General features: G+C 35.9%; 3 protein-coding genes across 4 annotated transcripts; 2 read left to right on the plus strand and 1 right to left on the minus strand.

Annotated features, from left to right (window-relative positions):
• Positions 1-10,887: 10,887 nt before the first annotated feature.
• Positions 10,888-16,494, plus strand: LOC139877327 (protein NUCLEAR FUSION DEFECTIVE 6, mitochondrial-like). The gene is made up of 3 exons (XM_071864740.1): positions 10,888-11,111; positions 13,917-14,041; positions 15,732-16,494. The coding sequence occupies exons 1-3, from the start codon at positions 10,963-10,965 to the stop codon at positions 15,737-15,739; spliced, it is 282 nt and encodes a 93-aa protein (XP_071720841.1). The 5' UTR covers positions 10,888-10,962; the 3' UTR covers positions 15,740-16,494.
• Positions 16,495-18,013: 1,519 nt separating this feature from the next.
• On the minus strand, positions 18,014-19,322 carry LOC139874260 (uncharacterized protein At4g28440-like). Its single transcript, XM_071861716.1, has 2 exons — positions 18,974-19,322; positions 18,014-18,443 (listed from the first exon to the last, which is right to left on the minus strand). Exons 1-2 carry the CDS (start codon positions 19,245-19,247, stop codon positions 18,253-18,255), a joined length of 465 nt encoding a protein of 154 aa, XP_071717817.1. The 5' UTR covers positions 19,248-19,322; the 3' UTR covers positions 18,014-18,252.
• Positions 19,323-24,461: 5,139 nt separating this feature from the next.
• LOC139874259 (protein DEHYDRATION-INDUCED 19 homolog 4-like) lies at positions 24,462-37,230 on the plus strand. 2 transcript variants are annotated; one of them, XM_071861714.1, is made up of 5 exons: positions 24,462-24,653; positions 25,038-25,177; positions 35,426-35,503; positions 36,052-36,371; positions 36,934-37,230. In XM_071861714.1, the coding sequence occupies exons 1-5, from the start codon at positions 24,557-24,559 to the stop codon at positions 37,031-37,033; spliced, it is 735 nt and encodes a 244-aa protein (XP_071717815.1). In that variant the 5' UTR covers positions 24,462-24,556; the 3' UTR covers positions 37,034-37,230. The 2 variants fall into 2 exon arrangements, with proteins under 2 accessions (XP_071717815.1, XP_071717816.1); XM_071861715.1 differs by having other exon boundaries at positions 35,426-35,494; positions 36,058-36,371.
• Positions 37,231-72,089: the final 34,859 nt, after the last annotated feature.

The raw sequence follows: 72,089 nt of genomic DNA on the forward strand, positions 1-72,089 counted from the left end.
CTGCATCAAATTCACGAGGATCAATCATATCAATTACCCTTTCAGCACCCCAAAGATAATCTCGAAAACTAACTCGTGTGCGTTCTTCATCGGTATAAATTCCCAAACAAGTAGCCAACTGAAATAATGACATAGAGCGGTTAACCCCACCCAATCGAAAAGTCATAAACGTTGGATCATCAAAGTTTTCAGGGTGAAGGTTCATCACATATGTAGCGTAAAATTCAATAACCAACTCCCGGTAAACTACTTCATGAATACCAAAGAAAGCAACCCAATCATTATACACAGAACTACGCCATTCCAACTGTAAATACTCCATAACCGTAGCATGTAAACCACATTGGTGCAAAACATTCCAATCAACCACCCGATGCGGTTCAAATTCTTTCCAAATCAATTCTTGAACATCCGCCTTTCTTTGCTTAATAACCTCCGATCGACCATTAAACCTTAAATTCACATGTAATTCTGTTTGAGGAATTGGAGGTTGCGGTTGAACCTCCTGAGCTGCACCGGCTGCAGTACCGGAACTTGAAGCACCCCTAGCACTACCACGTCCTCCTGTCTGAAAAACAAACGCAATGACAACAAACAGAGATATCCCAAAGGACATGTTAGCGTTAGCGATAACCTGCATTCTTTCAAAAATATACCTAAGACACACAATGACAATGGTCACTTAAAAACATGCCAAAAGCATAGATCATATAAAATTCAAACAACTATCATGCATTTAGAACAAATTTCTCAACTTTCATAAGTACAAAACCATGTAAGCAATTTCAAAACTTGGACGTCAAATCAAGTCAACATACATCAATGCAATAACTTCATCCTCTCAACAAGATATGTAACTATAACCAAATAAATCAACAATCAAAACATATAGTCATAGCATACATATCATCAACACATGATAAACACAATCCCAAAAGTCAAATTGAGTCAAACCCAGTCAACCAAGTCAAAATCCCCAATTACACATGAACCCTAGAATTCAAAATCAAAATCTAGACAATTCAAGCATGAATTCATGGTATTTATACTCAACTAACAATCATACAACATTCAAAACATATCAATTTAACTCACAAATCCAAAACCCCCAATTAATCATACCTAAGAACCCTAGAAATCAAAGAATGAAATTATAGAACAATAGGCATGAAAATCGAAGCAATAACATGTTAAGCATACATAATCTCCAATAAAAATCGAACAATAACACATAAACACACCCCCACACTTGTTTTTCACAAAAACCCTAGTTAAGATTGAAATTAAGCATGAGAAAAAGATGAAAACAAGCAATAAGATGTTAGATCATACCCTAGCCATGTTGTTATTGCGGATTAGATGAAGATTCGTGAGTAAATCGAAGGTTTAATTGATGGGTTATGGCCAATTGAGAGCAGAAAAATCGAGAGAGATAAAGAGAATTAAGTGGTGGTGATGAAAAAGGCTTAAAATAGCCCGACCTGCTATACGGGTCGCGTTTCGCGACTGTGTGTCGCGTTTCGCGACAATTCGTATTCCAACGCGAGAAATCAGCTTCAAACGCGACAACAATCTGATCAATCTGTCGCGTTTTGAGGGGGTATGTCGCGTTTCGTGACAAATATTTTTTTTTCTTCCAGGTTTTATATTGTTTTTGGATTTTTCATGGTTTACCAATTAAAGCAAAAATACACACAAAGTGCCTAACAAATACAAACTTTACAAAATTGATTTTTTAACGAGTCATTTTCTTGACTCAATGCCACGTTCATGTGTCTTTCGGGTAGAGGGTGAGGTCCTCCCTCTCGGTGTTATCGAATGCCTCGTGATACAATTTTAACCTATGATCATTCACCTTAAAGCTTCTACCCTCGTTATCTAACAATTCTACGTGCCCGGCCGGAAAAGCTTTCTTTACCACGAATGGACCGAACCATCGTGACCTAAGCTTTCCGGCGGAGAATTTGAACTTAGATTGAAATAACAAAATTTATCGCCCGGTTCAAATTATTTTCTCATCTTCAAACGCGCATCATGCCATAACTTCGTCTTCTCCTTATAAATGCGCGAATTCTCATAAGCATGGTTTCGCAATTCCTCAAGTTCATGAATTTGCAAAAACCGATGTTCTCCCGCTTCCTTAAGGTCGGTATTACACTGTTTAAGTGCCCAATACGCCTTATGCTCTACTTCAACCGGCAAATGACACGCTTTTCCATAAATGAGACGGAATGGTGTAGTACCAATGGGCGTTTTATACGCAGTTCAAAATGCCCATAGCGCGTCATTCAACTTCCGGTTCCAAATCTTAGGATTGTTTTTCACCGTTCTTTCAAGAATGCGTTTTAGTGCGCGGTTAGTATTCTCAACTTGGCCACTCGTTTGAGGGTGGTGATCCGTGGAGAAACGGTGGGTTACTCCATACTTCTTGAGCACCTTCTCGAGTAGTTGATTTGCAAAGTGTGTACCGCGATCACTAATCAAGGCCTTTGGAAGCCCGAAACGCGAAAAGAGATTTTTAAGGAAGTCAACAACGACTCTTACGTCATTAGTAGGCAAAGCTTTGGCCTCCGCCCACTTTGACACGTAGTCAACCGCCACAAGGATGTATTTGCATTTGTTGGATGCGGGAAAAGGTCCCATGAAGTCTATCCCCCAAATGTCAAATATCTCACAAACTTGAATACTTGTTTGGGGCATCTCATCTCTTTTGGAGATGTTTCCAGCCCTTTGGCAAGCGTCACAAGTTTTGATAAAGGCAATAGCATCTTTGAAAATGGTAGGCCAATAGAATCCCGAATCGAAGATTTTCTTAGCCGTATAATTAGCTCCAAGATGCCCACCTGTGGGTCCTTGGTGACAATGCTCTAGAATTTGTTGAGCTTCCTTCCCATAAACACAACGACGAATCACTTGATCCGCCCCAATTCGAAAAAGATGCGGGGCATCCCAAAAGTAAAACTTAATATCCGCAAAGAATTTCTTCTTTTGTTGGTAAGTTAAACCTTTGGAAAGAATGCCCGCGGCTAGATAATTAGCAATATCGGCGAACCAAGGAGTTTCGGATTCAATTTCGATACCCATAAGGGACTCATCGGGGAATGTATCATGAATGTCCGATTCATTGAGTTCCTCTAGGTTTGGATTTTCAAGACGAAATAAATGATCCGCGGCTATATTTTCGGCACCCTTTTTATCCTTGATCTCAATGTCAAATTCTTGGAGAAGAAGAATCCAACGAATGAGTCTAGGCTTAGCATCTTGTTTAGAGAACAAGTACTTAAGGGCCGAATGATCGGTGTAAACGACCGTTTTAGACAACACCAAATATGACCTAAATTTATCAAACGCAAAGACGACCACAAGGAGCTCCTTTTCCGTGGTGGTATAATTTAATTGAGCCCCCGTAAGTGTCTTACTCGCGTAATAAATATGTTTAAAGTGATTAACGTGGCGTTGACCTAAAACCGCGCCTAGCGCGAAATCACTAGCATCACACATAAGCTCGAAAGGTTGAGACCAATCGGGGGATACCATGATCGGAGTGTGTGTGAGCTGTTCTTTTAAGAAGTTGAAAGCGTTCTCACATTCGATATTAAAGTCGAAAGGAACGTCCTTCTCAAGGAGTTTGGTCAATGGTCGGGCAATCTTAGAAAAGTCCTTAATGAACCGTCTATAGAATCCCGCATGACCGAGAAAACTACGAATGGCTTTAACGTTTGTAGGTTTGGGAAGGCCTGAAATAACATCAATTTTGGCCTTATCAACCTCAATACCTGCACGAGAGATTTTGTGCCCTAAGACAATGCCTTCCTTCACCATGAAGTGGCATTTTTCCCAGTTAAGAACAAGGTTTGATTCCTCGCACCTTTTGAGCACTTTTTCAAGATTAGCAAGACACGAATCGAAAGAGTCTCCAAAGACAGAAAAATCGTCCATGAAAACTTCCATGAAGTCCTTGATCATATCATGAAAGATGGCGACCATACACCTTTGGAAGGTGCTCGGGGCATTGCATAGCCCGAATGGCATTCGCCGATAAGCAAAGGTACCGAAAGGACAAGTAAATGTGGTTTTATCTTGGCCCTTCGGATCAATGGGGATTTAGAAGTAGCCTGAAAATTCATCTAGGAAGCAATAGAACTCCCTTCCCGCTAAACGCTCAAGCATTTGATCAATAAATGGAAGCGGGAAGTGGTCCTTCCTAGTGGCATCGTTCAAATGACGATAATCTATACAAACTCTCCATCCCGTGACGGTACGAGTAGGGACAAGTTCGTCCTTCTCGTTGAGAACAACAGTCGTGCCTCCCTTTTTGGGCACAACTTGAACAGGGCTTACCCACGGGCTGTCCGAGATGGGATAAATTAACCCGGCATCGAGCAATTTAACCACCTCTTTTTTAATGACCTCTTTCATATTCGGGTTTAGACGACGTTGCCTTTGTACCACGGGTTTAAAATCATCTTCCATTAGGATCCGATGAGTACAAAAGGCCGGATTGATGCCCGGTATGTCTGAGGTTTTCCAAGCTATTGCCCTTTTGTGAGATTTAAGAACGGAAACCAACCGACCCTTTTGGTCGCCGGTAAGTGTTGAAGAAATAATAACCGGCAATTGGGACGTACCTTGAAGATAAGCATATTCCATGTGAGGTGGAAGCTCCTTAAGCTCCAAGGTGGGCGGTTCTTCGAGAGATGTTTTGATACGGAATTCGTTTTTCAACCGGATAGTTTCAAATGATTCCGATTCTTTAAGCTCATCCTCTTTAAGTAATTCCTCCAACTCAACTTCTGGGTCGAAGTCACCGTTGACTTCACCCATCATGATTACATCCGACGTGTCTACACTTAACAATTCCTGCAAATCATGCTCAACACAATCGTCAATAACATCAATAGCAAAACATTCATCATCGGTTGAAATAGGGTGTCTCATGGCTTTATTAATGTGACAAATCACCCTCTCATTCCCAACACCTAAGCTAAGTTGTTCTTTTTGAACGTGGATGATAGCATCCGCGGTGTTAAGGAATGGTCGACCTAGAATAATGGGCACCTTAGTGTCCTCTCTCATCTCTAAGATCACGAAATCAACTTGGAATACAAGTGATTCAACCTTTACCAATATGTCCTCGGCTATTCCAATGGGGGTATCAAAAGAGTGGTTCGCTAAGCGAATCCCCATTCTTGTAGGTTTCAAGTCTCCTAAGCCAAGTTTAAGATATAACGAATATGGCATAAGGCTAACACTAGCACCTAAGTCGACAAGTGCATCATACACTTCCGAATTACCCATAGCGTAAGGAATAAGAAAACTACCCGGGTCGCCCAATTTTGGAGGCATCTTGCTCTTTTTCAAGATGGCCGAACATTCCTTATGGAGGAATGCGGCGGATACCTCATGGTACTTACCTTTCTTGGAGATAAGATCTTTGAGAAGCTTCCCATAGTTAGGCATCCCCTGGAGTACTTCCGCGAGTGGCATGTTCACGCTAATCTGTTTAATCATGTTTACAAATTTCTGATATTGACTAGCGAGCTTATCCTTTTTCAACACTTTCGGGTAAGGAATTGGTGCTTTGTATTCCTTCAACGGTGGTGATTTAGTTATGATCTCCGGCGGATCATCTTCCTTTTTCTCTTCGTCAGGCGACTTTTCTAACTCGGGCTCTTCCTCCTTTTGCTCCTCATTAATACGTACCTGCAAAACATTAGAAGAAACAATAGGAGAAGATTTCGGAGTCTCCTTGTTAATAAACAAACCACTTCGAGTGGTTATAGCATTCACGTGCTCATTCCTAGCCGGCATCTTGTTGTTGGGATTAGATTGCGTATTAGCTGGGAGAGCACCCGGTGGTCTCTCCGATAAAGATTGAGCAATACGCCCCACATCCCATTCCAAGTTCTGAATCGAAGCCTGCTGATTTCTAACTTGCTGTTTTGTAGATTCCCCATCTTGCCTCAAAGCAGTGATACTTTCGTCCGTTTTCATAATAAAACCCCGTAGCAATTCCTCCAAAAGAGGCATCTTATTCTCTGGCTGCTGAACTGGTGGCACAGGCTGCTGGAAATTCCTAGGTGGCGCTTGCTGATTTCTGCTATTAAACCCAGGCGGCCTGTACGGATATACCTTCTGATTGCCCTGATAAACCTGATTACCACTCTGATAATTGTTACCGCCCATGTTATTCGCCTGATTGAAAAACTGTCTCCCACCCGGAAATTCACTAAGGGAAAAATCACCCTTCTTAACGTAACCCAGATAATTAGCCTGTTCCTCCATTGACGATTGATCACAATCTTTGGTAAGATGCGGTCCTTGGCATAATTCACAACCCACTTTCATAGCGTGCATCTCTTTAGTCATTGACTCCATCTGTCTCTTAAAAGTTGCAAGTTGAGCCTTAACTGCAGCAAGCTCGTCACTAGTTTCGGTACTAGCAACATAAGAAGAGCGAGAAAGATCTAATTCTTGATGCCAATCATACGAATGCGTGGCAGTATCTGAGATGATTTCATAAGCGTCATCCGGAGTCTTTTTCATCAAAGAACCACCTGCAGCAATATCAAGTTCTTTCCTTGTCAGCACATTAACACCTTTGTAGAAAATTTGGACCTTATTGAAGTTGTTCAACCCGTGTTGAGGACAATTACGTAACATTTTTCCGAACCGTGTCCAAGCATCATAAAGTGTTTCATGTGGCTTCTGAACAAAGTGATTAATTTCGCTCTGCAGTTGAGCAGCCTTTGCAGCTGGAAAGAAACGTTGCAAAAATTTATCTTCCATTGTAGCCCAACTATCAATTTCACCTTCAGGAAATGAGTCTAACCAATCTTTGGCGTCATCTTTCAAAGACCAAGGAAAAACCCTCAAATAGATAACTGTCTCCGCGATATTTGCAATCTTGAACAAGTTGCAAATGCTTTTAAAGGAACGAAGATGCTCGAATGCATCCTCCTTCGGTGTACCTATGAATTGACATTGGTGAGTTATCATATTAAGAATCTGTCCCTTGACTTCAAAATCTGTAGTGACTGGTGGTTGCCTGATAGCGTGTTCGTTACCAGCCCTTGTGGCTTTCATCAATGCTTCCATAGTCTGTCCTGCTGCTCCTTCAGCCATGTTAACTTCTTCCTTAATATACTCAAAATCCGGAATATAAAAAGGTAACTCAGCGAAATCCTCGGCGATTTCCTGTTCTTCTTTAGCTTTGCTGCGTGTGTAGTAAACTCTGGACGGTTCCAGAGTTATTTGTACCTAACCTGCGATCACACCACAACAAAACCGCGCGTAAATCCAAACAAAAATAATAAAACAGAAAAATAACTTTTGCAAGAATTGCTTCTCACAAAAGGATCGAATAATCAAAAGCTTAACCAAATTCCCAATAATTACACTGCTCCCCGGCAGCGGCGCCAAAAAGTTGATGTGTAATTTCGTACTCTAAATTATTAGCTAAATACCTATTGATTATCACACAATACAGGCAACTATAACCAGTTCGTGTAGTAATTAAACAAGTATTTGACCAATTCGTTCCACAGAGAGCAGGTAATTGAAAACTTGAACTATTAATTATTCTAAGATTTAAAAAAGGGGAGTTTTGTTGTAAAACTGATTAAACGTGAAAGTAAATTAAACTTAACTCAATAAGAAGCAAACGTATCCACTTAGATTCAATTCCCTAGGCTAGGATTGCTCGTTTAAACCCGTTAATTAAACAATTACAATGATGTGACACTGTATTTATCTGTCGATTCCTACAGTTTAAGACTAGCAACCTAAGTATAACTATCTTTAACCTAGAGTTACTAACCAATTCACAATGATATTACTCAAGATTATAATCTAACTTAGGTTGGTTTGGTGTCCCTTACAACCTCACAATTATTGCAACTAATTTCAAGCTCAACCACTATACGATTAATTTTATTATCGGTGTCCCTCATAAAATCTCACGTATTCCTAAATTATTCACGTTCAATAATCTAGTAAAAGCTATTAATCAATTTAACTGTCGTTAGTTAATCAATAACTTCCGTGATCTAACAATCAATAAGCTTTAATAACGGTGGATCTTAGCTAGACATAAAATTATGTAATTTTAATTAATTGTTGTTAACCAAAAGATCGCAATCCATCACCTAGGTTCATGCATCTAAGCGAATACTAAATAATTAGCTACTCATGGTAAAGCAAAGAACAAATAAATAAGAAGAACAATTAAACATAATCATTGAATTGAATGAAGAACAAATTAATAAAAGTAATAAAAGTTAATATAAAGATTAAACTAACCAAGAATGATATTGTAGCTTAAACCCTTGTAAAATAATGAAGAAAGACAAAGAAATTCGTAACTAAAGTTGTTGTAGGCTAAAGTTCGGAATAAAAACTGCATGCCCTAAATTGGGGTAAAATTCGTCTATTTATAGAAGCTGAAAAAACAGCTGGAACCGACCCAAGTCGCGATCCGCGACAACCCATCGCGATCCGCGACAACCTCATCGCGATACGCGATGACCAGGATGCGACAAAGCCCTTTGAAACGCGACAGAATGGTCAGAATGCCCTTTTTTCCATGTCGTGTTCTGATGCACTTCATCACGTATCATGATGACCAAAACGCGATAAACCTCATCCTGAAGCGATGGAAACTGATTTTTTCACCCGAAGCACGTTTATCTTCAACTCTAACTTCGTTTTGGCTATATCTTCAATAAAATCAACAATGATGAGCCAACGAACCATATCTTGACACTTTCTTCATTTTAAACTCAAATAACTCGATATTTTAATCAAAATCTTCAAAATACTAGCAAATGGAACAAGATAACGCCCAAAATATATGTATGAAAATGGCGTTATCAATAACAATCAAATAAGGTTAATCTGATCGATTGTTTTACGCCCTTGGAATCCAGATTTCAAATCGGGGTTCGCACAATTATTGGAGTTAAAACATTCAACTCACTCTTTTTCCCAAATCAAGCACTCAAACCCGAAATCTATTCATAAAAGACGATTTTGTTTTGATCAGAGGACATCGAGTATTTCTTTAAGCGATCACATCGTCTCTTTCTTTAGGCAATCACGTCGTTGATGATTGTGTAGTTGATGTCGAAAGGGGTGGTCGTGGAGCGGAAATGAAGAAACAACACGAGGATGCGTTTGGATTGATAATGGAAAGGAAGTGGAGGGTTCTTATAGAGTGGAGGTTGGTTCGGTCGACAATGATTTTTTGATTAATGCATCTTCTTCTAAACGTGGAGGTCCGATTCGGTTTGCTCGTGTGGAAGGCAGAGCTTATTAACCCAATAGGTGAAAAGAAGTAAACTATTTCCGGGCTCTGATTTGGAACGCAACACAATCTTTATGAATTGGGGCTGAGGATGTGGTTATGGTTCCTCGAAAAAAGTAGGTGGTTTGTTTGTTACATTTCTTGTGATTTGGCCTCGGGTCGGTTCGATCTATCTTCTTAGAGTTTTCGAATCATTCTTGTGGTTTATGCGTTGGCTCGTCATGTTTGATCATCAAAGTTTAGAATAGTTGGTTGTCAAAGAATTCGGAAAGAAGTCACTTGCACATAGTAGCGACTAGAAATGTCATCAGTGCAACCAATGCAATGACCGAGTGAAGAAAATGGTTTCAACAAATGTAGCGAACAAGTATTTAGCAACAAATGCATAGACAGAGGCGAAACTAGAAATTTAGGTGATTGGTGTCACAAAATAATACTAAAACATATCGTATTAAAATATATCATCCATATGATCTTAGTCTAAACCGGACCCTGCTCTATCCCATCATTAATTAATATTAGAACGTCGTTGGCCACATAAACATGTCAACAATTGTCGGGGTCAAAGCCACGAAATATTCCTAAGAAGGATGAACTGAAACTCGCTTTGGCGATTCGACAACTTGACAATCTGGATAGAATCATACTCCGTCAAAAGCAAATCAAATGAAGGTCCCAAGTCCACTGTTGGAAAGAAGAAGCAAGAAGCGAACAAAATTTAAGTACCTCTTTAACCTTGGATTTTAGTCAAATCTTTGTATAAAGTGTTGAGGGCGCAGATGTGAAGTTTCAGTATTTTAAGGAAGCAAATTATGATTGTGGGTAGTGTTAGCGTCTCATCAAACCCTTTATATGAAAATATCTATTGGTAACAGATACTTCATTCGTCCCTAACTTATTATCTATTATTACGTTTTCAGATGTATTAAATTAGTTGTCCACCAATAAATAAATAGATAAAATAGTGATGTCAAGTTATTTATCCAGATAAAATCGACACGCTCGAGATGGACGTTCATTGATGTTTTCTTTTAAATATATAAGTATATATAACACATATTTTAAAGTCAGGAAACTTTTGTTGACTACTTTGTACCTATAATCGATATTACCTTTAATATAATACAAAAAAGTAACACTAAACTACGTCAATTTTGATCGATTTAATCGACCTTTGATCGATTTTAGCCGACATTTCGAATGTTGACCGGCGTTGACCCGACCTTTCCTGTCTTTGACCTGACTTTTGACCGTTCAGTCGTTGACTGACTTATTAGACGTTGAGACGGGTTCGAGACGAGCTAGTCACCAAAACGTCGCAGCGATCGTCGCAACGGACGTCGTTTGCAACTATGAGTAATAATGATGATGAGTAATAATGATGTTTCTTAAACTTTGTTCTTTTTGTGTGAGAACAATAAATTTGTCTCGAAGGGACATTATAAGTATATTTAATTTATTTTTTGTAATTTTCTTGAAATAATTTGAGTAAATAAATAAAATTAAACTAAATATATAAAGAAGAAGACATGCTTTCCTGAATTTTTCTCAAATTAGAGTTATTAGACTCTTTTACCCAAACCCCCATCAATACATCTCAGCTTTTTTTTCCTGATTCTTAATTTTCAATTTAATTTGATAATAATCGTCGGAAACACATGGCGGCAGCCATTGCAACCAGGTCCTTCCTCCGTTCCGCCACCATCTCCGCCCGACCATCCGCCGCTAGAATTGCCACCGGTGCTAAACACGCACGTTCTCCCTTCCGCTTACCTACTCAAAAGCCCCTTTCTCATCGCATTTTCAGGTTATTATTACTATAATTATTATTATTATTATTATATTATTCTTTTACGCCTTTTACATCGATTTTAATTTGAAGTCACTTTAATTTACTCCATAGATTTTGTTCGTTATGCTTAACATTTTATTACAGTGTAATGCTTTTGATGTTTATTAATTATTATATATATTGTAGAGATGAAATCATGAATTTTTCTAAGTTACAGTTAAGACCATGAATAACAAGCCCGACATAGCACCATGTGCTCCTAGCACACGACCAGCACGCCCCTAGCAAGGCGTGTTGGTGGGTTAATTTGATGGGCGTGCTCGTTTGTTGCACGGGGAGGTGTTGGAGCGTGTAGGGCGACGTGTGTGTATGGTTGGTTCCAGCAATGCAACGGATATAAATATATATGTATAACGGTCGATTTTTGAACATAAATAAAATAGATACCCACCCCTACCCCCCAACACGCCCCCTCAACACGCTACCCATTATTTACCAGTCTACTAGCACGCATGCCAAGCACCCCACCTCTACCTGTCAACACGCCACTTTTGCCCATTATTGTTAAAAATGGTGTAAGCATTTATAATTACTAATTTAACATTTTTGCGAGGCAGTAAATGTCGCTAGTCAGGCTTTGCAGGGACTAATTGGTCAAGTTTGTGACTAATCGGTGAGTAGTTGGCCGTTGACCAACTAAACTTTGACTTTAACTTTATTTAACCGACTTTTTGAGTTAATAAATTGAACTTTGACGGACTAAATTGGACTTTTGACCGAATCAATCGGACTAGTCAGATACTAGTGGGGTCTAGTCGGGGACTTATAAAACCATACATTTTCAATCAGTTGTTTTTTTCTTCTGAAGGGTAAGTTGTCGGCATCAACCACTGGTTGGTCTTGTTAAATGCTCTAAATGTATCTGTTTTGGTTGGTCTTTTAATGGCCATATGTTGGTTTCGTTAATGTTTAAACTTATTCATTTTCATCATATAATTAGATTTTATAAATATATATAAAAGTAGTGAGCTTCAAACTCGAAAAAGATAAAAGTTATAAACTTTAAGTAGTGATATTATTACAGTTCGATTAGGAAGGAAACTTAACTTCATGAGCATAATTATAATATCTTTATTCACGTTCAATTAGTTATTCGATTATAATGAGCCATTCTTTTTTATCACCGAAATCTACTTTTTCCATTTCTTGTCATAACAAATAATTGCAAAGTATCATGTTGCATCTAGGCATTTGACAATGAATTGTTGATTCATATTACTCTAAGTTATGGCTTACAAAGTTTTGAAGGCTTATTTTCATTTGGCAATTTCGGGGCCATTATGTAGCTTTGTAGCTTAGTTGTTTTGGAGGTGAGGACTTTGTAAAAATGATCATGAATCCCAATATGAACGGACATTACTCCTTAGTAGGGTACTAAGTTAGTCTTGAGTCTATAATTTGAATTTTCATCCACATATTATCCTCGAGAGGTGGGTGCATTGGCCAGTATCATCGATTATTAACGTTTATTGAATTTTGATGGAAATATGTGTTGATTTTCCTGGATAAAGTTTTGTTTAATAGGTGTAAGTAGCTAAACAATTACCATTCTATTTGGTTTATCATACCAGTTATTAAGTTGCACCCCATTGATATGGGTTTATTCCTACAATATTTACGTTGAATACTTGATCCTTAAATTAGTTGTTTTCCTGGCTATGCTAAACACACCATAAAACTCACGTTTTTTTTTTTTTTTTTTTTTTTTTTGGTATAAGTTGTTTATAAGTAATAACATAAATTAAAAAGTCAATGTATGATGCGCGAGCACAAGTATGCTTATCTTGGAACTGGAATATATGAATTAAAACATCAAGGTCATGTTTTCACGTGAGAGTAGTACAACCGCGCATCGAGATTAAAAAGCTCACTGAATGTGCAACATTAGGGTGTACATGTGTGATGAATGAAGACTTTTAATGTGTTTTGAAAGTTTGGGAGAATTTGGAAGATAATTGGATTTCATGGCCTTAATATTTATAACTTTAATTTCATGGTTATTTTTTTATGGTAAGTTTGTTTCGAGTAAAGTTATTTCCTAGAATTGGGAGTATCATGTTATTATTGTTGCGTTTGATAAAACATAATGATTAATCGCTAAATGGTTCAAATCTAAATGATAAGGTTCTGATTTAACTTGATTTAACTTGATTTAACTTTGTTCTGAACGATAATAAACAGTTTGATAATCATTCTGAATGAACTTTATGAATGATGTACAAATCAATGTATTAACCTTTTAAGTGAATAAAGAAAAGAATATAACTGTTTTATAAGTGTTTTGATATGGATATAATTTAAGGATGGTATTAAAAGAATGAATATGGTGAATAGTTGAGAGTATCTAAACTATGAATGGTTCTGTACATATTGCTGAACGGTTCAACAACATTTGTCATTCAGATGTGACAAACAAACAAACTGAATACTTGTTTAGTATTTAGTGTTGCTTAAGAGGCAGTAAAACGCACCCTATTGTTTGCTTGTATGTTTAGGAGATTTCGACTATAAAAATAGTTATAATGAAGTTTGATTTTTAGAAAACAAGCTTTATTTTTTTCTTTTCATAATTTTGGCTGATAGCAAGCTATATTAGCAGTTCCAGTACTTGGTTTTATCAATTGTTGTTGTCTTTTTCAGTACAACTAGCATGTCAGTTTTCCATAATTCTTTTCACTGCAAGTCATTTACCCCAGTTTATACACCAACTTATATTCCTCTAATTTTAATTTTTTCTTGATATGAAAATTTATGAAATAGGTCACCTGTTGAGATGAGTTCGGTTGTTGTGGGATCATTGTGTCCACTACATTCAGCCACCGCTTCTGCATTGTTGACTTCTATGCTTTCGACTGCTCCTTATAGCTGTGGTTGGACCATTGATGGTATATTTTCTGAACCTTAATATTGTCATATTTATTTATATAGTATAGGCTATTTGGATCATTTTCGAAGTTAGTCTATGCTGTACAATCATTTTTTAGAGATGGAAAATTGTTACAAGAGTCCACTTTCAACCCATTTACTTAGAATTGGGTCAATTCAGGTTATGTTAACAGTTCAAACGAGTAAAAAGGAGTTAGCTCAAAAGAAGAGGTCTAATAGGTCGCAATGATCAAAAGTCCTGTAGAGTGTCTTTGTGTCGATTGAACCTTCTATATCATCATTCTATTAAAATTTGTTATTTTATTGAAATAATATAGTACGTGTATTATATTTGACACACTAAATACTAGTAACAGTTTAAATAGGAAACAAACTAACAAAGCGTCTCTGGTCAACTTAACCAATCCACATGTTTTGACCTGTTATATAACCTGCTTGACTAGCCCTTTTTGCCACATCCACTAGCTACATCGAAATTATTGGAGTGAACTACAATTTGCTGCTGTTGCAAGTTTTGAACTTGTTTCAACCGTGTGTATAATCTTCTATATAGTATCTTTTACTTTTAAATCATTAACCCTAGATTTGGGCTTAAATGTTGGGTCATATTTACATTTTGATATTTTATGTAGATAATTTGCACAACTTTACAACTCAATTAGACGTCATTGTATTGCCACGTTGTTGTATGTGCTTTGGCATTATTATAACTATGTCTGGATAATTAAAAATAATCAGCTTTACTCCAAAAGTTATCTTAATGGATGATTGCAAACGCGTCATCATTTCAAAGCTGCTTCAGGAGTTGTTTTGGAGTTAATAGACTTTAGCCCCTTCGTTAAATCTTGTACGGAATTTAAAAGTGATTAGCTTTTCTACACCTGATAGGAAGGGGCAATCCTGGATAAGGCCTAAACAAATGTTTTACATTAGCGGCGCATAAACATTGTTCGTCAACCAAGTTTGTTTAGTGGTCGTAACGTAATTAGTTAGGTGTTGTTTGTTTTTAATATGTTTTTGTCTGCGAACCATGTCTCTATAGGGAAGATGTTGCATAAAGGTCTTTATACTGAATAAATAACTCATTCGATCTGTACCACCACTTAGAAACATATACCTAAGTCTGCGAGTTTGTGGACGGAATAAGACATTATTTTATCTTCTGTCTTTAGAATAACAAACAGCCAGTAATAAAAATGTCTACGGGCGTGCAGACATAAGACATTATAAGTTTCGCAAGCTGAAAAACAAACACCACCTTAGTGGGGAAAAAGCGGGTCGGGATTCAATTTGAACAAAAACAATTAGTGTGTACTATTCTTTGTAGTATTAAGACGCTCGTTTTTCTGAATCTCTGTCTTCCTGTTTCTCTCTAGTGATTAAGGGACATGTAGCATATTGCGGACGGCGTGGTTTCAATCCCTCCGTGTTCCCTTAACCACAACTTACCCGATTTTCCTCCCCCATGTTGGCCATGGGACCAGTTGTGTAAAACAATTATTAAAACTTTAGTACATTCCCGGTGTTTTAAAATTCTGGATCCACCACTGGGTTTTAAGTTCAGATATTCGGAAGGACATAACTTTTGACTTACTGAACATTACTTTTGTATTTGATGCCCAATTCACTATTGCTTAAATCATACATGTTCTTGGAACTCATTAAATATATTATTCATTCTTTTTGCAGATTCTTAGCTCTGGATTGTTCTTTGAGATCTATGTGACTAACTTCCCTCTGTATTTTTCTTTTTTGATTCTGGCTGTGATATTCAAAGTTGATTCAATAGTAGAAGATTTTGCTTTGCGCCGAGTAATGTATGATCATGCCTTTGTGTTATTAAGGTCCTTACTTTTATCGGTTTTTATAGAACTCGAGTTCTTTTTTGGATTTTTTAAAGTAATAAACGAAACTTGCCATTCATATGATACGCCATTTTAGTGTTGCTGTCTCTCAAGCTGCCAGTCACAGATCCTTTCTTAAGCCCTTGTGAAGTATGTGTACGAAAACCCCTTCTTTTTACGACGTCAAGACTCAAGAGGCAGAGGCATTGCTTGTCTTGGTTTGTTTTAGTTTGGGCATTATGATTTACATCATATGAACATTTACATAGTTAATTAACATGTAATAATCTCGTTTGGTATTGATAAACAGATTTAATCAGACAGTTTTCCACTTATTATCAGCTTTTAAGTATTGTTGTCAGGGGCAGCATCGGAAGGTTGAGCGTGTTAGAGAATGGGTCAAATGGTTTCGACATATTATATTCGTAGTTAACAATTTGAATATACTGTGGTTGATCTACAACTTGTGTCGTATGACCTATATGACACAGCTTCATGTTAGCTACATAGTTTCACTCATTGTCCATGTCAAAATCGGTCAAGAATTAAGTAAAGAGGTCAGAATTGTCACTGATATCTTTTCATTTGAGTTTCAGCATATATTAGAAGTGACAGGGTGTGTTAAGGTTACATGGTAGTGTACTGCATCTGTTCTAATTTAATAATCGTGAGTTGTCTTTTTTTCATAACTTTGAGTGTAAATAATTTTTTTGTGTTATATAATATTTAATAAAAGTTATACTACATGAAAACACATATAAAACTTTATTTATTTATATAAATTTCATCATTTATTATATAACACAAAAAAAATTATTTAAAGTTAATGTTGAGAAAAAAAATCAACTCATGACTATTAAATTGAGACGGAGTGATTAATTCTTTTTAAGATGTCACAATTTAATTTTTCACTTTTAAAAATAAGTAGAAATAAAAATTGTAAACTTATTTTATGCATTCAATGTATCCATACAAGACAAAAGGATATGCAAAAAATAAGAGGTGAAATTGAAATGTCAACGAGTAGTGATTCCAGAATTATAAATTGACGGAGTCCTGAATTTTTTCCATTATTAATTATATTTATATGCTATTTAGTGGTAGTTTACCTAAAAAAAATTCGAAAAATATATAGGGTCCGAGTAGTTAAATTTAGTAGTATCATATATAATTTAAAAGAAAAATTATAAATTTAAAAAATATATGAGATTATGCAGTTAAATTTAGTGGTGTCATATAGTACAATTTAAAGAATATTTTTTACCAAAAATTTTCAAACTAGTGGTGTCTTAAGACTCCACAGGTTATAGGTAGAGTCCTCACTAATGTCAACAAAAGGTCCTGTGTATTACTAATATTGAAGCTATAAAAATGTGGTAGTGACCTGCATGTCGAAAGGTCAGGAGTTCGACTCTCGTGAAATGTATTATTGCACACAAGGTTGCCCCTTGACCTTGAATTCCACCTCTCTTTGGTGTAGTAGCTAAAGTTGGAGTTATTTGTGTAAAATGCCTAAAAGGACGATTAAATAATATGTAATAAAATAATTAAATGGACTTTCGGGTAATTTTAGATTCCATAGGCTCTACTTTTTTCAAAGAACTACTTATGAGGAACTTATTTTTAAAGAGATGCTATACTTTTTGTGATCTACCATTCTACCAATACTTTTTTCAAAGAACTACTTGTGAGGAACTTATTTTTAAAGAGATGCTATACTTTTTGTGATCTACCAAAACATAGCTTATGGATTGTAGCTTAATAAAATCACAAGCTCAATCTCCTATAACCTTCATATAACCTTCATAAGCTCTTAAATTTGGTATGCCAAACACAGCCTAAATGTAGCCAGATACCAACTAAATCCGACTTCCACCGATTCTAACACATTGACCAGTTTTAACTTTTCTTGACCTAAATTTTATCCCAATTTAGACCGCTGTCAGGTCGTATTAGTACTGAAACCCAACTACTCCCGAGCTAGTCGGCCGACTTGGCAGCGTACCTGTGCCTATATAAGAATAAACCTGTCACACAAACTAAAAAAAGACTAGTCTAAACGATAAACACATCGATAATAAAGAAATCAGGATCGCGAAAAGACATTCAGACCAGAACTCAACAGTATAAACAAATGCTTTAGGACCTACTATTAACACACCAATTGTATTGCATCCAAATAGACAAAGATGAAATCAAGAGAATCCAAAACATGATCGTTTTACATAGAAGCAACTTCAAAAAACACAAAAGACTAGTTCTATTCATGTTATAGAATATCAACAAGAACAACTAAGTTGACTCCTTACCCCATCACCACAACCACGTAGCCGTATACCAAAACCCCAATAAGAACATTATCCAATTCATTCTTCGACAACATTAACCAATTCATATTCAACTAGAGACAGGTTGTTATCCTCTTTGACAGTGAAAGTTGCAGGTTCAGTCACCTCAATTAATCCCCATTTATCAACAGCTAGTCTCATTGACCCTTTAAACATATCAATCTTTGCATTACGGATAATCACTGTGGTATCAGGTTTCATCAAGTCAACTGCAAAATAATCATAATCATCACAATTGGCATCAACAGTTCACCGCAAAATAATACAGAGTACTATACAACAAGTAGCTCAAAACAAGATATCAAAAATATAGCAACTTCGACCGAAATAAGATCGTCAACTAAACTGTAAAGGTTTAAAACAGGACGCATACAAACATATTGCAATATAAATGTTGTCAATCAAAACCATTTTTAAACCATTACAAATCAACCGTCATTACGAAAACCATCCAACTTAACCAGCATATTACGCGATTCTTATTAAAAGAGTACTCAGTATAATCAATTTTATGCTAAGTAATAGTCTTTTTAAACCAATCAATTCAAACATCAGATATCACATATACTGAATATATGAATATATCACAGCACTGCACAAACACAAATTACAAATATACCTCCATATTTCATATGTAAACAACCTACATACTACATAGCATACAATAACATACAATAATATGTGTGTGTGTGTGTATATATATAACAAATTTATAGATTAAAATGTAAATTGAACAGACCTTGAGCGTTACGAGCAGTGAAAAGAATGGTGCCAGTTTCGTCACCAATAAGACACTCAGCAATACGAGTTTGAGCAGAGCCAGTTCGGCTGTTAAACGACGACGTATTACGACCTTTTTTATCTAAGACGGTTGTGGATGACAGCACTTTAACGGCGAGATTGTTGCCGTTAGTTCCAGGTTTCAGTTCACTCACTTTCAAAAACACCGGCTTCCGTTTCACAATTCCGGAAACTGGTTGTTGATTCTTCATCTCCGCCGCTGTTTCTGCCATCGCCGCCGTAAAATGAATACAGATTTTAGTTTTTCAGTGAGTGGCAAAACCCTAACCCTAAATAGATATGGAGTACAAATGAGGAGGATTGTTTTTTTTTTCGAGGGGTTTTGGGGATTTTAGGTTTGGGAGAGTTTACACTTTGGTACCTTCAGGATTGTAACTGACCTATTTTGGTCACTTAACAAATGTAATTTTTCTAATCAAAAGGTAAATTCAGAAAATTTTATGTTAGTTTTTTTTTTAACGGCGGTTAGATGTTACTGACGGAAGTCCGAACGCATTGTCGGAACTCATCGACCCGATCATTTCATGGAACAAACTATTCGCCCCTCAAAGCAAACCCCTACGGCAAATCCATACGAACATCGCGTGTGGTAAAACCTCTTCCGGTGAGGCTTGAACACAATACATTCGAGACCTTCGGGGCTATTAAATGGGAAGATTACCTCTATAGAAATATTTTGATGCGCATGGAGGACAATCCCCCGAGCTTCCTTATTAGAAGTCGGGTCACCAACACCTTAAAGCTAATTTTTAATGTTAGTGTGACCTAATGAAAGTTATGACACGAGGGTCGTAGTGACGAACTTGCATCGGATCCAATTGATTCCTGTTATATTATTAGTTTGATTTTTTTTAACAAAGTATACTTGATATCCCTCAAATTACACATGTTTTTCTTCGAGATATTTGCTTGCATTTGCCTCGATTTGTCATATTTTGTAAATGAAAGTGAAGAGTCTGTGATATGATGTTGGTTCAAGGCTAAAAGCCTTACTTGATGTAAAATTGTCCAAGTCTTGAGTCAAAATGGTGAATAAAAGTCAAGAACCAGCTCGAAGACAAATGGTGCGGCGCACCCGAGGGCCAAAGCGGCGCACCAAATAGCTAAAAGGGGGAAATTTGAGATCAGAACCCGAAGAAGCCTTTCCACGACAAAAGGTGCGGCGCACCTCTCCTGAGCCAAATGGTCTGGCGCACCATATAACAGGTGCAACGCACCTACGCTGAATTGAATCCAGATTTTTGCACCTATAAAAGAAAAGAAATAGGGTTTTGGAAAGGAGAGCTGCAGTTTTTACATCTCGAATTTTACCCAAAACTCATCATCTTCATCATCCATCAAAGATTCAAGAAATAATTGGAGTGCTAGCTCATTTATCTACTTAAATTGCTCAAGATCTTCATCTTCCACTTCATTTTTAGTTGTTTTCACTTATATTTTGGTACAATTTGCTTCATTTCTAGTTTGATTTGTGTTATTCTAGCCATGTTAGGCTAGATATATCATGTTTGTGAAACTCTTATGTATGGATTTGCCCTAAATTAATGATAAATTGATGTTTGAATGATCTAATGAGACTGTATTGTTAAGTTTGATTGATAATCCACTACCATATGAGTTTTAGCTTACTTTGATCATGTAAATTGTTAACCATTATTAAGTGATTTGATTTGGGAGTCAATATATACTTCGACACTAATAAGTGATCTAGACAACTAAGTTAGGGATTTAAAGTGTTTGTGTCTTTAAATTGGTTGGTGTTCAAAGGGCTTTTAATTATGAGAGTGTTAGTTATTCAAGTGATTGTCATGATTAAAGGGTTTTATGTGAATTCAATCAAAGGTCAAGGTTTTAACGAATTTTCAACATAACTTGTTCATTTAAGGAAGTTTACGTGAGTTCATAACCTTAATTGATCAAGGTTTAGTGGTGACACTAAGCTTATAATAATCCAACATCATAGTGCAATAAAGGGTAAATGACGATCTAATACTTAGAGTGGATCAAACAAGTGGACACGCTTTAGTTATTTATTATTTTTCATTTGGGTACTTTGCTAATTGCAAATTTAGTTTAAAATAATCATTACAAAACTCCCCATTTCTTAGGATAATTATTAGTTTTCATAATTTAATTCAACCAGCTTCCCGTGGAACGAACTTGTGGAATACTTGCTTGTTGCTATGATGATCGGGTTATAGTTTCCCGTGATTTGTGTGTCTATTTGTTAAGTGTTTTACTAGTGTGTATCCGACAACACATCAATACTTCAAGTGTGTAGGACACCGTATTAACGATAAAAACTCATATAGTTTTAAGATGTATGTTTTTTATAGGTAAAAAACAACTAAAAGACCATTCAAATATAATTTATTTTGAGAAAAAAATCGGGAAGTTTTGATCCTAAATTCACCAATGGGAAAACCTCGAAAGAATTCGGACATCACTCGAAGCCTTGATCGTCACCTTCTTTTTTTTAGATTATTCAAAACATTTTGTCTGTTAAGCCATTCACTATTTTGCGTGAATGGCCACCGTTAACGACCGCCAACCAACAAGTACCATACATCCTTTCATAATCACGACCTATTAAGCTTTAGTTCATCATGTTACTTTATCTTTTTCTATACACAGCCTAACTTTCAGCATCTTCAAAAGTTAGAAGAAGAAGAACAAATCTTATAATAATAAGAGTTAGCACACAACAACATACCTTGCTCAAGTATAAACAAATATAAGATCGACATGCTTGAATGATTCATTTTGTCTCAAATTTTATAAGGTTGATTTCAACTTGTATCTTTAAGGGTTTAAGGTATAAATTTACTCGGGCTATTTCTATAAGAAGGTGTTGAAATTACTACGAATGACAATCATAATCACTAAGATTCGACCTTCAAATAATAACATAAGTTGGAAGAAAATGAACAAATCTTATAATAATAATAATAAGAGTTAAATTCAATCCAAAAAACAGGTTAAGGTTGCCTAACTACATGGCCCACGACAACGTACCATGCTATAAAACAAATATAAGCTTTATAGGCCTCGATGAGTCATTTAATTTCAATTTTTATAATGTTCCGCAAAGTTAAAAGTATGATGTTAACACTGAATGTAATTTTTTAACATTATGCTAATAAATATGCTCCTTCTTAATAAATTGTGAGTTAAAATGATTAATTTCAATACCTACTTTAAATTTATTATCTCGATAACTCTTATGCTGAACTGCATTACCATGTTGGACAGTTCTGATGAATACAACCAATATAATATGTAAAGAAAAATGTTTATAATTGGTTTTATCTTTTTTCTTAAGCCTATAAGTTGTATACCTATAGTAAACTGCTCTGTTGCTGATTTCCACACTTTTATGTACTCTAAATCTTCACTCTTGAAAACTGTCTCTTCCAAACCGCGCAAACGAAGTGGGATTTCTAACGACTATCGAAAAATCTTATACATGGTAAACCAATCCTTCATAGTCATATATAGCCTCTCACTCACATTCTTATGCTCTTAACAACCACTGTAACTGAAAGCAAATAAGTTGAGCCAAATTGACTGAATCTCTCATCTATAACAATAGCTAACCGCCCTTGCACTCATTGTATGTCAAAACGAATCGTGGTGAACTCCTTGTCAAACCTCATATGTTTTATTCTTCAATTTATCTGCATTTTAAGACATCGAGTTAAACTTCTACATATAATATTACAATATTTTAGTTCATAAACCTCTCCATATTAATTAATCTATACAGAATACATAATACATAAATTAATATATAAAAAGAAAAAACAACACCACATAATATAAAACCATGTTAAAATAAATCAAATAAACAACATAAATCAACACATAATTTATGGGTAAAGATGTAATCATATCCAAAAACATAAACATAAGGTAAGTAAAACTCAAACAACAAATTGTACGTATCTATAACAATTATTATTATTATTACATTTGAGTGAAAGCCTTTTATTTTATACATATACATATAGAATACAAATAGAGTATAAAAGAGCAGAGAAACAACTAACCCCCATCGGATTCGAGTGAATCGAAGCTACCGGACATGCTTGTACTCCGTCCGGCGTCAATTTCTTCACGATAACAATGTCCTTAGTTTTTTACGGGCCGGTAGGAACGTCGTTTGCAGCGATGGATCCACCAATGATACCAGATTTAAGTTTAGGTATATGAGCATCGCCGCCTCGCAAAAAGAAGAGTCAACGTCGATGGCGGAAGACTTGAGGTGGTAAGGTCGTAGAAGAAATTAGGTAGAAAGAGGAAGGGTAGTTTAGTCAATATGTCTCGGGTTACTATTCATAGACTTTGTCAATTATATGTGACACTAATGTTTTTTTTTTTTTGGACAGCTTGGTTAGTTGGTTAACACCCACCCCCTCCCAGGGAGAAACCCAGGATCGAACCTCACTCCCATCGTCCTGATTACGCGCACGCAGAGCAGTAGTACCTGGGAGCTTTAAACCGCTAACGTTTGCCCGAGGGTACCGTAGCGGTCTTGGAAACAATCAAGGGAAAACTCCCCCCAGGATTCGAACCCGCGCCACTGATGTGGACAACGCACTCTGCACCAAGGGGTGGCCATCCAGGCTATGCCCGAATGGTTATATATGTCTCGGGTTACTATTCATAGACTTTGTCAATTATATGTGACACTAATTTTTTTTTTTTTTTTTTTTTTTTTTTTTTTTGTGACACTAATGTTTTAGTTAGAGTATTTGTATGTTTAGTTCTTAGTTTTAGTGTTGACGTGACACTAGTGTATATGGTTATAAAGTTTATTTTTGACAGAATCGAAGAAAACCGAAAGTAAAATAAAAATAATTGGTGTTTTATAGGAAATTTATTTTTAATCTTTATCTTTATTAACCACACAAGCTTTTCCGAGTGACCACCAAGTTACCCAATGAAACATACCACTCGAGTTCAATTCCTGGCTATGCCAAATTGTTCAGAAAAGGAATGTGACTAGAGGGTGCGCATAATGCACACTTCACCCGGTATCATGTCATGCGCTCGAGGACTTAATTAACCGAGATGTTACCTTTTATGAAGGAGCCAACGTACTCGTTCATAATAGAGTTTTCTCATTTACCAAAAAAGAAAATTATCAGCTTTCATTTCTATTCGCTAACTTTATTTTCTTTCATTATTACCCTGGGAACCATGATAAGACACGAATCACATGGACTTAAAACTAATCTTAATCTTAAACAACAAATTCCTACCAAAAATAACCACATAACGACCTTCTTTCTTCTCCCTTTTCTCCAAACAATAATGTTTGTTAACCTCTTCTAAATCCAACAATATCATATCATTATCACATAACCCAAAAAGTTAATATAATAATTCTATTCAATTACTTATTTTATCTTTTACCAAAACAATATCACTTTCAAACACACATGATAGAATCATTTAGCTGTTTTCAATTATAAAAATTTATTGCATTTTCAACGTTTCATTTCTCTCTTACCTTTTAATGGATTCCGATTTTTGGACCGCCCGTCTCGCCGCCTCAAAACGGCAGTTTACGATGCAACACCACCACCATCACCATCAGACCACCTCTGATCTGGGTTCGGTTTGTTTTCATTTATTATTATTCTTTACATATTAAATTAAATAAATAAATAAATCGTCTATGTGATTAAAGAAATGATTTTTTATACTTTTTTTATGAAAGATTGGGACTTTTTAAATATATGACGTGTTTTATGATTTGGGTTGTTTTCCTTTTCTTGAAATGTTATTGTTTTGATGTGCTTTTTGTTTTTTAAAATTGTAAAATAAAATGCTAATAAGAATATGCTAGTAGTTAAAGATGTGATTTTTAATTTCTTTTGATCAAAGATCAGGGCTTTTTTAATATATGATTTGTTTTAGGATCTGGGTTGTTTTTAGATTTTTAAGTAGTTATTGTTTTGATATGCTTTTTGAATTTTTTTTTTGTTACTTTTCAGATCGGGTAAATGTTGAGGACGTCGAGGTGGAAGAAGAAATCCGACCCCATTTTCCATGCCCGTATTGTTATGAGGATTTTGATATCGGGTCTTTATGTTCTCATCTTGAAGATGAACACTCGTGTGAATCTAGAGCCACTGTAATTATCTTCTCCCTCTAGGTTAACTAAGCTCTCGTACTTATTTTAATTAGTTTTTATATGACTATATGTGTTTGGTTGGTCAAAATTGATGTAAAAAGGGTTTTGACTTTCATGCATATAATTAATTGATGATTTGAAGCATGTTGGGTGAAAGTCTTGATTTGATGGCTAGTTTTGGTTAGGCTCAAATTTCCATTTCTTGGCACAATAAGAAATACTACATGATGAATAAGTTACTGTTTTCGGTACGTTTGGTGTTGATCTTTCTAAGATTGATTTATGTTCATAGGAATTTTGGGAATTATTATTATTATTATTATTTTTTTTTTCTTTTTTCTTTTTTTTTTTTTTTTTTGGTGAAAAATGAACAATATATTAATAAAGCGATCAACAAAATGATGATCGAAGAGAATGAGCTTGACAAAACATATAAATGACAAAACACATCAGTGAAGATTGAAGATAACCCACTGCTTGCCTAATCGATGTCTTAGCAACCTTGAGCAAAATCTTCGAATTGACGTCTCAAACATAAGCTTTATGACCATAACTTAACTTGGAAGTAGCAGCTCATAGGAATACTTTTGACTTGATATGACGATGCCGAAGAACTTGTCTAACCGGAATGCGACTTTGAATTGATAGACAATGAAAAAGTTATTGCCGTTTGCACTCACTAGTACGTGTTCATACATTGAGTGTTTCCTAGTTTCATTCAATGATTGGTTGAGTCACTTCCTTAACTTGTATCACATGAATTGCTGTAAATTGGAGATGATGAAAGTTTGTCTTTGCACCAACTTTATTGGCTCGTGACTTAAAACCCACGACCCCGTGTAATCCACGAGGCCACCCTCATGCTTTCTTTTTGAATGCTTCTAGCCCCTCACCTTCGATGCCTTTCATTAGCTCTCCAAACTTTCGAAAATCAGTTTTATTTTGCTCTTTTTTAGAAACATTTTTAGAAACATTGAACTTGGCATTATTTTTTAGAAATTTTACATTATCCCGGTCAACTGTTACCTCTTCTCCATCTATATTTTCATCGATATCATACAACACCGATGCATTAATGATTTCCTCGTTCAAAGCCATCTTCTTTGCTTTAGTTTTATTTAATTTAACGGGGCTTTTCGGGGGTGATGAAGAAGAACCGTTAACATGTTGCTCTTTATCTTTTTGGATATTTTTGCGAGTGAGGGCGCAAGACGCTCTACAATCCCTTTCCCCACAATCGTTTAGTATAATGATTTCAATTAAGGTTGAATCAGTGGGTAGGAGGTTATCATGGGCATTAGTGTTAAATGAGTTGACTGGAATATTGGTGGAAGTTGATGATGTACATTTATGCAATGCTATGGGGTTAGGATTAAAAGGTAATGGGGATTTAGGTGCTGTATTTGGAATATTCAACTTCCCAGTACACTTTAAAACTTCCGAATAGGATAACTCAGAATTAAGTACATCCTTGTCCCCACACATTGAATTACTTGATGGTTCATTGATTATTTTATCTTTGAAAATGTTTAGTTGACCGATGGTTGTTCCACAAACATCACTATAGTAAGTACCTTTTTCTTTTGTTGAACCCAAAGAAGCAACCTTGTTAACCAAATCTCCATCAACCAATGTTTAACTTTCGACTTGGGTAGTTGGGACATCAAGCTGGTCACTATTCGAATTTGAATTTTTCCCCCATCTAGCAACTCACCCTCTTCCAGCTGCTGCACTGATGAGGGATCAGGTTTATCCATATTTTCTAAAGATTTAAAACATGACCTTTTGTACTTGTTGTGATTGAATCATTGTGGGATTTTAACAACTCTTCATCAACAAGGTTATTATCGATAGTGGGAATTCCAATGTATTCTTCCACCTACACTTGACAAGAATTAAAATTTGACAATTTGGTATCGACATACCTGGCAATACGTTTAGGTTCTATGACCTCCACAAACACGAATAGGGATTCGGTTTGATGAAACTCATGCTCTCTGGAAGCTATAAAGATAACGTCCCCGATGGTTTTAGCCACAATCATAATGTTATCCCTACATGCTCGATCGAATGGGATGCCTTTTAACTCTAGCCAAACAAACCTTGAAAATTTACCCTTTCTCTCTTCCATGGGTTGAACCTTTAGAAATTCTTCATCATCCAGGGTTGTACCAGAGTTGATATCCAGGAAGCTGTCTAAATCCTTATAATGGACAATGACGCCATATGTACCCTACAAAGAAATCGAAGTTACCAGGACCTCTCGTTTTCTCATCCATAACATTAGCTTCTCTTTTTTGATGGGTATCTTATCAATGATCATAACTGATAAGGTTTGGTTGGGAAAGATATCGTTGTAATCGTGTAGCCGAACTTCTTGTTTTTTGATTGGAATATCATGTTCGAATGTTTGTTGTTTTGCACTTCTAACTTCGAGCTCTGTTTTGGCAAAATCGACAACAATTTTTCTACCTTGTAAAATGGTGTCGTTCATCCTAAATATTGCTGCAGCAGCTTGCTCACGGTTCTCAAATTTTACAAAAGCAAAATTTCGAGTTTGTATCCATGAAATATCTTGGATGGTGCCGTACTGGTTAAACGATTTGTTTATGATTGAATGGGAAATGGAATTAGGTAATTGGCCGATATAGATGGTTTTGATGTTGAATTTGGGGGTGAAAGGTTGTTGATGAATTGGAATTGGGTTAGGGTAGCTTGGCCGATTTGTTTATAATGTTGGGGTAAACAAAGTTGGGCATATCAAAAGATAGTTATATTTTCTTGTAGTTGCATTCAGTGTTTTTAGTGCAATTGAATATTGATGAAGGATTGGATTAGCCTTATATGACACTTTACTTTGCAAAAGTAGAGGAGGGAATTTTTTTTTTGTCGATTATTTAGCTAAAGTTGCTAATTATAATATTTTTGAATCTTCCATGGTTGATCTAGAAACAGATTCTTCCACCTCTTCATCAAATTACGTTCTTCTAGAGTATAAAATATATAAATATCGTCATATGTGGCCTTTTGACATAACTAATGATGCGTATACCCGCATGCTTCATATGCATACATCACACGTGACCACGCGCCACCAGGAGGGCACACGCATGATGATGTTAGGTGTTACTAACATGTGCGCTACTGAAGACTGGCATTACCGACACTATGCTTATTGATGTATGTAGGCTTCTTTAATTGGCCAGTTGTTTCTTGGTGGTTAACTTAGGGTTTGGCCAACCCTAATTTAAATGGGCCAGTTTAGGGTTTACATAGAATAGGGTTATGCTTAATCATTGTCTATAAATACTCCCTCATATGTACTTGTAATGCATCACCTCCAAAATTAATAATATACTCTCTAGTTCCAAAGTGGATGTAGGTTTCACATCGAAACTGAACCACTATAATTCTCGTGTTGTTCTTTTATTCTTGTGTTTATATTCGGCTATCGTGTGTTAGGGTTATACTCTGATCAGGCAGGTCTAGCCTTAACAACTGGTATCAGAGCTCAGGTTCTAACCCTAGCCGACATCTCAGATCAGACTGCTGCTACTGTACGTTACAGATCAGATCAGATCTGCTGTTTTTTTCAGAACAGCTGTTACAGATCTGCTGTTACAGATTGCTGCTGTTTTTTTCCCAGAACATATCTGCTACTATTAAGGTGCAGCCGTCACCTAGGTCTGCTGCAGATTGCAAGTTCTCAACCCTAGCCACCACTAAACAACTGTTGTTGCTGCTGTTACGATTAAAATAACAGCCACTCAGCTGATCAAAGCTGCTACCGATTGCAGGTTCATCATAGCTGCTGCTATTCCTCAGATCTAAGATAGTTCAATGGCAGAAGAAGGAAGGATTAAAATTGATAAGTTTGATGGGCAAGATTTTGGGTGGTGGAAGATGCAGGTTAAAGATTTGCTATGTCAGAAGGATCTGATCGATGCCTTGAATGAGAATAAACCAGAAAGATTGAAAGACGACGAATGGAAGACGCTTGACAGGAAAACCCTAGCTGTTGTCAGGCTTACGTTGACAAAAAGTGTTGCCTTTAATATTGTGAATGAAACCACGACACATGGTTTGATGAAGACCTTATCAAATATGTATGAGAAGCCGTCTGCTTCTAACAAGGTGTTTTTGATCAGACAGACAGTTGGTAAACACCAGGTTGAAAGAAGGTGCTTCGGTAACAAACCATATCAATAACTTCAACAATATTATCTCTCGGTTATTGTCTGTTATCAAGTTTGATGACGAAGTTAAAGCTCTTTTGTTATTATCCTCGTTACCTGAAAGCTGGTCAGGATCAGTCACAGCTATCAGTGGATCCACAGAGTCCTCAAAGCTCAAGTTTGAGGGCATTCGTGATTTTATTCTTGGTGAGGACATAAGGAGGAAGAGCTCAGGAGAACCATTAGGAACCTTGCTGAGCACAGAAGAGAGGGGTAGGAGAAAAGGCAGAAGTAACACCATCAGGGGCAGGTCAAAGTCAAGAAGAAGGAGTGTGTCGAGAACAAGGAATGATATTAAATGTTGGAATTGTCAGGAGACTGGGCACTTCCGAAACCAGTGCACTAAGCCAGTAACATCATCAAAGCCAAGGGAAGTTAATGTTGCAGCTGCAACAGATGATTATGATAACGTCCTTGTTTGCTGCATTGAGAATACAACTGATGCTTGGGTTATGGATTCAGGAGCATCGTTTCATGCTACTCCAAGTTCACACTTGATGAAGAATCTACGGACAGGTAATCTTGGTAAAGTTCGTTTGGCTAATGATCATTGTCTTGATATTACAGGGATTGGAGATTTAGAGCTGAAGACCTCTTTGGGCACTAATTGGACCTTGGAAAATGTTCGAGTTATTCCTGGCCTAAAGAAGAAACTAATCTCTGTTGGAAAGCTTGATGATCAAGGATACAGTGTGCTATTTGGTGAAGGTCAGTAGAAAGTAATAAAGGGGAACTTAGTAATAGGCAAGGGTAAGAAGAGAGGCACTCTTTATATGGCAGAAGTTCCAACTAATGAAGTAAATGCAGTTTTCAATGATCGAAGCTTAACCAGTCAGTGGCACCAACGTTTAGGTCACATGAGTGACAAAGGAATGAAAATGCTAGTGTCTAATGGTAAAATTCCTGGTCTAAAGAGAGTTGTATCAGACTTTTGCTAGTCATGTGTTCTAGGAAAGAAGAAGAAGGTCACCTTTGCGAAAGCAGGCAGAACTTTAAAGGCTCAGAAGTTGGAGCTAGTACACACGGATGTGTTCGGGCCTACTCCTGTTTCTTCATTGGGAGGAGCACGCTATTATGTTACTTTCATCGATGATTCAACACGCAAGGTATGGGTTTACTTTCTTAATAATAAATCTGATGTATTTGAAGCTTTTAAGAAACGGAAATCTGCTGTTGAATTATCTTCTGATTTGAAGGTAAAATGCTTGAAGTCGGATAATGGAGGAGAATACATCAGCACCGAATTCGTTAACTATTGTGCTGATCATGGCATTCGGATGATCAAGACGGTTTCAGGTACTCCACAACAAAACGGAGTTGTAGAAAGAATGAATCGTACTTTAAATGAGAGAGCACGTAGCATGAGACTTAATTGTGGGCTACCAAAGACTCTATGGGCTGATGCAGTAAGCACTGCCGCTTATTTGATCAACCGTTCTCCATCAGCTCCGCTTGATTTCAAAATACCCTAAGAAGAATGGAGAGGTAAAGCAATCAGTTATGAGCATCTAAAAATCTTTGGGTGCAGTGCATATGATATTAATAAAGATGGTGACAAACTTGATCCAAAAGCAAAGAAGTACGTGTTCATTGGTTATGGAGGAAGTGACATGGGTTACAGGTTATGGGATAACAAGGGAAAACATGTTATCAGAAGTAAACATGCCACCTTCAATGAAGCTGAATTGTACAAGGATTTCAACTCAACACCAAAAGAAAAAGAATCAGTTGAATTTGAGGTTGACACAGAGACAACAGGAGAGGATGAAAGGGAAACTCCAGAGTATGAAACTGAAGTTCCAGTGGGAGTTCCTAACAGTGAAAGCTCGGATTCTGATCACGAGCAGACTTCTGATAGTGGGAGCTCAGATTATGATAATGAGCAGCCCCCACAGCCCCCACCACAACCTGACCAATCCAATTGGGTCAGGAGATCTACACGAGTCACAAGACAGCCATAGAGGTTTAGTCCAACAGTTAACTATCTTCTTTTGACAGAAAATGGGGAACCAGAAAGTTATTCTGAGGCAATGAAGGTGAAAGATTCGTTCCAGTGGGAGCAGGCTATGAAAAGCGAGATGGAATCTTTATTGAAAAATCAAACTTGGAAGTTGACCAAGTTACCACCAGGAAAAAGGGTCTTACAGAATAAATGGGTTTTCAGAGTCAAAGATGAAGCGGATAGTTCTAAACGATACAAAGCAAGATTAGTTGTCAAAGGATTTCAACAAAAGAAAGGAGTCGACTATGCTGAAATCTTTTCTCCAGTAGTGAAGATGACGACTATCAGATTAGTTCTAAGAATGGTGGCAACCGAGAAGTTACACTTAGAACAGTTGGATGTTAAAACAGCCTTTCTGCATGGCGACATTGAAGAAGACATTTATATGTCTCAACCAGAGGGGTTTTGTGTCAAAGGAAAGGAGAATCTTGTGTGTAATCTAAAGAGAAGCTTCTATGGTTTGAAACAAGCTCCCAGACAGTGGTACTTGAAATTTGATAATTTCATGGAGAAGACGGGATTCGTGAGAAGTTCTACAGATCATTGCTGTTATTTGAAGAAGTTCAAGAGCTCCTATATTATATTGCTTCTTTATGTCGATGATATGTTAATTACAGGTTCTGATATGGTTGAAATACGCAATTTGAAGAAGCAATTATCTAGAGAATTTGAAATGAAGGATCTCGGGCCAGCTAAGCAGATTCTCGGTATGAGTATATGCAGGAATAAAGATGGGTCAGTTTCTTTATCTCAAGAAAAGTATATTCGCAAGGTTCTTGAAAAGTTCAGAATGAATGGTGAGTCTACAAAGCCAAGAAACACACCATTGGTAATTTCATGGAGAAGACGGGATTCGTGAGAAGTTCTACAGATCATTGCTGTTATTTGAAGAAGTTCAAGAGCTCCTATATTATATTGCTTCTTTATGTCGATGATATGTTAATTGCAGGTTCTGATATGGTTGAAATACGCAATTTGAAGAAGCAATTATCTAGAGAATTTGAAATGAAGGATCTCGGGCCAGCTAAGCAGATTCTCGGTATGAGTATATGCAGGAATAAAGATGGGTCAGTTTCTTTATCTCAAGAAAAGTATATTCGCAAGGTTCTTGAAAAGTTCAGAATGAATGGTGAGTCTACAAAGCCAAGAAACACACCATTGGGAAGTCATCTAAAGCTTTCTAAACATCAGTCTCCTAATACTGAAGTAGAAAAAGCAGAAATAGCTAAGGTTCCTTATGCATCCGCCGTGGGTAGTCTAATGTACGCTATGGTGTGTACAAGACCTGATATATTACATGCAGTTGGGATGGTTAGTCGCTTTATGTCAGCTCCGGGGAAAGAACATTGGGAAGCAGTGAAGTGGATACTGCGGTATTTAAAGGGTACTTCCAAAGTGGGTAGTCTAATGTACGCTATGGTGTGTACAAGACCTGATATATTACATGCAGTTGGGATGGTTAGTCGCTTTATGTCAGCTCCGGGGAAAAAACATTGGGAAGCAGTGAAGTGGATACTGCGGTATTTAAAGGGTACTTCCAAAGTTGGGTTATGTTTCAAGGGCAGGGGTACTACTCTCAGGGGTTATTCTGATGCAGATCTGGGTAGATGCAATAATACCTTCAAGAGCACCACTGAGTATGTATTCACTATAGGAGGAACGACAGTGAGTTGGATGTCTAGGCTTCAAAAGAGCGCGACTCTATCTACTACTGAAGCAGAATACATGGCTTTGACTGAAGCCAGTAAAGAACTAGTATGGTTGAAGACATTCATGAAAGAACTGGGTAGCAAACAGATAGAATTTGTCTTATATTGTAATAATGAGAGCGCAATCAAGTTAGCAAAGAATCCAGTCTATCATGCTAAGACGAAGCACATTGGCATGAAGTATCACTTTATCAGAGAACGGATAAGCAATGGAACATTTAATCTGGAGAGCATTCCAGGTTCAAAGAATCCAGCAGATATGTTCACCAAACCAGTAACGCTTTATAAGTTGAAGCTGTGCATAGCTTCAACTGGCCTTCAGGAACATTGAAGAGAAGGCAGGAACTAGAGAGATAAGAGATGAGCTGAGTCTTGCATTGCAGAAGTACAAGATTGCAGATCGATTGTATTCGAAGCCTCCAAGTGGGAGATTGTTAATGTATGTAGGCTTCTTTAATTGGCCAGTTGTTTCTTAGGGGTTAAGTTAGGGTTTGGCCAACCCTAATTTAAATGGGCCAGTTTAGGGTTTACATAGAATAGGGTTATGCTTAATCCGTGTCTATAAATACTCCCTCATATGTACTTGTAATGTATCACCTCCAAAATTAATAATATACTCTCTAGTTCCAAAGTGGATGTAGGTTTCACATCGAAACTGAACCACTATAATTCTCGCGTTGTTCTTTTATTCTTGTGTTTATATTCGGCTATCGTGTGTTAGGGTTATACTCTGATCAGGCAGGTCTAGCCTTAACAATGCTTACAAGGCCAGAAAAGATGAACCAAGGACTATAACCTACAATTTACAGGACGAGAACAAACCAACAAAAGACACCACATGTGGTTGGCACGGGCTGTGGCAGACAACGCGGTGACCACTTACACTTTTTCATCTTTACAGACCAGATAGTACGACTTGGAAAGAACATGTTCCCTTTGTCTTTTTATGTGGCACTAAGGGACAAAGATTCTTTGACTATAAATAGGGCATCAAACCTTCATTCAAACACACAATCTCACGTGTTCTACACAAATACATCTACATTCGTGCATCCCAAAATACTCTTAATACATCACGAAATCATCATATCATCAACTACTGATTAACCCGCACTACTGATATCTTAATAGCATCTTGAACTCTACTTAACGGTCACACGTAACGTTCTATGAAAATAAACACTAACACCTCCCTTTGAGCCATCAATGCCGGATAGCCCGATGATGGTGGGTCGACGTTTAACCACCTCTGCTGAGATCATCATCTCACATCGGGGTTATTCATCGTGTACCGGAGAGTTAAACTCGAAAGAACCTTATATCCCTCTCTTTGTTGACAAGTATTCTTTGTTGACAAGTATAGACTGAACCCTTTTGATCAAATCTATGCTTGATCAATAACTAATCTTTGATAGAGGTCATGTAAAGTGCCCTTCATATGGTTTGGGAATTGGGAAGTTAGGCAATGTTTAAGCTGATTTTGAATGCTTTAACAAAAGATTGCAAAGCATATTCAACATCATAGTGAGCACTACAAATAGAATGATATTATTGTTACTTTTGTCTAAAATTTGCATATCATATTGAAATTTGGGCATTTTGTTTACATTATCTTAGTAAGTATATATTTCTATCTTGATTTTGTTTACAATTTGTTCTTCTCTAAAACAATAAGACTTGGACCTAGAATGAGACTTTAATTTTTCAGGCTTATGAATAAAACTCCTTTTGTATACAACTCCCAATTCGTTTTGATACATATGAACTGCCTGCCCAAGATAGACTTAGGTACTTTGGGACGACGTTAATGGCATATTACATGCGTACAAAAGTAAGATCAAAACAGAGTTGCTAATGAGGGCTATATTAGGCATTTATCAATTAGTTAATTTGAAAGTGCACGCAGGTCTTGTAAGCTTTTCAAATTTCAGGTCTTTATAAGCTTCTAAAAGGTCCTTTATTCATTTTCTTGCTCTTAGAGTAATCGCTTGTCTTATGTGATACTTGGATGGAAAAATCGTTTATTTATTAAAACCATAGTTTGAATTATCCCTTGTTAAAAAAGAATCTTGAAGTAAGCAACATTTGAAAATATTTATTGCTGAAGCGTTTGACGTTGGCTAGTTTGTCAAATGTATAAAACACCTTTTATTAAGACAAAAGGCGGCTAAAACACCACTGATAGTTTCTAAGGGTGGCAGTAGGAAATAATGTAAAATAGCAAATTTATTGCATATGTTCTGGAGAATAATTTTATATTTGCATCCTACATGAATCTCACTACATCAATTTTTCTTTGCAGGTCTGTCCAGTTTGCTCAGTTAAAGTGACAAGCGATATGTTAAGCCATATCACTCTACAGCATGGACACGTATTCAAAATATCCTTTTAATACTTAAATTCATTTTTATATAACAGTTAGCTTCATGACTTGTACCTCGTGCTTTAAAAGCTTACCTTTTTAATCACATGTGGTTGATATAACTCTTGAAGTACTCGGTCAATCTCGGTCAAACTGGGTCAAAACTCGGGATTACTCGGTCAAAACTCGGTCAAACTCTGGATTACTTGGTCAAACTCAGCCAAAACTCATGATTGTCGGAAAACCGGTCAAAATGGCTTAAAACTCGGTCAAAATCGCTCAAAGTCAAACTGGGTCAACATCCGAGTACTTCCTCAAAATTCGCGACCGAGTACTCCGAGTAGCGATGTTTTCAAACATGGTCACACTAATAAATTTTCTATTGATGATAATCATGTTTTTGTATATTAGCATTACACTATTGGTCAACTTGTAATCCATTAACCTAACAAACAAGGCTAGATTCGAGTTTGTTCAATTTTCAAGCTAATCAAATCCCGAACGACTCTAATATTAAGGATATATCTTCTATTATCCTATCAATTTTTCCTTAACATAAAAAATACATGCAGCGACGTCGTAGATTACGAAGAGTAGCGGTTCCAAACAGTCGGGCACTTTCTCTTTTGGGCCGGGACCTTCGAGAGGCTCATTTGCAGGTGCTTCTTGGCGGCAGTAGTTATCGGTCAACATCGAATATCGCCACGTCATCATCATCATCATCATCATCATCATCAACAAGTGCCGCGGCTTCTGACCCGTTCCTTTCTTCTTTGGTTCTTAACTTTCCTGGTTCTGAAGCTGAAGAAATATCGAAATCAATAGTGTCGAGTGTCACGGATAATTCTGTTAAGAGTCCATCTCCGCAACATATATGGAAATCAAGGTAATATTTCGCCCAAGTATGTTTATGTTTCATTCTTAATAGCTTGTGAGTTCGAGTCTCGTTGTGGACAAAAAGGGTGTGTGTTTGCCGTTTTGTGTTCTAAAAAAAGATAAAATAAAAAAATGGGTAACTTATTGCAAGAGGTGTGCAAGTGTGCTCTGGTTGACTTGTAAATACTAATATTTTTAAATGGTTATGATGTTGTATATGATCCACTAAAGCTATGTTTTTGTAATCAATTGTCTTATTTTATATAGGATAGTGATATAAAATCGGCAAATCCAGTGCACTTGTGCATAAAATATTTGTAATGTACAAGTTTTTAATGAACATATGAGGTGGATTAACAATTTGAGTCGTTGATATATCAACGCCCAATGTGTTAAAATAAGTTAATTATTTTGAGCTTTTGACTTATTATAAAGAAAACATTAATTATACTCACCTTCGTCTATTCATACATTAGATATGACCGTTAAAAAATTTACATGATTCACAAGTAAAAAATGGGTTGAAAATGCCACTTGTATTTTATTACTCTAACCACATGTTTCTTTTGCAGTTTTGATTCTTTATTGAGTTCTGAAGAACTAGAAAGAAGAATGAGACAAGCGACTGGACGAGCTATTTTTCTGCAAAATCTGCTGATGTCGACGTTTTGAACTGACTAAAACTGACATTGAGAGCGAGAAACGAGCAAGGTAATATGCAAAGTATAATGTTACATTGTTTGAGTAAGCATTTTAGAAATTTGTTCTCGAGTCTTGTTCTCCCAAAACCGTGTTGTTGTATGAGCAATGTTCGATTTATGTTAATGAAATCAGTAATATATATATTTCTGACTCCTTATATGTTGTGTTACAGCATATGTATCGAAATATCAGTTTTTTAAAATCATTAAATGGTTTTTTTACCGACGGTTATAAAATATGGTTGGGTTAACGAAATGGCTATTGTGGTTCTTTCTTTAGCATGTAACCAAATACTCTTAGATGCCTCCCAACGGTTCGATCTTCACCACCGCCCAGCCCACCGCCCTTGTGGGCGCCGATGGCACGGCACCGCCCAGGCCTTTGTTCAGGACACCTCCCACCTCATCGCCCTCTCTTTCGTTCGTTTGAATCATATATATGGACGGAGGTATTTGGTCAAAATGACCGTTTGGAAAATAAATAAAAAAATATTAAAAATAAAATTATGACGGCTAGCAGCAACGATTTTTTTTTTTTTTTTTTTTTTTTTTTTTTTTTTTTTCATTTATACACACTATATAATCCACACTCCATTTGCTAATCACGAGACTTGCCTCCTGAAGAATATGAAATGATGATGAATTATCGAGCGAGACTTTAAAAAAAATATGCTAATGAATTGGCACGTCCGGACGACGACGACGAGTAGTTTATTTGTAGTATTTTATCTTTTTCTATTTTGCATAACGTTATTTTTTTTTTTTAACTATTGTAACTTTTTTTTTTTTAATGAAATTTTAGTTTTATATTAATGACTTTTATGTTTAACTTTAATTATTTAATTGTTTAGAAAAAAATAAAAAGTAATTAAAAAATATGGAAGAAAGGTGTAACTGTTGGGATTGTTTAGTCCTGGGTTTAGTTCTGAAAAGAAAGTACTGATGTGGCGCAGATGTGGCGTCTAGTCCTTGAGGACTAAGGCGAAACCATTGAGAACACTCTTATAAGATAATAAAATTAATCACTTATTTCTCATTGAGCTCAAAAAAGTTCTTCCATTTAACCATGTTTCCTAGTTTAAAAGTATGACAAAATAACACGGTTGGTCTCTAAAGTTTGTTCAAAACTGCACGTATGGACCTAAGGTTTTTCTCAACGTGGATGATCATGAAATTTGCACATGTTGCATGGTTGGTACGTGACACTAATGAAAATTAGTCAAATTTCGTTAATTGCTCCATATGCTACTCACATGATGGGTATTCCTTTCAGATTCTCTTCTTCTCACCATCTTCATCATTATCCTTACTAAATTATTAACCTTGGAGTATTAATCAACACAAACTTATTCTTTGCCATTTCAAACCCGTAAATGTAGATCACGCTCACCTAAATTCCAATTACAAATTCACAAGATGCATTACAATATTCAAATGCAAATATTTTTAATTAGATCTTATTTCTAAGATGTACTCCGTATATAAGTTACCGATGACTTTCCATGATATCCAAATAAGAAGCTTCGAATAGATATTGAATCAGGCAAAGAATCTTGAACTTGATTGGTTGCAATGGATATCGAATCCAAATTACTTCGACGATAAAGGATAATCAAGGATAATCTTCCTCCTCGAGTTGTAGCTCTAGAACTTTATTGTATCCCCTTTTTCGTTTTGTTTGTTTCGTTTTCGATCATATATTTCTCGGAAGGTTTTGGTCATACTCATCTTAAGTATCGCCACAATGTAATTTAATAATTAATAAAAGTTGCTTTTCTTTAAAAAAAAATAAGATGTATATAAGGTATTTTTATTTTAAGGGTAAGCTCCTTTGTTTTTTGATAAATTCTATCATTCTTTTTAATGAAAGTTTCCTTGGTCTTTTTTATAAGAGTTTCTGAACTTTTCGCAAAAAATAACGTACTTTATATATATATATATATATATATATATATATATATATATATATATATATATATATATATATATATATATATATATATATATATATATATATATATATATAATAATGATAATAATATAATAATAATCTCTCTCTTTATTTGTATCTGCATTCTGCATCTTTACTATATATTAAAATAAAAGTTTAATAGAGCAATTATTAAATTTAGGATTAATTTTCAACCATTAGATTAGATAAATTACAATTAATCCACTTATAATCTAGTCATTCATTTAAAGCTTTTAAACTTATAGTGCTATAGTAAAAAAATTTACAATTGATTTATCAAAAATACCCTTAAATACTTAATAGATTTCTTACTGTTTACACACCAAATATAAATCACAATTATTAAAAACGTTATAGTAAATCACTTCAACAATCTCAGAACACTGATTCATAATTAAGTCCCAAAAACCGCAGGTTATAAATTAGCAGTAGTAGTAGTAATAATAATAATAATAATAATAATAATAATAATAATAATAATAATAATAATAATAATAATAATAATAATAATAATAATAATAATAATAATAATAATAATAATAATAATAAAACAAACTAATAATAGTCCTAGACTAATTTTATTAGTATGACATATACTCCCAATTGATTAGGTCCTAATCTTGATTAGTATAACGTAGTTTTCAAGCAACTACAATTTTACATTATAAACAAATGAAAATGAAAAAGGATTGATTCTAATTCTATAATTGACTCCAATATTTATATTTTAGGAGAGGATACACCCCTACACCCAAGGTTGTAAAAGACGCGAGTCGGGGACGCATCGGCCATGCCTAAAAAACGACGCATCAGACGCAACGGAGACACAACGGACGTTGACTTTTTAAAATAGTTTTATTAAATATATATACTTATATATAATATTATATAGATCGAATCTTAAAATATAAACTACGTTTACAATAAACATGAACAATTAGCAATTATTAACAACGTTATAAAAAAATACAAAAATTGACCGACTTTGACTAACTTTCACCGACTTTGACCATTTTTTCCGAATTTGACCGACTATTAACCTTTTACCGACTTTTTAGCAACGACGCATCGACCGTGCCTAAGAAATGACGTGTCGGTCAAGTCGGCCGACTTTTGCAACACTCCCTACACCAACTCAATTCAAATTTAGCCCATGTTTGACATATTAAACAATTTTTACACGTATGATTTTTATTTGCTTGCCAAAAGAAAACGTATAACACATAAATTGTAAAATTGAAGTTATCTTATCAGACCAATCTGAACCATGAAATACTTCCTTTTAAGGATCAAGTGGCACATTAGTACGATATCAACACTTTTTTACCAGGACTAATTCAGGACTAATCACTCACATATTTTCTCTTTTTTTATTATATTTATTTATTTAACTTCTATAAAATAAATAATAACATTACATAATATTTAAACTAAAATTACTGTAGCGACCCGACAAAATCGTCATTGACGGCGCCATTTACTTAGGTCCCGTTACGTGGTCATAAGTCTTTAAAACAACGTTTGACCAAAAGTATGTCGCATTCATTTCAAAAGTAAAGATGTTTCAAGGTTTACAAGGTAGTTTGACAACTAGTTACATAACAAAGTTTAAAGTACAATTTAAACATATGCGACACAAATGAAAGTAGCCAAAAGACGCTCCACGTATGCATGTTTACTCGACATCCAAGCAAGTATCAAAAGTAATGAGCGGAAGCATGTATCACACAAATGTTCAAGGACCTGAGAAAAACATAGAAATCTGTCAACGAAAACGTTGGTGAAATCATAGGTTTGAGTAAGTAAGTACAAGTGAACCGCAAGATTTGCAACAATGATATAATAGTAATACATTCCAAAAGTTTGTTTCACGAGCACCCAATTATCAATGCTTAACATTCCTTCCATAGAACCCCATCACAATAGTGTTAGAACATACACTGTTTCTCGAAAATATATTTCATTCGTAAACGGTAGCGAACCGTTTGAATGAGGGTTTGTCAAACCCATATGGCCATATAACATAAGTTCTCGCTTACACCCGGCAAGTGTAACTAATGATAATCGAATTGAGGATTTTTGTTCAAACTCGTATGTAGAATGTTTGTTTTCTTGTACTTGTGTTCACTTAGTAAAAAGAAACGTTTATGTTTTCTCATCCCAAATGTAAGTGCAAAAGAGTAAAAGTGGGACTATGATCTCACCTTGAGCGCAAGGGCAAATAAGTACTTCGACAAGTAACGTGTGCAAAGAACAATGCTAGTCTTGACCTAAACAAATAGGTTGTATCAATAACGATAGTCACGATTGGTCAAAGATGTTCAATTAGTCCTATGGCTCAATACGACTCAAATAGTATAGCATGTGAATCACGTTGTCAAGTTTCATACAAGAATCAAGTATAAAAGCATGTTAAAATGATTGCATAAACGTTTGGTTAAGTTTGACTAAAAGTCAAACTTGGTCAAAGTCAAAGTCAACGGGGTCAGGTCGGGTACCCGACAATTTTTCTAAGTTTTATAATCATATATGAGCATGTTGGTCAAGTTTCATGTCAATCGGAGGTGCGTAGCATAGCAAACATTTTTCGTGAGACGACCAAGCAAAACAGAATCTGATAGTGTATCTGGACGGCGTCCAAAATGGCTGGACGGCGTCCAGAATTAAGTTTTGGACGGTGTCCAAGGTTTGGGACGGTGTCCAGAATTAAGTTTTGGACGGTGTCCAAGGTTTGGGACGGTGTCCAGAATTAAGTTTTTGGCCGGTGTCCAAGGTTTGGGACGGTGTCCCAATTGGTACTCAGACCCTGTTTGCAGAAAACACAAGTGCACGAACCAAACTTCAATCAATCCTAGTTTATGATCAGCAAACAATCAAGACATGTATCTTATATCATCGGAAAGCTCTTTTGACAAGGAACACAACTAGATACATTTCCTAAATCAAGTTCATCATTTAAGACAACAAAAACCTCGTCGAATGATCGTTAAACGTTCAAAATCAATGTTTCAAGTTCATCAAATGCATTTTAAGTTTCGGGAAACCAATTCACACATATGATATGCCGTTTTGAAGGTAATCAAACACACATTGCAACCAAACACTTATCAACAATATTTCATAGCATTTGATGCATCGAAAGTTCATATTAAGCCTATCAAACCCTAACCAAAATCTCAAAACCAATAATCATGTTAATGTAAGGGTTTCATGTCAATCAACACACCAAAACGAAGCTAATGAAGTAACTAACACTTTGAACATACAAACATTAACATCTAAACACATTTCATCATCCAAAATCAAAGATTTAACAAACACTTTTTTAAGTTCATGCTAGTTATGTCAAATCACAAGATCGAGCATACAAATTACATATACGACATCACAATGAGCCATAGACACTAATTAACACACTTCTAAGTCAAGAACACTAAGATTATGAAATTTAGAGTTTTTAGAAAGTTACCCAATCGAGATGAAATTAGTGTCAAAACGTAGAGAATGAAGAGAGGATTCCAAATATGTAATTTGTTTTGATGTTAGCCTCCAAAATCGGATTTAGATGATGAATTAAGGATTGAATGTTGAGAGGATTTGGAAGTAGTAAAAGATGAGGATGAAAATGAATGGATGAAAGGGGTTTGACCCTTTGACCTAGTCAAGGGTTGATCCCTTGTCAAGTTTAGTCCCCCAACTTTCGTTCGGGTGCGTGAATTACCTAAACGAGATAATTTAAAACGCGTATTAACGGGAGATGTTATAAGCATATGACGGAGTTTAAAATAGTATAACGGAAAAGTAAACGGAAAAAGGCGGGATGTTACATTACCTACTCCTTAAAAGAAATTTCGTCCCGAAATTTAAGTAGGCGTAGTAGTCGTTGTTTCTTCCTCGAAATCTTGCGTTTCCGGAATCGGGAATAAGTGAGGGTATTTCTTTTTCATTTGATCTTGCCTTTCTCATGTAAACTCGGGTCCCTTTTGGCGTTCCAACAGACTTTAACAATCGGAATTCGGCTTTGTTTCAATGTCTTGACGGAGGTGTCCACAATTTCAACCGTTTCCTCCACAAAATGAAGTTTGTCATCAATAGTAAGTTCCTCGAGAGGAATGACGATATCGGGTTCGGCAAGGCACTTTTTCAAGTTAGATACATGGAAAGTAGGATGAACGGAGTTCAATTGAGGCGGAAGATCTAAACGATAAGCAATGGTTCCAATACGCTCCAAGATTTCGAAAGGACCAATATACCGCGGATTTAATTTCCCACGTTTTCTAAAACGAATTACACCTTTTCAAGGTGCGACTTTTAACATTACTCGGTCGCCGACTTGAAATTCGAGGTCGTTGCGTCGTTTGTCGGTATAGCTCTTTTGACGACTCCGGGCCGTCTGAAGCCTATCTCGGATTTGTACGATCTTCTCGGTGGTTTCGTGAATGAGTTCGGGTCCGGTGATTTGCACATCGCCTACCTCAGCCCAAAAAAGAGGTGAACGACATTTTCGGCCATATAGCGCTTCAAAAGGTGCGGCTTTAATACTCGCGTGATAACTATTGTTGTAAGAGAACTCGGCGAGAGGTAAGTGCTTGTCCCAAGCTTTTCCAAAATCAACCACGCAAGCTCGTAACATGTCCTCCAAGGTTTGAATGGTGCGTTCGCTTTGCCCATCGGTTTGGGGATGATATGCAGTGCTCATGTCTAAACGCGTTCCCAACGCTTCTTGCAAGGTACGCCAAAACCTAGAAATAAAACGGCCATCTCGGTCGGAGATGATCGATAAAGGTACACCGTGTCGGGCTACGATTTCCTTGATGTAAAGTTGTGCAAGTTTCTCCATTTTGTCGGTCTCCTTCATGGCGAGAAAGTGTGCGGATTTGGTGAGACGGTCAACAATAACCCAAATGGTATCATAACCGCCCGTCGTTTTTGGTAGTTTGGTGACAAAATCCATCGTTATCCTTTCCCACTTCCATTGCGGGATCTCGGGTTGTTGAAGTAGTCCGGACGGTCTTTGGTGTTCGGCTTTGACTTTGGAACAGGTCAAACACTTAGAAACATAAGTAGCTATGTCCCTTTTGATGTTCGGCCACCAATATTGTTGTTTAAGGTCGTGGTACATCTTATTGGCACCGGGGTGAATCGAGTATCGTGACTTATGGGCTTCATCTAAAATAAGGCTTCGTAGGTCCCCATATCTAGGCACCCAAATCCTTCCGGCGAAATATCGAAGTCCGGTCTCCCTAACTTCGAATCGAGAGACGAGAATGTTCAAGAGCTCGTGTAAAATGTTTTCATCCTTGAGAGCCTCATCTTGGGCTACCCGAATTTGGCTATTAAGGTTGGTGTGAATGGTGATGTTTAAAGCTCGGACACGAAGAGGCACCGCTCTTTCCTTTCGACTTAAGGCATCGGCTGCTACATTTGCCTTTACCGGATGGTAACGAAGCTCACAATCATAATCGTTCAAAGTTTCAATCCACCGTCGTTGTCGCATGTTTAGTTGCTTTTGATCGAAGATGTGTTGGAGGCTTTTGTGATTGGTAAAGATAGTACTCTTGGTTCCATAAAGATAGTGCCTCTACATTTTAAGTGCAAAGACAACGGCTCCGAGTTTGAGATCATGTGTCGTGGAGTTTCGTTCATGAATTTTGAGTTGTCGAGAAGCATAAGAAATGACTTTCGTTCGTTGCATCAACACACACCCAAAACCATGTTTCGAGGCATCGCAATACACAAAAAAATCGTCATTGCCTTCGGGAAGTGACAAGATAGGAGCGGTGGTTAGCTTTGTTTTCAAGATTTGAAATGCGGATTCTTGTTCGGTCACCCAAATGAATTTCTTTCCCTTGTGAGTTAATGCGGTTAGAGGACGAGCAACCAAAGAGAAATCCTTGATGAATCTACGGTAGTATCCAGCGAGACCCAAGAATTGACGAATGTGAGTAGGTGTTGTAGGAGTCTCCCATTTACTAATGGCTTCGATTTTCGATGGATCGACTTTAATACCTTGGTCACTTACAACATGACCAAGAAATTGAACTTCCTTCAATCAAAATTCACACTTAGAGAATTTGGCATAGAGTCGTTCTTGTCTTAAAAGTTCGAGCACAAGTCGGAGATGTTGTTCATGCTCTTCTTCGCTCTTAGAATAGACCAAGATGTCATCGATGAACACAATAACGAATTTATCGAGATACGATTTGCACACGCGGTTCATAAGATCCATGAACACCGCCGGTGCGTTAGTGAGACCAAATAACATGACAAGGAATTCATAACTACCATAACGAGTTCAGAAAGCGGTTTTAGAGACATCTTCTCCCTTAACCCTTAATTGATGATAACCCGAGCGGAGATCGATTTTCGAATATACACAAGACCCTTGTAATTGATCAAAGAGGTCATCGATGCGAGGAAGAGGATATCGGTTCTTAACCGTCAATTTGTTTAGTTCACGATAATCAATGCACATTCGTAGGGATCCGTCTTTCTTCTTAACGAACAAAATCGGAGCACCCCATGGTGAATGGCTAGGTTGGATAAAACCACGATCAAGTATTTCTTGGATTTGACTTTGCAATTCTTGCATTTCGGATGGAGCGAGTCTATATGGTGCACGTGCTACGGGTGCGGCTCCCGGAATAAGATCAATTTGGAATTCAACTGGTCGATGAGGTGGAAGACCCGGCAATTCGTCGGGAAATACATCGGAATAGTCACTAACAATTGGCACATCATCGATGTGCTTCTCATCGGACTCGACTTTCTTAACGTGAGCAAGGATCGCAAAACATCCCTTACGGAGTAGTTTTCTAACTTTAAGGCACGAAACGAGGTTGAGTCCGGTGCAACTCTTATCGCCATAAACAATCAAAAGTTCACCATTCTCGATAGGAATTCGGATTGCGTTAAGATCACAAAGGATGTGAGATTTCGTTTTGGATAACCAATTCATACCGATTATTACATCAAAGCTTCCTAGTTCCATGGGTATCAAGTCAATTTCAAACTCATTACCCAAAATGTTTAATGTGCATCCCCGGTAATATGTGTCGGCACTCAATAGTTTCCCGTTGGCCACTTCAATGGTATAAGTGGTATCTAGTGGGAGTGGTGGAGTGCTAAAAGAATGAATCAAAGTCTTGGATACAAAGCATTTATCGGTACCCGAATCGAATAAACAAGTAACATAAGTTTTTTTGAGAAGAAACGTACCCGTGACTAATTCATTGTCATCTCGGGCTTCCTCGGTGTTGATGTTGAAAGCTCGGCCGCGCGTATTGGGGTTATCTTTCCTCTTCGGGCATGCATTTCTATTGTAGTGACCCGAACTTTTCCGAACCTTTCTATGATTATATGTTTAATGAAAACTATATTTACATGATTAAATGTTTCCAACATGTTAAGGAATCAAACTTTTTAAGATTTGGTTAATTGAAACGAAAATTTTGTAAACGTCTGATTACCCAGTTTGACCAATGATTCACGAACGCTATAAGTTGTATATGACGTGATGATACAAAAATGAATAAATATATATGTTTAACATGATATAATGATCATCAAGTATCTCATTAAAAATAGTAACAATAAGTTATATACTTAAAAAGGAGACTATTGACGTATGAAACTCGAAACGATACATATAACGATTATCGTTATAACCACGTCTTACTAAATATATATGAAGCATATTAATACATTGTTATATTATATATAACATGATAATATGATAATTAAATATATCATTAAGTGTATTAACAATGAACTACATAAGTAAAAACAAGACTACTAACTTAAGGATTTCGAAACGGGACATATATGTAACGATTATCGTTGTAACGACATTTAAATGTATATATCATATTAAGATATATTAATATATCATAATATCATGATAATATAATAATTTAAAATCTCATTTGATATTATAAACTTTGGGTTAACAACATTTAACAAGATCGTTAACCTAAAGGTCTCAAAACAACACTTACATGTAACGACTAACGATGACTTAACGACTCAGTTAAAATGTATATACATGTAGTGTTTTAATATGTATTCATACACTTTTTAAAGACTTCAAGACACTTATCAAAATACTTCTACTTAACAAAAATGCTTACAATTACATCCTCGTTCAGTTTCATCAACAATTCTACTCGTATGCTCCCGTATTCGTACTCGTACAATACACAGCTTTTAGATGTATGTACTATTGGTATATACACTCCAATGATCAGCTCTTAGCAGCCCATGTGAGTCACCTAACACATGTGGGAACCATCATTTGGCAACTAGCATGAAATATCTCATAAAATTACAAAAATATGAGTAATCATTCATGACTTATTTACATGAAAACAAAATTACATATCCTTTATATCTAATCCATACACCAACGACCAAAAACACCTACAAACACTTTCATTCTTCAATTTTCTTCATCTAATTGATCTCTCTCAAGTTCTATCTTCAAGTTCTAAGTGTTCTTCATAAATTCTACAAGTTCTAGTTTCATAAAATCAAGAATACTTTCAAGTTTGCTAGCTCACTTCCAATCTTGTAAGGTGATCATCCAACCTCGAGAAATCTTTGTTTCTTACAGTAGGTTATCATTATAATACAAGTTAATAATCATATTCAAACTTTGGTTCAATTTCTATAACTATAACAATCTTATTTCAAGTGATGATCTTACTTGAACTTGTTTTCGTGTCATGATTCTGCTTCAAGAACTTCGAGCCATCCAAGGATCCGTTGAAGCTAGATCCATTTTTCTCTTTTCCAGTAGGTTTATCCAAGGAACTTAAGGTAGTAATGATGTTCATAACATCATTCAATTCATACATAAAAAGCTATCATATTCGAAGTGGTAAACTAGTAATCACTAGAACATAGTTTAGTTAATTCTAAACTTGTTCGCAAATAAAGTTAATCCTTCTAACTACACTTTTAAAATCAACTATACACATGATCTATATCTATATGATATGCTAACTTAATGATTTAAAGCCCGGAAACACGATAAACACCATAAAACCGGATTTACGCCGTCGTAGTTACAACCGGGGGTTGTTTTGGTTTGGATAATTAAAAACTATGAAAAACTTTGGTTTAAAAGCTATACTTCTGGGAAAATGATTTTTCTTATGAACATGAAACCATATCCAAAAATCATGGTTAAACTCACAGTGAAAGTATGTTTTTCAAAACAGTCATCAAGATGTCGTTCTTTCGACGGAAATGACTACCTCTTTCAAAAATGACTTGTAACTTGTATTTATGACTATAAACCTATACCTTTTATGTTTAGTTTCATAAAGTCAAGTTCAATACAAAACCATGGCCGCTTAAATCACTCAAAACGGATTAGAAACGAAGAAATGGCGAGCAAAACAAAATTGGTAAAAACTACTCATTTTAGCTACGTGAAAATTGGTAACAAATCTATTCCAACCATAACTTAATCAACTTGTATTGTATATTATGTAATCTTGAGATACCATAGACACGTATACAATTTTTTGACCTATCATGTCGACACATCTATATATATTTCGGAACAACCATAGACACTCTATATGTGAATGTTGGAGTTAGCTATACAGGGTTGAGGTTGATTCCAAAATATATATAGTTTGAGTTGTGATCAATACTGAGATATGTATACACTGGGTCGTGGATTGATTCAAGATAATATATATCGATTTATTTCTGTACATCTAACTGTGGACAACTAGTTGTAGGTTACTAACGAGGACAACTGACTTAATAAACTTAAAACATCAAAATGTATTAAAAGTGTTGTAAATATATTTTGAACATACTTTGATATATATGTACATATTTGTTATAGGTTTGTGAATCGACCAGTGGCCAAGTCTTACTTCCCAACGAAGAAAAAAATCTGTGAAAGTGAGTTATAGTCCCACTTTTAAAATCTAATATTTTTGGGATGAGAATACATGCAGGTTTTATAAATGATTTACAAAATAGACACAAGTACGTGAAACTACATTCTATGGTTGAATTATCGAAATCGAATATGCCCCTTTTTATTAAGTCTGGTAATCTAAGAATTAGGGAACAGACACCCTAATTGACGCGAATCCTAAAGATAGATCTATTGGGCCTAACAAACCCCATCCAAAGTACCGGATACTTTAGTACTTTGAAATTTATATCATATCCGAAGGGTGTCCCGGAATGATGAGGATATTCTTAAATATGCATCTTATTAATGTCGGTTACCAGGTGTTCACCATAGGAATGATTTTTATCTCTATGTATGGGATGTGTATTGAAATATGAAATCTTGTGGTCTATTATTATGATTTGATAATATATAGGTTAAACCTATAACTCACCAATATTTTTGTTGACGTTTTAAGCATGTTTATTCTCAGGTGATTATTAAGAGCTTCCGCTGTCGCATACTTAAATAAGGACGAGATTTGGAGTCCATGCTTGTATGATATTGTGTAAAAACTGCATTCAAGAAACTTATTTCGTTGTAACATATTTGTATTGTAAACCATTATGTAATGGTCGCGTGTAAACAGGATATGTTAGATTATCATTATTTGATAATCTACGTAAAGCTTTTTAAACCTTTATTGATGAAATAAAGGTTATGGTTTGTTTTAAAATGAATGCAGTCTTTGAAAAACGTCTCATATAGAGGTCAAAACCTCGCAACGAAATCAATTAATATGGAACGTTTTTAATCAATAAGAACGGGACATTTCAGTTGGTATCTGAGCGTTGGTCTTAGAGAACCAGAATTTTGCATTAGTGTGTCTTATCGAGTTTGTTAGGATGCATTAGTGAGTCTGGACTTCGACCGTGTTTACTTGAAAAATGATTGCTTAACAAATTTTGTTGGAAACTATATATTTTTAACATGTGAATATTATGTGATATATTAATCTCTTAACGTGTTTGATATTATGTGATAGATGTCTACCTCTAGAACAAGTCCCATTAACTCACCTAATAATAATGAAGAGTCAAATGTAAATTGGAATGATTCGTGGACTGATTCACAAGTTCCCGAAGAGGAACCGGAAGAAGAGTCGGAACCGGAAGAAGAATCGGAATCGGAAGAAGAATCGAAGCCTGAAGAAGAAATAGAACCAGTGGGGGAAATAATAAAATGGTTAAGTAGAAGAAAATCCTCAACCAATCGACCAAAGTTAATTATGGTCAATGGTGTTTCCGCCAAGGAAGCAAAGTATTGGGAGGATTACCAATTCTCCGATGAATCGGATCCCGACAAGGATTCCGATGATGTTATAGAAATTACCCCAACACAATTTAATAAGGCAAAAGAGAACAATAAGAGAAAGGGCATAAAAATAGAGAAATTTGATTCCAAACCCGATGAACTTTATATGTATCGTCAACACCCGTATTTCTTAAGTTGTGACAATAACCAGGGAACCTCTAAACCACCAGGTTTTTCTAAACCAATGTGGAAAACGACAGCTCGTATTAGGGGAACATCATATATCCCTAGAAACTTGGCAAAACGAACCAAAACCAAAGAAGAAGAAACGAGCGAGTCGGAATAAGATAGTTGTATTCGTGTGGTGTAATATATGTAATATAGTGTGCTTATGCTTTATGATATATGTAAAAATTGCTTGTATTAATAAGTATTTTTTTTATGAATCTAACTCTTGTCTATTTTACAGTATAAAAACACAAAATGGATAGACAACCCAATATTTTAAGAGACCTACCCGGAGACATGATTGATGAAATCTTGTCTAGAGTCGGTCAGAATTCCTCGGCACAACTATTTAAGGCGAGATCAGTTTGTAAGACATTCAAAGAACGTTCCAAGAATGCCTTGGTTTATAAAAGGCTTTCGTTCGAAAGATGGGGGATATCACATTGGGAAATCCATAAGTTACGATGTGTTTACTTTGACGCATATATTGCGGGGAACCCAAATGCTATTTTACGCAACGGGTTAAGAAATTATTTTGACTCAATATATCTGAATATAGGACTTCATGATTTAGAAAAAGCGGCTAACATGCAACATAAAGAAGCATATTATGCTTATGGGTTAGTAATGTTCGCTTCTCACCAAAGTGAGAACAAGAACATCGGGCTACAACTATTAAACAAAACGTTCCCACAAGTGACGGAGTCGGTAATTGGGGTAAGAAATGAGGTTTTTAGATTGTTACAGGACTGTTGGACATTACATAACCCTCGTCCCTTTGACGAAGTTACAACACGCTGTCTTATCAACGGCCATAACGGTTATGTTCCACAAGACCAAGGATGGGAAGTGGTATTAGTAAAACCAGAATGTATGACTTGTTTCTGGACGTATGAATTACGTGTCTTTGTTAACTTTGCTGAACGCCTTATTTATTAACTAGAATTATCTTCGCAACTACTTTGTATCAAAGTTTTATGTGCTATATTTCATGCTATATGTAAAATAGCGGTATTGTAAGTTTACAAGTTATTGTATAAAGGTTTGAATATGATATATATTTTTTTGTGATTAGTTTTTCATATAGAATTGTAGTAGTTGAAATGGTATGTTAGCTACTAAGTATGAACTTAACGGGTAGGTACTACCCGAATTAAAGAGTATAAAACGCTAATATGAAGAAAGAGCTTTTATAAATAAGTTCATGTTACGCTACGAAATACTATTGACTACTCTTGATATTCTATATGATTAACTCGTTTCATTTAACTATTTTGAAGGAAATGGCACTGACTACTCGACACACCTTGAATATGAGTGAAGAGGAATTTCGTGCCTTTCTTGCTTCAAACATAGCCGCAGTACAGGCCGTGCTACATACCAACAATAACCATGGATCTAGCAGTACAGGAAATCGTGTAGGATGCACCTACAAAGAATTCACTGCCTGCAAACCTTTGGAATTTGATGGAACCGAAGGACCGATCGGATTGAAACGGTGGACCGAGAAGGTCGAATCGGTGTTTGCCATAAGTAAGTGTACTGAAGAGGACAAAGTGAAGTACGCTACGCATACCTTCACAGGTTCTGCGTTAACATGGTGGAATACCTATCTAGAGCAAGTGGGACAAGATGATGCTTACGCACTACCGTGGTCAGCATTCAAGCACTTGATGAACGAGAAGTACCGTCCCAGAACCGAGGTCAATAAGCTCAAGACAGAACTTAGAGGGTTACGAACCCAAGGATTTGATATTACCACGTACGAAAGACGATTCACAGAATTATTCCTATTGTGTCCGGGAGCGTTCGAAGATGAGGAAGAGAAGATCGACGCATTTGTGAAAGGATTACCAGAAAGAATCCAAGAAGATATAAGTTCACACGAGCCAGCCTCCATACAACAGGCATGTAGAATGGCTCACAAACTAGTGAACCAGATTGAAGAAAGAATTAAAGAACAGACTGCTGAAGAGGCCAATGTGAAGCAAGTCAAAAGAAAGTGGGAGGAAAACGGTGATAAGAATCACCAATACAACAACAACAGCAATTACAACAATAATCGCAACAACTATCCTAACAATCGCAATGTCAATCGCAATGTCAATCGCAACTACTGTAGTGACCCGAACTTTTCCATGTTTATATATATTAATTGAGATTGATATTTACATGATTAAATGTTTCCAACATGTTAAGCAATCAAACTTGTTAAGACTTGATTAATTGAAATATGTTTCATATAGACAATTGACCACCCAAGTTGATCGGTGATTCACGAACGTTAAAACTTGTAAAAACTATATGATGACATATATATGGATATATATATATATATAGTTAACATGATACTATGATAAGAAAACATATCATAAAGTATATTAACAATGAACTACATATGTAAAAACAAGACTACTAACTTAATGATTTTTAAACGAGACATATATGTAACGATTATCGTTGTAAAGACATTTAATGTATATATATCATATTAAGAGATATTCATACATGATAATATCATGATAATATAATAATTTAAAATCTCATTTGATATTATAAACATTGAGTTAACAACATTTAACAAGATCGTTAACCTAAAGGTTTCAAAACAACACTTACATGTAACGACTAACGATGACTTAACGACTCAGTTAAAATGTATATACATGTAGTGTTTTAATATGTATTTATACACTTTTGAAAGACTTCAATACACTTATCAAAATACTTCTACTTAACAAAAATGCTTACAATTACATCCTCGTTCAGTTTCATCAACAATTCTACTCGTATGCACCCGTATTCGTACTCGTACAATACACAGCTTTTAGATGTATGTACTATTGGTATATACACTCCAATGATCAGCTCTTAGCAGCCCATGTGAGTCACCTAACACATGTGGGAACCATCATTTGGCAACTAGCATGAAATATCTCATAAAATTACAAAAATATGAGTAATCATTCATGACTTATTTACATGAAAACAAAATTACATATCCTTTATATCTAATCCATACACCAACGACCAAAAACACCTACAAACACTTTCATTCTTCAATTTTCTTCATCTAATTGATCTCTCTCAAGTTCTATCTTCAAGTTCTAAGTGTTCTTCATAAATTCCAAAAGTTCTAGTTTCATAAAATCAAGAATACTTTCAAGTTTGCTAACTCACTTCCAATCTTGTAAGGTGATCATCCAACCTCAAGAAATCTTTGTTTCTTACAGTAGGTTATCATTCTAATACAAGGTAATAATCATATTCAAACTTTGGTTCAATTTCTATAACTATAACAATCTTATTTCAAGTGATGATCTTACTTGAATTTGTTTTCGTGTCATGATTCTGCTTCAAGAACTTCGAGCCATCCAAGGATCCATTGAAGCTAGATCCATTTTTCTCTTTTCCAGTAGGTTTATCCAAGGAAATTAAGGTAGTAATGATGTTCATAACATCATTCGATTCATACATATAAAGCTATCTTATTCGAAGGTTTAAACTTGTAATCACTAGAACATAGTTTAGTTAATTCTAAACTTGTTCGCAAACAAAAGTTAATCCTTCTAACTTGACTTTTAAAATCAACTAAACACATGTTATATATCTATATGATATGCTAACTTAATGATTTAAAACCTGGAAACACGAAAACACCGTAAAACCGGATTTACGCCGTCGTAGTAACACCGCGGGCTGTTTTGGGTTAGTTAATTAAAAACTATGATAAACTTTGATTTAAAAGTTGTTATTCTGAGAAAATGATTTTTATTATGAACATGAAACTATATCCAAAAATTATGGTTAAACTCAAAGTGGAAGTATGTTTTCTAAAATGGTCATCTAGACGTCGTTCTTTCGACTGAAATGACTACCTTTACAAAAACGACTTGTAACTTATTTTTCCGACTATAAACCTATACTTTTCTGTTTAGATTCATAAAATAGAGTTCAATATGAAACCATAGCAATTTGATTCACTCAAAACGGATTTAAAATGAAGAAGTTATGGGTAAAACAAGATTGGATAATTTTTCTCATTTTAGCTACGTGAAAATTGGTAACAAATCTATTCCAACCATAACTTAATCAACTTGTATTGTATATTATGTAATCTTGAGATACCATAGACACGTATACAATGTTTCGACCTATCATGTCGACACATCTATATATATTTCGGAACAACCATAGACACTCTATATGTGAATGTTGGAGTTAGCTATACAGGGTTGAGGTTGATTCCAAAATATATATAGTTTGAGTTGTGATCAATACTGAGATACGTATACACTGGGTCGTGGATTGATTCAAGATAATATTTATCGATTTATTTCTGTACATCTAACTGTGGACAACTAGTTGTAGGTTACTAACGAGGACAGCTGACTTAATAAACTTAAAACATCAAAATATATTAAAAGTGTTGTAAATATATTTTGAACATACTTTGATATATATGTATATATTGTTATAGGTTCGTGCATCAACCAGTGGCCAAGTCTTACTTCCCGACGAAGTAAAAATCTGTGAAAGTGAGTTATAGTCCCACTTTTAAAATCTAATATTTTTGGGATGAGAATACATGCAGGTTTTATAAATGATTTACAAAATAGACACAAGTACGTGAAACTACATTCTATGGTTGAATTATCGAAATCGAATATGCCCCTTTTTATTAAGTCTGGTAATCTAAGAATTAGGGAACAGACACCCTAATTGACGCGAATCCTAAAGATAGATCTATTGGGCCTAACAAACCCCATCCAAAGTACCGGATGCTTTAGTACTTCGAAATTTATATCATATCCGAAGGGTGTCCCGGAATGATGGGGATATTTTTATATATGCATCTTGTTATTGTCGGTTACCAGGTGTTCACCATATGAATGATTTTTATCTCTATGTATGGGATGTGTATTGAAATATGAAATCTTGTGGTCTATTGTTACGATTTGATATATATAGGTTAAACCTATAACTCACCAACATTTTTGTTGACGTTTAAAGCATGTTTATTCTCAGGTGAATATTAAGAGCTTCCGCTGTTGCATACTAAAATAAGGACAAGATTTGGAGTCCATGTTTGTATGATATTGTGTAAAAACTGCATTCAAGAAACTGATTTCGATGTAACATATTTGTATTGTAAACCATTATGTAATGGTCGTGTGTAAACAGGATATTTTAGATTATCATTATTTGATAATCTACGTAAAGCTTTTTAAACCTTTATTTATGAAATAAAGGTTATGGTTTGTTTTAAAAATGAATGCAGTCTTTGAAAAACGTCTCATATAGAGGTCAAAACCTCGCAACGAAATCAATTAATATGGAACGTTTTTAATCAATAAGAACGGGACATTTCAGTTGGTATCAGAGCCTTGGTCTTAGAGAACCAGAAAATTTGCATTAGTGTGTCTTATCGAGTTTGTTAGGATGCATTAGTGAGTCTGGACTTCGACCGTGTTTTCTTTAAAAATGATTGCTTAACATTTTTGTTGGAAACTATATATTTTTAACATATGAATATTATGTGATATATTAATTTCTTAACGTGTTTGATATTATGTGATAGATGTCTACCTCTAGAACAAGTCCCATTGACTCACCTAATAATAATGAAGAGTCAAATGTAAATTGGAATGATTTGTGGACTGATTCACAAGTTTCCGAAGAGGAACCGGAAGAAGAGTCGGAACCGGAAGAAGAATCGGAACCGGAAGAAGAATCGGAACCGGATGAAGAAATAGAACCGGTGGGGGAAATAATAAAACGGTTAAGTAAAAGAAAATCCTCAACCAACCGACCAAAGTTAATTATGGTCAATGGTGTTTCCGCCAAGGAAGCAAAATATTGGGAGGATTACCAATTCTCCGATGAATCGGATTCCGACGAGAATTCCGATGATGTTATAGAAATTACCCCAACTGAATTTAAAAAGGCAAAAGAAAATAATAAGGGAAAGGGCATAAAAATAGAGAAATCTAATTCCAACCCCGATGAACTTTATATGTATCGTCAACCCCCGAAGTCCTTAAGTTGTAACAATGACCCGGGAACCTCTAAACCACCAGGTTTTTCTAAACCAATGTGGACAACGACGGCTCGTATTAGGGGAACATCATATATCCCTAGAAACTTGGCAAAACGAACCAAAACCGAAGAAGAAGAAACGAGCGAGTCGGAATAAGATAGTTGTATTCGTGTGGTGTAATATATGTAATATAGCGTTCTTATGCTTTATGATATATGTAAAAATTGCTTGTATTAATAAGTATTTTTTTATGAAACTAACTCTTGTCTATTTTACAGTTTAAAAACACAAAATGGATAGACAACCCAATATTTTAAGAGACCTACCCGGAGACATGATTGATGAAATCTTGTCTAGAGTCGGCCAGAATTCTTCGGCACAACTATTTAAGGCGAGATCAGTTTGTAAGACATTCGAAGAACGTTCCAAGAATGTCTTGGTTTATAAGAGACTTTCGTTTGAAAGATGGGGGATATCACATTGGGAAACCCATAAGTTACGATGTGTTTACTTTGACGCATATATTGCGGGGAACCCAAATGCTATTTTACGCAACGGGTTAAGAAATTATTTTGACTCAATATATCCGAATATTGGACTTCGTGATTTAGAAAAAGCGGCTAACATGCAGCATAAAGAAGCATGTTATGCTTACGGATTAGTAATGTTCGCTTCTCACCAAAGTGAGAACAAGAACATCGGGCTACAACTATTAAACAAAACGTTTCCACAAGTGACGGAGTCGGTAATTGGGGTAAGAAATGAGGTTTTTAGATTATTACGGGACTGTTGGACATTACGTAACCCTCGTCCCTTTGATGACGTTAAAACACGCTGTCTTATCAACGGCCATAACGGTTATGTTGCACAAGACCAAGGATGGGAAGTAGTCCTAGTAAAACCAGAATGCATGACTTGTTTCTGGACGTATGAATTACGTGTCTTTATTGCCTTTGCCGAACGACTTGTGTACTAGCTAGAATTGTCTTCACAACTATCTTGTATCAAAGTTATTGTGTGCTATATTTCATGCTTTATGTAAAATAAGCGGTATTGTAAGTTTGTAAAATATTGTATAAAAGTTTGAACGCGAAATATTATTACAATCAGTTTTTCATATAGAATTGTAGTAGTTGAATTGTATATTAGCTACTAAGTATGAACTTAACGGGTAGGTACTACCCGAATTTAAACTTATAAAACGCTAATATGAAGAAAAAGCTTTTATAAATGAGTTCATATTATGCTACGAAATACTATTAACTACTCTTAATATTCTGTATGATTAACTTGTTCCATTTAACTATTTTGAAGGAAATGGCACCGACTACTCGACACACCGTGAATATGAATGAAGAGGAATTCCGTACTTTTCTAGCTTCAAACATAGCCGCAGTACAGGCTGCGCTACATACCAACAATAACCTTGGATCTAGCAGTACAGGAAATCGTGTAGGATGCACCTACAAAGAATTCACTGCCTGCAAACCTTTGGAATTTGATGGAACCGAAGGACCGATCGGATTGAAACGGTGGACCGAGAAGGTTGAATCGGTGTTTGCCATAAGTAAGTGTACTGAAGAGGACAAAGTGAAGTACGCTACGCATACCTTCACAGGTTCTGCGTTAACATGGTGGAATACCTATCTAGAGCAAGTGGGACAAGATGATGCGTACGCACTACCGTGGTCAGCATTCAAGCACTTGATGAACGAGAAGTACCGTCCCAGAACCGAGGTCAATAAGCTCAAGACAGAACTTAGAGGGTTACGAACCCAAGGATTTGATATTACCACGTACGAAAGACGATTCACAGAATTGTGCCTATTGTGTCCGGGAGCATTCGAAGATGAGGAAGAGAAGATCGACGCGTTTGTGAAAGGATTACCGGAAAGAATCCAAGAAGATATAAGTTCACACGAGCCCGCCTCCATACAACAGGCATGTAGAATGGCTCACAAACTAGTGAACCAGATTGAAGAAAGAATTAAAGAACAGACTGCTGAAGAGGCCAATGTGAAGCAAGTCAAAAGAAAGTGGGAGGAAAACGGTGATAAGAATCACCAATACAACAACAACAGTAATTACAACAATAATCGCAACAATTATCCCAACAATCGCAACATCAATCGCAACTACAACAAACGGCCCAACAACAACAACAACAACAACAACAACAACAACAACAACAACAGCAACTACAACAATCATCCCAATAACAATAATAACCGCAACAACAACAACAATCAGAAGCAGCTATGCCAAAGGTGTGAAAAGAATCACTCGGGGTTCTGCACCAAATTTTGCAACAAGTGCAAAAGAAATGGTCATAGCGCGGCGAAGTGTGAGGTCTACGGACCAGGGGCTAATAGAACGAAAGGAACAAATGGTGTCGGAACGAGTAATGGCGGAGCAAGTAGTGTCGGAGCAAGTTATGCCAATGTAGTTTGTTATAAATGTGGAAAACCAGGCCACATTATTAGAAATTGCCCGAACCAGGAGAACACGAATGGACAAGGCCGTGGAAGAGTTTTCAATATTAATGCGATAGAGGCACAGGAAGACCCGGAGCTTGTTACGGGTACGTTTCTTATTGACAATAAATCTGCTTACGTTTTATTTGATTCGGGTGCGGATAGAAGCTATATGAGTAGAGATTTTTGTGCTAAATTAAGTTGTCCATTGACGCCTTTGGATAGTAAATTTTTACTCGAATTAGCAAATGGTAAATTAATTTCAGCAGATAATATATGTCGGAATCGAGAAATTAAACTGGTTAGCGAAACATCTAAGATTGATTTGATACCAGTAGAGTTAGGGAGTTTTGATGTGATAATCGGTATGGACTGGTTGAAAGAAGTGAAAGCGGAGATCGTTTGTTACAAAAATGCAATTCGCATTATACGAGAAAAAGGAAAACCCTTAATGGTGTATGGAGAAAAGGGCAACACGAAGCTACATCTTATTAGTAATTTGAAGGCACAAAAACTAATAAGAAAAGGTTGCTATGCTGTTCTAGCACACGTCGAGAAAGTACAAACTGAAGAAAAGAGCATCAATGATGTTCCCATTGCAAAAGAATTTCCCGATGTATTTCCGAAAGAATTACCGGGATTACCCCCACATCGATCCGTTGAATTTCAAATAGATCTTGTACCAGGAGCTGCACCAATAGCTCGTGCTCCTTACAGACTCGCACCCAGCGAGATGAAAGAACTGCAAAGCCAATTACAAGAACTTTTAGAGCGTGGTTTCATTCGACCAAGCACATCACCGTGGGGAGCTCCTGTTTTGTTTGTCAAGAAGAAAGATGGTACATTCAGGTTGTGTATCGACTACCGAGAGTTGAACAAACTTACCATCAAGAACCGCTACCCACTACCGAGAATTGACGACTTATTTGATCAACTACAAGGCTCGTCTGTTTATTCAAAGATTGACTTACGTTCCGGGTATCATCAAATGCGGGTGAAAGAAGATGATATTCCAAAGACTGCTTTCAGAACACGTTACGGTCATTACGAGTTTATGGTCATGCCGTTTGGTTTAACTAATGCACCAGCTGTGTTCATGGACCTTATGAACCGAGTGTGTGGACCATACCTTGACAAGTTTGTCATTGTTTTCATTGATGACATACTTATTTACTCAAAGAATGACCAAGAACACGGTGAACATTTGAGAAAGGTGTTAGAAGTATTGAGGAAGGAAGAATTGTACGCTAAGTTTTCAAAGTGTGCATTTTGGTTGGAAGAAGTTCAATTCCTCGGTCACATAGTGAACAAAGAAGGTATTAAGGTGGATCCGGCAAAGATAGAAACTGTTGAAAAGTGGGAAACCCCGAAAACTCCGAAACACATACGCCAGTTTTTAGGACTAGCTGGTTACTACAGAAGGTTCATCCAAGACTTTTCCAGAATAGCAAAACCCTTGACTGCATTAATGCATAAAGGGAAGAAATTTGAATGGAATGATGAACAAGAGAAAGCGTTTCAGTTATTGAAGAAAAAGCTAACTACGGCACCTATATTGTCATTGCCTGAAGGGAATGATGATTTTGTGATTTATTGTGATGCATCAAAGCAAGGTCTCGGTTGTGTATTAATGCAACGAACGAAGGTGATTGCTTATGCGTCTAGACAATTGAAGATTCACGAACAAAATTATACGACGCATGATTTGGAATTAGGCGCGGTTGTTTTTGCATTAAAGACTTGGAGGCACTACTTATATGGGGTCAAAAGTATTATATATACCGACCACAAAAGTCTTCAACACATATTTAATCAGAAACAACTGAATATGAGGCAGCGTAGGTGGATTGAATTATTGAATGATTACGACTTTGAGATTCGTTACCACCCGGGGAAGGCAAATGTGGTAGCCGATGCCTTGAGCAGGAAGGACAGAGAACCCATTCGAGTAAAATCTATGAATATAATGATTCATAATAACATTACTACTCAAATAAAGGAGGCGCAACAAGGAGTTTTAAAAGAGGGAAATTTAAAGGATGAAATACCCAAAGGATCGGAGAAGCATCTTAATATTCGGGAAGACGGAACCCGGTATAGGGCTGAAAGGATTTGGGTACCAAAATTTGGAGATATGAGAGAAATGGTACTTAGAGAAGCTCATAAAACCAGATACTCAATACATCCTGGAACGGGGAAGATGTACAAGGATCTCAAGAAACATTTTTGGTGGCCGGGTATGAAAGCCGATGTTGCTAAATACGTAGGAGAATGTTTGACGTGTTCTAAGGTCAAAGCTGAGCATCAGAAACCATCAGGTCTACTTCAACAACCCGAAATCCCGGAATGGAAATGGGAAAACATTACCATGGATTTCATCACTAAATTGCCAAGGACTGCAAGTAGTTTTGATACTATTTGGGTAATAGTTGATCGTCTCACCAAATCAGCACACTTCCTACCAATAAGAGAAGATGACAAGATGGAGAAGTTAGCACGACTGTATTTGAAGGAAGTCGTCTCCAGACATGGAATACCAATCTCTATTATCTCTGATAGGGATGGCAGATTTATTTCAAGATTCTGGCAGACATTACAGCAAGCATTAGGAACTCGTCTAGACATGAGTACTGCCTATCATCCACAAACTGATGGGCAGAGCGAAAGGACGATACAAACGCTTGAAGACATGCTACGAGCATGTGTTATTGATTTCGGAAACAGTTGGGATCGACATCTACCGTTAGCAGAATTTTCCTACAACAACAGCTACCATTCAAGCATTGAGATGGCGCCGTTTGAAGCACTTTATGGTAGAAAGTGCAGGTCTCCGATTTGTTGGAGTGAAGTGGGGGATAGACAGATTACGGGTCCGGAGATTATACAAGAAACTACCGAGAAGATCATCCAAATTCAACAACGGTTGAAAACCGCCCAAAGTCGACAAAAGAGCTACGCTGACATTAAAAGAAAAGATATAGAATTTGAAATTGGAGAGATGGTCATGCTTAAAGTTGCACCTTGGAAAGGCGTTGTTCGATTTGGTAAACGAGGGAAATTAAATCCAAGGTATATTGGACCATTCAAGATTATTGATCGTGTCGGACCAGTAGCTTACCGACTAGAGTTACCTCAACAACTCGCGGCTGTACATAACACTTTCCACGTCTCGAATTTAAAGAAATGTTTTGCTAAAGAAGATCTCACTATTCCGTTAGATGAAATCCAAATCAACGAAAAACTTCAATTCATCGAAGAACCCGTCGAAATAATGGATCGTGAGGTTAAAAGACTTAAGCAAAACAAGATACCAATTGTTAAGGTTCGATGGAATGCTCGTAGAGGACCCGAGTTCACCTGGGAGCGTGAAGATCAGATGAAGAATAAATACCCGCATCTATTTCCAGAAGATTCGTCAACACCTTCAACAGCTTAAAATTTCGGGACGAAATTTATTTAACGGGTAGGTACTGTAGTGACCCGAACTTTTCCATGTTTATATATATTAATTGAGATTGATATTTACATGATTAAATGTTTCCAACATGTTAAGCAATCAAACTTGTTAAGACTTGATTAATTGAAATATGTTTCATATAGACAATTGACCACCCAAGTTGATCGGTGATTCACGAACGTTAAAACTTGTAAAAACTATATGATGACATATATATGGATATATATATATATATAGTTAACATGATACTATGATAAGAAAACATATCATAAAGTATATTAACAATGAACTACATATGTAAAAACAAGACTACTAACTTAATGATTTTTAAACGAGACATATATGTAACGATTATCGTTGTAAAGACATTTAATGTATATATATCATATTAAGAGATATTCATACATGATAATATCATGATAATATAATAATTTAAAATCTCATTTGATATTATAAACATTGAGTTAACAACATTTAACAAGATCGTTAACCTAAAGGTTTCAAAACAACACTTACATGTAACGACTAACGATGACTTAACGACTCAGTTAAAATGTATATACATGTAGTGTTTTAATATGTATTTATACACTTTTGAAAGACTTCAATACACTTATCAAAATACTTCTACTTAACAAAAATGCTTACAATTACATCCTCGTTCAGTTTCATCAACAATTCTACTCGTATGCACCCGTATTCGTACTCGTACAATACACAGCTTTTAGATGTATGTACTATTGGTATATACACTCCAATGATCAGCTCTTAGCAGCCCATGTGAGTCACCTAACACATGTGGGAACCATCATTTGGCAACTAGCATGAAATATCTCATAAAATTACAAAAATATGAGTAATCATTCATGACTTATTTACATGAAAACAAAATTACATATCCTTTATATCTAATCCATACACCAACGACCAAAAACACCTACAAACACTTTCATTCTTCAATTTTCTTCATCTAATTGATCTCTCTCAAGTTCTATCTTCAAGTTCTAAGTGTTCTTCATAAATTCCAAAAGTTCTAGTTTCATAAAATCAAGAATACTTTCAAGTTTGCTAACTCACTTCCAATCTTGTAAGGTGATCATCCAACCTCAAGAAATCTTTGTTTCTTACAGTAGGTTATCATTCTAATACAAGGTAATAATCATATTCAAACTTTGGTTCAATTTCTATAACTGTAACAATCTTATTTCAAGTGATGATCTTACTTGAACTTGTTTTCGTGTCATGATTCTGCTTCAAGAACTTCGAGCCATCCAAGGATCCATTGAAGCTAGATCCATTTTTCTCTTTTCCAGTAGGTTTATCCAAGGAAATTAAGGTAGTAATGATGTTCATAACATCATTCGATTCATACATATAAAGCTATCTTATTCGAAGGTTTAAACTTGTAATCACTAGAACATAGTTTAGTTAATTCTAAACTTGTTCGCAAACAAAAGTTAATCCTTCTAACTTGACTTTTAAAATCAACTAAACACATGTTCTATATCTATATTATATGCTAACTTAATGATTTAAAACCTGGAAACACGAAAAACACCGTAAAACCGGATTTACGCCGTCGTAGTAACACCGCGGGCTGTTTTGGGTTAGTTAATTAAAAACTATGATAAACTTTGATTTAAAAGTTGTTATTCTAAGAAAATGATTTTTATTATGAACATGAAACTATATCCAAAAATTATGGTTAAACTCAAAGTGGAAGTATGTTTTCTAAAATGGTCATCTAGACGTCGTTCTTTCGACTGAAATGACTACCTTTACAAAAACGACTTGTAACTTATTTTTCCGACTATAAACCTATACTTTTCTGTTTAGATTCATAAAATAGAGTTCAATATGAAATCATAGCAATTTGATTCACTCAAAACGGATTTAAAATGAAGAAGTTATGGGTAAAACAAGATTGGATAATTTTTCTCATTTTAGCTACGTGAAAATTGGTAACAAATCTATTCCAACCATAACTTAATCAACTTGTATTGTATATTATGTAATCTTGAGATACCATAGACACGTATACAATGTTTCGACCTATCATGTCGACACATCTATATATATTTCGGAACAACCATAGACACTCTATATGTGAATGTTGGAGTTAGCTATACAGGGTTGAGGTTGATTCCAAAATATATATAGTTTGAGTTGTGATCAATACTGAGATACGTATACACTGGGTCGTGGATTGATTCAAGATAATATTTATCGATTTATTTCTGTACATCTAACTGTGGACAACTAGTTGTAGGTTACTAACGAGGACAGCTGACTTAATAAACTTAAAACATCAAAATATATTAAAAGTGTTGTAAATATATTTTGAACATACTTTGATATATATGTATATATTGTTATAGGTTCGTGAATCAACCAGTGGCCAAGTCTTACTTCCCGACGAAGTAAAAATCTGTGAAAGTGAGTTATAGTCCCACTTTTAAAATCTAATATTTTTGGGATGAGAATACATGCAGGTTTTATAAATGATTTACAAAATAGACACAAGTACGTGAAACTACATTCTATGGTTGAATTATCGAAATCGAATATGCCCCTTTTTATTAAGTCTGGTAATCTAAGAATTAGGGAACAGACACCCTAATTGACGCGAATCCTAAAGATAGATCTATTGGGCCTAACAAACCCCATCCAAAGTACCGGATGCTTTAGTACTTCGAAATTTATATCATATCCGAAGGGTGTCCCGGAATGATGGGGATATTCTTATATATGCATCTTGTTATTGTCGGTTACCAGGTGTTCACCATATGAATGATTTTTTTCTCTATGTATGGGATGTGTATTGAAATATGAAATCTTGTGGTCTATTGTTACGATTTGATATATATAGGTTAAACCTATAACTCACCAACATTTTTGTTGACGTTTAAAGCATGTTTATTCTCAGGTGAATATTAAGAGCTTCCGCTGTTGCATACTAAAATAAGGACAAGATTTGGAGTCCATGTTTGTATGATATTGTGTAAAAACTGCATTCAAGAAACTGATTTCGATGTAACATATTTGTATTGTAAACCATTATGTAATGGTCGTGTGTAAACAGGATATTTTAGATTATCATTATTTGATAATCTACGTAAAGCTTTTTAAACCTTTATTTATGAAATAAAGGTTATGGTTTGTTTTAAAAATGAATGCAGTCTTTGAAAAACGTCTCATATAGAGGTCAAAACCTCGCAACGAAATCAATTAATATGGAACGTTTTTAATCAATAAGAACGGGACATTTCAACTACAACAAACGGCCCAACAACAACAACAACAACAACAACAACAACAACAAAAACAACAACAACAACTACAACAATCATCTTAACAACAATAATAACCGCAACAACAACAACAATCAGAAGCAGCTATGCCAAAGGTGTGAAAAGTATCACTCGGGGTTCTGCACCAAATTTTGCAACAAGTGTAAAAGAAATGGTCATAGCGCGGCGAAGTGTGAGGTCTACGGACCAGGGGTTAACAGAACGAAAGGAATAAATGGTGTCGGAACGAGTAATGGTGGAGCAAGTAGTGTCAGAGCAAGTTATGTCAATGTAGTTTGTTATAAATGTGGAAAACCGGGCCACATTATTAGAAATTGCCCAAACCAGGAGAACACAAATGGACAAGGCCGCAGAAGAGTTTTCAATATTAATGCGGCAGAGGCACAGGAAGACCCGGAGCTTGTTACGGGTACGTTTCTTATTGATAATAAATCTGCTTACGTTTTATTTGATTCGGGTGCGGATAGAAGCTATATGAGTAGAGATTTTTGTGCTAAATTAAGTTGTACATTGACACCGTTGGATAGTAAATTTTTACTCGAATTAGCAAACGGTAAATTAATTTTAGCAGATTATATATGTCGGAATCGAAAAATTAAACTGGGTAGCGAAATATTTAAGATTGATTTGATACCAGTAGAGTTAGGGAGTTTTGATGTAATAGTTGGCATGGACTGGCTGAAGAAGGTGAATGCAGAGATCGTATGTTATAAAAATGCAATTCGCATTGTACGAGAAGAAGGAGAACCCTTAATGGTGTACGGAGAAAAGGGCAACACGAAGCTACATCTTATTAGTAATTTGAAGGCACAAAAACTAATAAGAAAAGGTTGCTATGCTGTTCTAGCACATGTCGAGAAAGTACAAACTGAATAAAAGAGCATCAATGATGTTTTTGTCGCAAAAGAATTTCCCGATGTATTTCCGAAAGAATTACCGGGACTACCTCCACATCGATCTGTTGAATTTCAAATAGATCTTGTACCAGGAGCTGCACCAATAGCTCGTGCTCCTTACAGACTCGCACCCAGCGAGATGAAAGAACTGCAAAGCCAACTGCAAGAACTATTAGAACGTGGTTTCATTTGACCAAGCACATCACCATGGGGAGCTCCTGTTTTGTTTGTCAAGAAGAAAGATGGTACATTTAGGTTGTGTATTGACTACAGAGAGTTGAACAAACTTACCATCAAAAACCGTTATCCACTGTCGAGAATTGACGACTTATTTGATCAACTACAAGGCTCGTCGGTTTATTCGAAGATTGATTTACGTTCTGGATATCATCAAATGCGAGTAAAGGAGGATGATATTCCAAAAACTGCTTTTAGGACGCGTTATGGTCATTACGAGTTTATGGTTATGCCGTTTGGATTGACTAACGCAACAGCTGTGTTCATGGACCTTATGAATCGAGTGTGTGAGCCATATCTTGATAATTTTGTCATTGTTTTCATCGATGACATACTTATTTACTCAAATAATGATCAGGAGCACGAAGAACATTTGAGAAAAGTGCTAGAAGTATTGAGGAAAGAAAAATTGTACGCTAAGTTTTCAAAGTGTGCATTTTAGTTGGAAGAAGTTCAATTCCTCGGTCACATAGTGAACAAAGAATGTATCCAGGTGGATCCGGCAAAGATCGAAACCGTTAAAAAGTGGAAAACCCCAAAAACTCCGAAGCATATACGTCAATTTTTAGGATTGGCTGGTTACTACAGAAGATTCATCCAAGATTTTTCCAAAATAGCAAAACCCTTGACTGCATTAACGCATAAAGGGAAGAAATTTGAATGGAAGGATGAACAAGAGAAGGCATTTCAGTTATTGAAGAAAAAGCTAACTACGGCACCTATATGGTCATTGCCTGAAGGGAATGATGATTTTGTGATATATTGTGACGCCTCAAAGCAAGGTCTCGGTTGTGTATTAATGCAACGAACGAAGGTAATTGCTTATGCGTCTAGACAATTGAAGATTCACGAGCAAAATTATACGACGCATGATTTGGAATTAGGCGCGGTTGTTTTTGCATTAAAGACTTGGAGGCACTACTTATATGGGGTCAAAAGTATTATATATACCGACCACAAAATTCTTCAACACATATTTAATCAGAAACAACTGAACATGAGGCAGCGTAGGTGGATTGAATTGTTGAATGATTACGACTTTGAGATTTGTTACCACCCGGGGAAGGCAAATGTGGTAGTCGACGCCTTGAGTAGAAAGGACAGAGAACCCATTCGAGTAAAATCTATGAATATAATGATTCACAATAACCTTACTACTCAAATAAAGGAGGCGCAACAAGGAGTTTTAAGAGAGGGAAATTTAAAGAATGAAATACCCAAAGGATTGGAGAAGCATCTTAATATTCGGGAAGACGGAACCCGGTATAGGGCTGAAAGGATTTGGGTACCAAAATTTGGAGATATGAGAGAAATGGTACTTAGAGAAGCTCATAAAACCAGATACTGAATACATCCTGGAACGGGGAAGATGTACAAGGATCTCAAGAAACATTTTTGGTGGCCGGGTATGAAAGCCGATGTTGCTAAATACGTAGGAGAATGTTTGACGTGTTCTAAGGTTAAAGCTGAGCATCAGAAACCATCAGGTCTACTTCAACAACCCGAAATCCCGGAATGGAAATGGGAAAATATTACCATGGATTTCATCACTAAATTGCCAAGGACTGCAAGTGGTTTTGATACTATTTGGGTAATAGTTAATTGTCTCACCAAATCAGCACACTTCCTGCCAATAAGAGAAGATGACAAGATGGAGAAGTTAGCACGACTGTATTTGAAGGAAGTCATCTCCAGACATGGAATACCAATCTCTATTATCTCTGATAGGGATGGCAGATTTATTTAAAGATTCTGGCAGAAATTACAGCAAGCATTAGGAACTCGTCTAGACATGAGTACTGCTTAACATCCACAAACTGATGGGCAGAGTGAAAGGACGATACAAACGCTTAAAGACATGCTACGAGCATGTGTTATTGATTTCGGAAATAGTTGGGATCGACATCTACCGTTAGCAGAATTCTCCTACAACAATAGCTACCATTCAAGCATTGAGATGGTGCCGTTTGAAGCACTTTATGGTAGAAAGTGCAGGTCTTCGATTTGTTGGAGTGAAGTGGGGGATAGACAGATTACGGGTCCAGAGATAATACAAGAAACTACCGAGAAGATCATCCAAATTTAACAACGGTTGAAAACAGCCCAAAGTCGACAAAAGAGCTACGCTGACATTAAAAGAAAAGATATAGAATTTGAAATTGGAGAGATGGTCATGCTTAAAGTTGCACCTTGGAAAGGTGTTGTTCGATTTGGTAAACGAGGGAAATTAAATCCAAGGTATATCGGACCATTCAAGATTATTGATCGTGTCGGACCAGTAGCTTACCGACTTGAGTTACCTCAACAACTCGCGGCTGTACATAACACTTTCCACGTCTCGAATTTGAAGAAATGTTTTGCTAAAGAAGATCTCACTATTCCGTTAGATGAAATCCAAATCAACGAAAAACTTCAATTCATCGAAGAACCCGTCGAAATAATGGATCGTGAGGTTAAAAGACTTAAGCAAAACAAGATACCAATTGTTAAGGTTTGATGGAATGCTCGTAGAGGACCCGAGTTCACCTGAGAACGAGAAGATCAGATGAAGAAGAAGTACCCGCACTTATTTCCAGAAGATGAGCCAACACCTCCAATCGCTTAAAATTTCGGGACGAAATTTATTTAACGGGTAGGTACTGTAGTGACCCGAACTTTTCCGAAACTTTCTATGATTATATGTTTAATGAAAACTATATTTACATGATTAAATGTTTCCAACATGTTAAGGAATCAAACTTGTTAAGACTTGGTTAATTGAAACAAAAATTTTGTAAACGTCTGATTACACAGTTTGACCAATGATTCACGAACGCTATAAGTTGTATATGACATGATGATACATAAATGAATAAATATATATGTTTAACATGATATAATGATCATCAAGTATCTCATTAAAAATAGTAACAATAAGTTATATACTTAAAAAGGAGACTATTGACGTATGAAACTCGAAACGATACATATAACGGTTATCGTTATAACCACGTCTTACTAAATATATATGAAGCATATTAATACATTGTTATATTATATATAACATGATAATATGATAATTAAATATATCATTAAGTGTATTAACAATGAACTACATAAGTAAAAACAAGACTACTAACTTAAGGATTTCGAAACGGGACATATATGTAACGATTATCGTTGTAACGACATTTAAATGTATATATCATATTAAGATATATTAATATATCATAATATCATGATAATATAATAATTTAAAATCTCATTTGATATTATAAACTTTGGGTTAACAACATTTAACAAGATCGTTAACCTAAAGGTCTCAAAACAACACTTACATGTAACGACTAACGATGACTTAACGACTCAGTTAAAATGTATATACATGTAGTGTTTTAATATGTATTCATACACTTTTGAAAGACTTCAAGACACTTATCAAAATACTTCTACTTAACAAAAATGCTTACAATTACATCCTCGTTCAGTTTCATCAACAATTCTACTCGTATACTCCCGTATTCGTGCTCGTACAATACACAGCTTTTAGATGTATGTACTATTGGTATATACACTCCAATGATCAGCTCTTAGTAGCCCATGTGAGTCACCTAACACATGTGGGAACCATCATTTGGCAACTAGCATGAAATATCTCATAAAATTACAAAAATATGAGTAATCATTCATGACTTATTTACATGAAAACAAAATTACATATCCTTTATATCTAATCCATACAACAACGACCAAAAACACCTACAAACACTTTCATTCTTCAATTTTATTCATCTAATTGATCTCTCTCAAGTTCTATCTTCAAGTTCTAAGTGTTCTTCATAAATTCTACAAGTTCTAGTTTCATAAAATCAAGAATACTTTCAAGTTTGCTAGCTCACTTCCAATCTTGTAAGGCGATCATCCAACCTCAAGAAATCTTTGTTTCTTACAGTAGGTTATCATTATACTACAAGGTAATAATCATATTTAAACTTTGGTTCAATTTCTATAACTATAACAATCTTATTTCAAGTGATGATCTTACTTGAACTTGTTTTCGTGTCATGATTCTGCTTCAAGAACTTCGAGCCATCCAAGGATCTGTTGAAGCTAGATCCATTTTTCTCTTTCCCAGTAGGTTTATCCAAGGAACTTAAGGTAGTAATGATGTTCATAACATCATTCGATTCATACATAAAAAGCTATCATATTCGAAGTGGTAACCTAGTAATCACTAGAACATAGTTTAGTTAATTCTAAACTTGTTCGCAAATAAAGTTAATCCTTCTAACTACACTTTTAAAATCAACTATACACATGATCTATATCTATATGATATGCTAACTTAATGATTTAAAGCCCGGAAACACGATAAACACCATAAAACCGGATTTACACCGTCGTAGTTACAACCGGGGGCTGTTTTGGTTTGGATAATTAAAAACTATGAAAAACTTTGATTTAAAAGCTATACTTCTGGGAAAATAATTTTTCTTATGAACATGAAACCATATCTAAAAATCATGGTTAAACTCACAGTGAAAGTATGTTTTTCAAAACAGTCATCAAGATGTCGTTCTTTCGACGGAAATGACTACCTCTTTCAAAAATGACTTGTAACTTGTATTTCTGACTATAAACCTATACCTTTTCTGTTTAGTTTCATAAAGTCAAGTTCAATACAAAACCGTGGCCGCTTAAATCACTCAAAACGGATTAGAAACGAAGAAATGGCGAGCAAAACAAAATTGGTAAAAACTACTCATTTTAGCTACGTGAAAATTGGTAACAAATCTATTCCAACCATAACTTAATCAACTTGTATTGTATATTATATAATCTTGAGATACCATAGACACGTATACAATTTTTCGACCTATCATGTCGACACATCTATATATATTTCGGAACAACCATAGACACTCTATATGTGAATGTTGGAGTTAGCTATACAGGGTTGAGGTTGATTCCAAAATATATATAGTTTGAGTTGTGATCAATACTGAGATATGTATACACTGGGTCATGGATTGATTCAAGATAATATATATCGATTTATTTCTGTACATCTAACTGTGGACAACTAGTTGTAGGTTACTAACGAGGACAGCTGATTTAATAAACTTAAAACATCAAAATGTATTAAAAGTGTTGTAAATATAATTTGAACATACTTTGATATATATGTACATATTTGTTA

The sequence above is a fragment of the Rutidosis leptorrhynchoides genome, chromosome 11 (genome assembly GCF_046630445.1).
Source record: "Rutidosis leptorrhynchoides isolate AG116_Rl617_1_P2 chromosome 11, CSIRO_AGI_Rlap_v1, whole genome shotgun sequence".
Taxonomy (NCBI): domain Eukaryota; kingdom Viridiplantae; phylum Streptophyta; class Magnoliopsida; order Asterales; family Asteraceae; genus Rutidosis; species Rutidosis leptorrhynchoides.

What these genes read in the sequence shown, in the direction of transcription:
- LOC139874259 (XM_071861714.1), top strand. Translation starts at nt 24,557, where the DNA reads ATGGATTCCGATTTTTGGACCGCCCGTCTCGCCGCCTCAAAACGGCAG. An exon ending in TCAGACCACCTCTGATCTGG is followed by an intron (nt 24,654 to 25,037) that starts GTTCGGTTTGTT and finishes GTTACTTTTCAG; the next exon opens with ATCGGGTAAATGTTGAGGAC. An exon ending in CGTGTGAATCTAGAGCCACT is followed by an intron (nt 25,178 to 35,425) that starts GTAATTATCTTC and finishes TTTTCTTTGCAG; the next exon opens with GTCTGTCCAGTTTGCTCAGT.
- LOC139877327 (XM_071864740.1), top strand. Translation starts at nt 10,963, where the DNA reads ATGGCGGCAGCCATTGCAACCAGGTCCTTCCTCCGTTCCGCCACCATC. An exon ending in CTTTCTCATCGCATTTTCAG is followed by an intron (nt 11,112 to 13,916) that starts GTTATTATTACT and finishes TTTATGAAATAG; the next exon opens with GTCACCTGTTGAGATGAGTT.
- LOC139874260 (XM_071861716.1), bottom strand. Translation starts at nt 19,247, where the DNA reads ATGGCAGAAACAGCGGCGGAGATGAAGAATCAACAACCAGTTTCCGGA. An exon ending in CACTGCTCGTAACGCTCAAG is followed by an intron (nt 18,444 to 18,973) that starts GTCTGTTCAATT and finishes ATTATTTTGCAG; the next exon opens with TTGACTTGATGAAACCTGAT.